Source organism: Vipera berus (genome assembly GCF_964194415.1).
Source record: "Vipera berus genome assembly, chromosome: 6".
Lineage (NCBI taxonomy): Eukaryota > Metazoa > Chordata > Lepidosauria > Squamata > Viperidae > Vipera > Vipera berus.
The window spans coordinates 8656842-8708319 of NC_138208.1; the positions used below are offsets into that span (position 1 = coordinate 8656842).

At 46.8% G+C, this 51478-nt stretch overlaps 3 protein-coding genes across 4 annotated transcripts in view; 2 read left to right on the top strand and 1 right to left on the bottom strand.

Annotated features, from left to right (window-relative positions):
* The window catches only part of ITPR2 (inositol 1,4,5-trisphosphate receptor type 2), a 182328-nt gene extending 178635 nt beyond the window's left edge, over positions 1-3693 (top strand). For both annotated transcript variants that reach the window (XM_081330820.1, XM_081330821.1), the window contains exon 57: positions 462-3693. In XM_081330820.1, coding sequence (XP_081186946.1) covers positions 462-548 — 87 coding nt within the window. In that variant the 3' untranslated portion in view covers positions 549-3693. The remainder of the gene's footprint in view (positions 1-461) is intronic.
* An 11833-nt stretch (positions 3694-15526) lies between these two features.
* On the bottom strand, positions 15527-33208 carry SSPN (sarcospan; the record flags this gene model as incomplete). The annotated part of the gene is given in 8 exon segments (XM_081331890.1): positions 15527-15765; positions 15767-15913; positions 19778-19864; positions 26445-26455; positions 26458-26562; positions 26565-26952; positions 32735-32862; positions 33115-33208. Coding segments are annotated over 8 exon segments (1176 nt in total). The 3' UTR covers positions 15527-15549.
* A 2210-nt stretch (positions 33209-35418) lies between these two features.
* On the top strand, positions 35419-43592 carry BHLHE41 (basic helix-loop-helix family member e41; the record flags this gene model as incomplete). Its single annotated transcript, XM_081331891.1, has 5 exons — positions 35419-35787; positions 36935-36998; positions 37697-37804; positions 41115-41226; positions 42481-43592. The coding sequence occupies exons 1-5, from the start codon at positions 35723-35725 to the stop codon at positions 43590-43592; spliced, it is 1461 nt and encodes a 486-aa protein (XP_081188017.1). The 5' UTR covers positions 35419-35722.
* Between the last annotated feature and the right edge of the window lie 7886 nt (positions 43593-51478).

Genomic DNA, 51478 nt, shown 5'->3' on the forward strand with positions numbered 1-51478 from the left:
GGTTGGCAGAAGCTGGGACGAGTAACAGGTGCTCGCTCTGTTACGCGGCACTCGGGATTCGACCCACCAAACTGCCGACCTTCTGATCGACAAGCTCAGCGTCCTAACCCACTGAGCCGCCGCATCCCCTTCTCTGCTTATATACATCTACATACCATTCAAAAGAGACAATCAGAAAGGAAACGAAAAGACCAAAACATCTCCTCACCAGAAATCAACAAGTTCAGAGAGCACCAGGGACCACCACTCCTCTTCCTCCTCCTCCTCCTCTTCCTCCTTTTGGTAGCCCCACTCACTTCTAGCACCAGTGACGTTACCTAGCTGGGTAATGAAATGTCTGCAAGAAAAGAGAACATCAGGGACCCCCCCAAATAAAGACACCTTTAAAAGACAATCTCTGTGCCTCTCGGAAAGAAAAGCCAGCCGCTAATCTTGTCTTTGTCTCCTCCTTCGCCTTTTAGATGACAGAACAAAGGAAAAACAAGCAACGACTGGGCTTTTTGGGATCCAACGCTGCTCACGTGAACCATCATACTTCAACACATTGATAAAAGCCCGGATTGTGACAGGCCTTTCGTCAATATTCTTCCCGGATCACAAGGCAGAAGAGCTGAGGCTGGAAGGACTGAACGGAGCTCCTTGTTACCCAGTTTTCGACAAAGTGCCAAAATGCTAAGTGGCTGAGCTGTGGGAACAATCTGTAACTGTGTTTTATGGTTGAAAAGGGCCCGGGGCTTAACCCCTACAGATCATGCAAAGCAAGCCCTAATCTTCATTTTTGGCTCAATAAACAAACAAATTAAAAGGGGAGGGGCTCCGTTGATGCTCTCTCTCGCCTTTCAGTTGGGATTATTATTATTATTATTATTGTTTTAAAAAATCTGTCTTTCTCCAGAGGTTGGCAGGGAAGAAGCCAAAATTCGGTTGCGTTGTGGGAATGCCATTCAAAGAAACTTTTCTAACTCCAGCATCTTAACCCGATGGAGCTGTTGATTAACACGAAATGCAGCAGCGTGATTCGAAAATCTCTAAAAGTTCTGTTTTAGTCACTTTTAGCCGGCTAATGTCATTTGTCACGTTTGCAGGGCGTTTTGCCCTCGGTAAAGTTAAACGAATGTAAATATGCCCCAGCAAATTAATTTGCATTAGGGAAGCAGCAAAGCCACCCCCTTCATCAGCCATCAATGTTTTTGCTTTTTAAAGAAGACCGAACACTAGAAGCAATTTTACTGTCTGCGGTACAATTCCCAAAATCCAGTGCAATGAATCCACAGCTTTAAATTCTTTACGTTTAGGAATGCAGCCCCCACCTCCCCAAGGACGTAAGAACAGAATACTCTATATATTCAGCAAGAGAATTTTATCGAATTTATATCATTGCTCGTGGATTGAGCTCTTGTACTCTAAATGTGGCTGCAACTGGAAATTCCAAACAATGACCTCTAATCTATACAATAGATTCTATAGTTGAAACCAAGAATGAGATTAAGGAGAGAAAGAACCACTTTGTAAAATCTTTAGTATCAAAGTCTAAATTCAGGAGGGCAAGTGGGTTTGAAATCTCTGCACGGGAAGAACTGCAAGTGGATCCTTGTGTTGGGAAGTCAGCTCCCCAGAGAAGGAAATGTTAAAAGGGTAGAAAAATATATCTCCGAAAAAGATATTGTGGAACCAGGAAAGCATGCTCAGTTTTCTTAATAGTCCCAGGTCTCCTTCCCCCAAGCAGAAAACCAGTTCTATAGACATGCAGATGTAAACCATCAGGAAAGTTGGAGCTAGAAGCTTAGGAAGACAAAGACCTAAAATCTACATACCCCAGCCCCAGGAAAGCAGGATATGACCTTTGGACCTAATAGGATTGACCCACAACCATCAAGAATACCAGAAAGGCACACCCAGACTCCGGTCAGAATATGTGACACAGGAAATACAAAGCCTGAAACAGGAAATAACTCCAAACAAATGACTCCAAGGGGTATAAAAACCCACTCCCTACATGTGCCCAGTCCTTTTTCTGCTAGAACCATCTTCCTGTCCGGCTCTCCCCTGCAATAAACTGTAACCTTCTTCCTAAAGCGGTCGCCATGTTTATTCCCAGCTTGGATGGAGCCAATGGTGAGGACTTTTCTTCCAACGCTCGTTTGTAAAGCGCACCCAAAATGGACTTTCCTGGTTCTCCTTTTCCAGTTTCTGAGCAAGATCTCGTCAAAAGTGATCCACAACTGTGTTGACCTACCGAGAGAGCAATATACAAGTTGTTCTTCATCTTTTGACTCCGTTTAGCCTGTTCTCCTTGTAGAAGACAGGACTTGCGTTACAGCACTCCGAATATCGACTCAGCATTGTAGTTTTTACTGCTGCAATGTCAGGAGATGAGTTATCTCAGAGGGAGGATTTTAATTCCCAAAACCCAGGTTGTAAAAATCTAAGTGAACAATGGATCATAGCAGTAATTTTATTACCGTAAAGTGTCTTCCAAATTGTTGAGCGTCCGTTTCCTCCTGGAAAACAATTATGCCCGAGAGACTTTAAGAGCTAAACTAACTTCCATCAACTGGAGTGAAATGCATTCTTTTAAGGTTAAATGTTAGTAAATATGGGTCTTCCTTGTGTGACTATAGTTTTTGTTTTTTTTAAAAAAAGCTTCTTAGTAAAAATGCTGATAAAGGATCGAAAGATTTATTTCTAGCTATTAGCAAAATCTAGACTTGATTCTACTTAACCGATCCTGACTTCTCTAAGTATATCTCTTCTAGATAAGACCAAAATCTAGATTTTTCGACTTACCTGAATAAAAAAAAAATTGTCCTGTTTACATATTTTAGGAGAACTGGAAACTTACGAGACAAATTCATACATGGCTTTTCAAGAATAACAATAATAAAAAAATCTCTTTTGGGGGGAGGCATGAATGCAATTCCAGATAGTGAGATTGCACCTTATCTTCCCATATTACAGTATCTCCAGGAACCGTGTTTTTCTTGCCTTTCCCCATTTCCTTGGCTTAAGTGGAGCATTTTGAGTTTCACGCCAATTGTTTTCATATGCTTTAATCTACTTTAATGAAACTGGTGGGGAAGCAGCATTTTGGAGTTTGTTTTCACCGTGTCTTGCACTTTATCATGAGTTCTGTCATTGTGTAGACTGGGTTGTGTTAATGCAGCGTTCCCCAACCTTTCCGGATCGGTGGCCTGGTGTGTGGGAGGAAGGGGGGAAGAAGGGATGGTTTTGTGTGAGGGGCAGACGCGCCTCACACAAAAGTAAGTAAAGACTTACATTAAAACAAGCTGACTGTGGTTTTGGGCTCTTTTTCTCCCCCCCCCCTTGTTTCTTAAGGTGTGTGAGAGTCACTCCTGCTTTTAAATTGCCCAGCCGACTTTTCTTTGTAAATTCAAGATGCAAAGACCTAGTGAAAATGACAGGACATTGCAATGCCTTTCTTCTGGGTGATGCTGACAGGGTGGGTGGGATTTAGATCAAGCCATTAGCAAATATTAACCACGACTGGTGTCAATGTCTGTAGTTAATCTGTAATTAACTGTGTCTGGATTCGAAAGAAAGAAAGAAAGAAAGAAAGAAAGAAAGAAAGAAAGAAAGAAAGAAAGAAAGAAAGAAAGAAAGAAAGAAAGAAAGAAAGAAAGAAAAGAAAGAAAGAAAGAAAGAAAGAAAGAAAGAAAGAAAGAAAGAAAGAAAGAGGAAGGAAGGAAGAAAGAAAGAAAGAAAGAAAGAAAGAAAGAAAGAAAGAAAGAAAGAAAGAGAAAGAAAAAGAAAGAAAGAAAGAAAGGAAGGAAGGAAGGAAGGAAAGAAAGAAAGAAAGAAAGAAAGAAAGAAAGGAAAGAAAGGAAAGAAAGAAAGAAAGAAAGAAAGAAAGAAAGAAAGAAAGAAAGAAAGAAAGAAAGAAAGAAAGAAAGAAAGAAAGCTGTAAACAATAACAAAAAAGAAAGGGCCACAATCCTGAGGAATAAACAGGACATATTAACCACGATTACTTACAAAAAAAAAAAAAGCTAAAGCTTTATGACTCATGCCCGCCTCCAAGTGTTTTGCAATTTGCACGGGTATTATTTGCTCTGTACAATGCCTCGTCCCGTCCCACTTCTCAAGAGAATGTAGACTTGTTCCAACTGGGATTTTAGTTTTTTTGGGTTTTTTTTGTTTGTTTTTGCTCAGACTGGGGAGTTTGATGAAAATCTCAACATGCAGAGTCTGTTGTTTTATATTTGCTTGTAAAAACTAAGATACAGTTCAGTGTTGTTCAATCTTACCGGTATTTTCTGCAAAAATTTTTTCCTTCCCTTGTAGATGTTGCAATTTAAAAAAACAAAAAAACACACCAATCTTTACAAAATTGCCCTGAAGATGTTTTCCCCTCTCAGAAGAGAGATAAGAGAACTCCTAAAATAACGGATGCTTTTATTCCTAAAGCTGAGTTGCAAATAAAAAGTATTTTGATGGGGGAACGAGAATTTGAAGACCAGACTGATCTGTTGGTGTGTGCGCCAATGTCCTGGGTACCGGCCTGATCAGTAGCTTCGTTCTGAGACGTTGCTTTCCCTTTATCCAATTCCACTCTTTGCTTCTGATTGATTAAAGAATATTCAACCCATTCACGGAAATCATATTCAGAGGCCTTTAAAAAAAAAAGGGGGGGGGAGGCAGTAATATGAGGAATTGAATGTTGTCCATGTTCTCTTTCTCAGTTAGGATTCTAGATTGGGGACACAGATGATGGACCGAGGCCAAGATTGTTTTGCAGGGAGATTTAAACTTTGAACGTGGGTGTCAGAATTCTCGTTGGCCGTAGAGGTGGCTTGCTGTGATGGCTTGGTTTTCTTGGCCTGACCATCGCTGTCCATTAAATCATTTACCCTTTTTAAGAAAGACTCACAGTTAAGGTGTTTTCAGAATGTGGAAATCAATTACAATCACAGAGAAGAAGGTGGGGGAGGTTTGTCAACCTATTCTCGAAAGCATCTGAAACCAGGACAAGAAACAATGAGTGGAAACTAATCGAGGAGAGAACCAACCTAGAATTAAAGAGAAATTTCCTGACAGTGGAAACAGTGAAAAAGTTTGCCTCTGGAAGTTGTGGGTGCTCCATCACTGGAGTTTTTCAAGAAGAAACCAGAAGCCATTCGTCCAGAATGGCATAGGATCTCATGCCAGGAGCCACGGGTTGGACTAGAAGACCTCCAAGGTCTCTTGCAATCCTGTTATTCTATGTTCTATTTATGGAGAAGATGGACCAGGTTGGTGGGAAGGAAAGATATTTCTAAAAAACATGATTCCATGCTCTTCAAAATAAGAATTATTATTTCATGCTCTTCAAGATAGGAATTCCAAGAGCCAGTTGGTCTAATGGTTAAGGCACTGGGCTAGCAAGTGGAAGATGGTGAGTTCTAGTCCCACGTTAGGCACAAAAGCCAGCTGGGTGACTATAGGCCAATCACCAAGAGATGGTTAGTTCTAGTCCTGCCTCAAGCATGAAACCTGGCTGGGTGACTTTGAGCCAGTCACTCACAATTAGTCCAACCCACCTCCCAGGGTTGTTGTTATGGAGTGTGGGAAGTCAGCCTCACAGAGAAGGAAATATTAAAAGGGCAGAGAAATATATTTCCTAAAAGGATCTTAAAGAGGCAAAAAAGCATGCCCACTTTTCTTAATAGCCCCAAGTCTCCCTCCTCCAAGCAGAAATGTTGTTGTTAGCTGTGAAGTTGTGTCCGACCCATCGCGACCCCATGGACAATGTTCCTCCAGGGCCCAGGCCTTCCTGTCCTCTACCATCTTCTGGAGTCCATTTAAGCTCACGCCTCCTGCTTCAGTGACTCCATCCAGCCACCTCATTCTCTGTTGTCCCCTTCTTCTCTTGCCCTCAACCTTTCCCAGCATTAGGCTCTTCTCCAGTGAGTCCTTCCTTCTCATTAGGTGGCCAAGGTCTTTGAGTTTCAGCTTCAGGATCTGGCCTTCTAAAGAGCAGTCAGGGTTGATCTCCTCTAGGACTGACCGGTTTGATCGCCTTGCAGTCCAAGGGACTCGCAGGAGTCTTCTCCAGCACCATAGTTCAAAGGCCTCAATTCTTTGACGCTCAGCCTTTCTTATGGTCCAACTTTCACAGCCATACATTGCAACTGGGAAGACCATGGCCTTGACTATACGCACTTTTGTTGACAGGGTGATGTCTCTGCTTTTTAGTGTGCTATCTAGATTTGCCCAAGCAGAAATGCAGATATACAAATGCAGATGTAAATCCAGGAAGATTGGAGCCCTCCACCTAGAAGATTAAGAAGACAAAGACACCTAAAATCTACATACCACACCCAAACTCTAAGACAGAATAGGATTAACCCACAGATGCCAAAGGGCACACCCAGACTCAGGTCAGAATATGTGACACAGGAAATACAAAGCCTCAAACAGGAACAGGAAACAACTCCAAACAAAAGGCTCCAGAGGGTATAAAAACCCACTCCCTACATGCACTCATCTTTCTGTCTGGCTCTCCTCTTCAAAAAAATGCAACCTTCTTTCTAAAGCAGTCGCCATGTTGTTTATTCCCAGCTTGGACTGAACCCTGATGAAGACTAGGAGGAAGGTGTGTTGTATACCTTTTATCACCTTGAGTTCTTTGTTAAAATAATACAGGTGGGCTACAAATAAATAAATGCTCAGAAGTTATTTCCAAAATCCAAAGAAACATTAAGACTCAAAGTATCCAGTATCTTACATACTGGAAATACATTTTTTTCATGCATGAGTGAAATCTCCAGAACAATTCATTAGGAAAGGGGTTGAATCTAGGGAACTGCCAAATTATAATGCTCCTTGACAAATCAAGGAGACATCTACAGCTAGAATAATAGGGAGTATTTTGCTTGTTGCATATAAACAGGAACGTAACATTCCTAGAAGAGAGGGAGAGATGGGAAAAGTGGAGGTGGAGACCAAACTGATCAAGGACTTGACACCCTTGTTTCTGAGAAAAAGTTAAGATGTTTGAGACATTTTGGCTTGGATGTGAGCAAGGAAGACACAATGTTGTTGTTAGCTGCGAAGTCGTGTCCGACCCATCGCAACCCCATGGACAATGTTCCTCCAGGCCTTCCTGTCCTCTACCATCTTCTGGAGTCCATTTAAGCTCACACCTACTGCTTTAGTGACTCCATCCAACCACCTCATTCTCTGTCGTCCCCTTCTTCTCTTGCCCTCCACCTTTCCCAGCATTAGGCTCTTCTCCAGTGAGTCCTTCCTTCTCATTAGGTGGCCAAAGGATTTGAGTTTCAACTTCAGGATCTGACCTTCTAAAGAGCAGTCAGGGTTGATCTCCTCTAGGACTGACCGGTTTGATCGCCTTGCAATCCAAGGGACTTGCAGGAGTCTTCTCCAGCACCAGAGTTCAAAGGCCTCAATTCTTTGGTGCTCAGCCTTTCTTAGGGTCCAACTTTCACAGCCATACATTGCAACTGGGAAGACCACGGCCTTGACTATACGCACTTTTGTTGGCAGGGTGAAGTCTCTGCTTTTTAGTGTGCTGTCTAGAAGACACAATGGAGTTGTATGAAAGACATCCATGGCATGGTGAACAAACATCAAACCTGTGTTTTCTAGGCATTTCACAGGCTTGAAATGGCTAGCAGCAGAAGCTGAAGTGGAGAAGCATAACCCAAACATCAAATAATTAGTACTGTAGTGGAACTTGCCTTTGAGGTCACCTTGAAGTTCTCGAGAACATTGCATCTCCTGTTAGAGTTGCTTGTCACCAGAAATGAGCTTGTAGACAAAGCAAATGGAAGACTCTTGAGAACCCCTTGGACTGCAAGGAGATCCAATGAGTCGATCCTAAAGGGAATCAACACTGCCTGTTCTTTGGAAGGACTGATTTTGAAGCTGACCCTCAAAAGACTTTGACCACCAAATGAGAAAAGAAGTGACATGTTGGGAAAGATGGAAGGCAAAAGGAGAAAGGGACGGCAGAGGAGGAGATGGTTAGATAGGGTCATTGATGCAACAAACATGAATTTGGGCAAACTCCGGGAGATGGTGGAGGACGGGGGAACTTGGTGTGCTGTGATCCATGGGGTGGTGAAGAGTCAGACACGACTTAGCAACTGTACAACAACAAAAACAGAAGAACGATGGTCCCCATCCGCATTTTCAAACCACTAAAACTGGGGGTTTAGACAATGGGTGCGGTGACAGCCTGAAGCTTATCAAGCTAGTCATAGAGAAGTGATACTAACTTTACTTCCTTAAATTGGACAGGATCCACGCACTTCTTGGATTATTGCTTCTTCCCAGCACTTGATCAATCCGGGTCGCTCCACACGAATCCGCTGCTGTGCCAGGCTTTTACAGAGGGATAAAGCATATTAGTGAATGGAGAAAAGCAGAGAGAGCAGAAGGCTAAATTAAACCTTTACGATTAACTTAATAAGCTTCGGGCTGTCACGGCATCCTTTGTTGAAGCGCGGGGCCCATTTTCAACCAGACTACTCAGGATTTCAATACGAGAAGGCAGAATTCCAAAACAATAGGAGACAATTAGTAGACGTGTGTCCATCTTCTCTGCCGGGGAGTCTTGTTGACAGCCATTCCAGATGGAATCTATGGCTTAATTACTGAAAACATTCTCGTTTTTAATTTTGAACGAGCTGGCTCAACTCCAGCAAAATAGGGTGTTTGTGGAGATGTACTGGCAGAGAGAGAGAGAGAGAGAGAGAGAGAGAGAGAGAGAGAGAGAGAGAGAAACACACACACACACAGAGAGAGAGAGAAACACACAGAGAGAGAGAGAGAGAGAGAGAGAGAGAGAGGGAGGGAGGGAGGGAGGGAGAGAGAGAGAGGGAGAGAGAGAGAGAGAGAGGGAGAGAGAGAGAGAGAGAGAGAGAGAGAGAGAGAGAGAGAGAGAGAGAGAGAGAGAGAGAGAGAGAGAGAGAGAGAGAGAGAGAGAGAGAGAGAGAGAGATATTTTTGGCTGGGATCTTACTTGGTTCCATGACGAGAATGCATGTGTGAATTCCTTAAACAGATAAAGGAAATAACAAAAAGAAAATATACACTTTTCTCCATCTTTAGCATCTCTGGGAATCTTCATGTCCTGGTCGAGATTTCATCCAGAATGAGGAGCCCAAGGCTGGCTGTTGCTTTTTAGTAGCCGTGAAGTCAACCCCCCCACACACACATTTCATGGACTTGAAAGACACCCCTTTAATTTCATACATCTTCTGTGTACGGATTTCTTCTGCTGGGGAGAGATGTTCTTTTCTCAGCAGAAGGTAGATCAAGAATTTGAAGCAGAAGAAGGGAATGTAAGAATCACTCTCTTGCAGCACCCAAAGCTGCTTTTTCCAAAAGGCAACTGGACTTCCTGGTTGTTGTTGTTTTTTTCCCCTTTCTTTGAAACCATTTCGCTGCTCATTCAAGAAGCTTCTTCAGTTCTGAACAGAAGAAGCTTCTTGGATGAGAAGTCAAAACTTTTCAAGAAAAAAAAAACCCAAAGAAAGTTCAGTTGCCTTATATTAAAAAAAGCACCTTTGGGACAACCATGAGCTGGATGATTGATAATTTCCATAGATCTTTCTTGCAGCAATTCCCTTGGAGAAAATGGGAGGCTAGCAAAGCCACAGGGGCTTCACCAACATAGCCTGTACACCTGAAACCAGGAATTCACCATCTAGCACCATGATGGCGAACCTATGGCACGCGTGCCACAGGTGGCACGCAGAGCCCTCTCTGTGGGCACACGCGCTGTCAATCCCAGCTGGGTTTTATAAAACCTTTTCGCTTTAGGCCTCCGCTGCCATGTGCAAAAAAAAAAGGTTCAATCAATCAGTCATTTTCAAATTCTCGCGGGGAAAAAAAGATCTCGCGAAGTTGGAATTGATTGACTGAACTTTTTAGTCCCACCCAGTCTGCCGTGACCACCGCAGCGACGCCCACCCAATGGGTCACGCCCACCCAATGGGCCACGCCCACCCGGCACCCGACGATACATAAGTGGGTTTTGGGTTGCAGTTTGGGCACTCGGTCTCTCAAAGGTTCGCCATCGCTGATCTAGCAGCTAGCTAGAAACAAATTTTATGCAATAGTTTTCTGCCAGACCTGGAATTGAGGAAGAGCTCTTTAACTGGAGCTCAGGATCCCCTAAGACCTTGACAGAGTTGAACAATGGGCCCCTCTCCAACAAAATGAAAATTAATGCGGAAAAAAGCAAGGTTGTACACGTAGGCAGGAAAAAAACCAAAGGTACGAGTACAGTTTAGGCGGAAACTTGGCTCAAAAACAGTAACTGCGAGAGGGAAAACCTGTACCATTTCAGGCAAATGGCTGTCCAGTCTCTTCTTAAAAACCTCCAGTGTTGGAGCATTCACGGCTTCTGGAGGCAGGTGGTTCCACTGGTTAATTGTTCCGACTGGCAGGAAGTTTCTCCTTAGTTCTAAGGTTGCTTCTCTCCTTGGTGAGTTTTTCCCCCAGATTATGTAATCTACCCGTGCACAGAGCCATCAGAGAAGAGAGGCATCCATTCCCTCAGAACTGAATGGAAAAATCAGTTGGCTCCAGTTTTTCCCCCCTTCCTTCCCTCCAAACCAGTCATGAGGCCCAGCGCTGGACTACTCAAGAAAAGGATTTTTATTTGAAATAAAAACAACGAAGTGTGGGTGACCTGAAAGAATAACTTAGCAACCACCGACTGCCGGAGGCTGAATCATCCGTAATCGGCTGGAGCAAAGCAGGAAGGCAGAGAGAAGACTGACACAGGCCACTCAAACTCAAGCACGCAGCCAACGCTGGACAGAAGTGAAAATTATTCTCCACGCAATTAAGGTTCCTCAACAGCTTCATTAAAAACCATTTGCCCAGGCCAGGCTTTCTAAGCCTGAGCTCACGTTAGCTGGCCTGGTCTCATGAAACCTCCTTTTCTTCAGATTCACACTTCCTGGGCAAGGAAGCAACCCGCCATGACCCTTGGAGGATCGAGACATTAACTGGCTTCATCCCTCCTGGATCTCACCCTTCGCCCACTCGGGAGAGGGCAGCGCCTGGGCCTGAAGGCGGCCACCGAGAATTAAGAAAGTCACAGGGCACCAAGGGGGAGAAGGCTGTTCCGTATGCATTTCAGAAGGGAGGAAGGGAAAGAAAGAAAGAAAGAAAGAAAGAAAGAAAGAAAGAAAGAAAGAAAGAAAGAAAGAAAGAAAGAAAGAAAGAAAGAAAGAAAAAAGAAAGAGAAAGAAAGAAAGAAAGAAAGAAAGAAAGAAAGAAAGAAAGAAAGAAAAAAGAAAGAAAGAAAGAAAGAAAGAAAGAAAGAAAGAAAGAAAGAAAGAAAAAGAAAGGAGGGAGGGAGGGAGGGAGGGAGGGAGAGGGTAGGAATGAAGGAAGGAAAGAGAAGGGGAAAGGAAGGAGGAAGGGGAGGAGGGGAGGGGGAGGAGGAGAGGAAGGAAGGGAGGGAGGGAGGAAGGGAGAGAAATGAAGGAAGGAAAGAGAAGGGGAAGGGAAGGAGAAAGAAAGAAAGAAAGAAAGAAAGAAAGAAAGAAAGAAAGAAAGAAAGAAAGAAAGAAAGAAAGAAAGAAAGAGGAAGGGAGAGAGGGAGAGAAAGGGGAGAAATGAAGGAAGGAAAGAGAAGGGGAAGGGAAGGAGGGAGAAAGAAAAGAGAAAGAAAGAAAGGAAAGAAAGGAAGGGAGGGAGGGAGAGGGTAGGAATGAAGGAAGGAAAGAAGGGGAAGGAGGAAGGGAAGGAGAGGAGGGGAGGGGAGGGGGAGGAGAGGAAGGAAGGGAGAGAGGGAGGGACCAGAAATGAAGGAAGGAAAGAGAAGGGGAAGGGAAGGAGGGAGAAAGGAAAGAAAGAAAGAAGAAAGACAGAAGAAAGAAAGAAAGAGGAAGGTGAGAGGGAGAGAGGGGAGAAATGAAGGAAGAAAAGAGAAGGGGAAGGAAGGAGGGAGAAAGAAAAGAGAAAGAAAGAAAGGAAAGAAAGAAAAAGGGAGGGAGGGAGGGAGAGAGGGAGAAATGGAAGAAAGAAGGGGAAGGGATGGAGGAAGGGAAGGAGGGAGAAAGAAAGGAAGGAAGGAAGGAAGGAAGGAAAGAGCGCCCGCCCTGCATATCTATACTTACACAGAAACAGAAAGCAGCCAGAATCAAACGGAGGTTTTGCAAAGGCAAATGTTTACAGCCGAGGTTGTTCCTCGCTGACCCCCCTTCCATTCCCCCCCCTTCTATTCCCCCCCCCTTGCTAGTATTTAAAAACACATTCTGAACAGAAGCCTGTAGCCAGGACTGAAGAAGGGCTGGGAGGGGAAGGGTTGACGCTGACAGCTCGGTTGTAAATAGAGAACATAAAGCATGAAGCCAGCGGTCAGACCTCGTACCCAGATCAGCAGTGTTCACATGTCGGAGGGAAGGAAGGCTGGCACGCTGGCATTGATGGCCGCTCAGCTATTCGGGCAGCGCTCCAAAGAGCTTCCCACGCAGAGCCCCAAGTTGACAGCGGCAGGCTGTCAACTGCCATCATGCCAAGGCAGAGTCCAAAGGGGTGGGGGTGGGGGTCCCTGGCAAGGGTCCCTAGGGCGGGGCTGTTGAACATTCATTTTGGTTTTATGGCTTAGCCTTAGACTTCTTCTTGGGTAGATTGGCGGCCTTTTATCCAATCCATCACAATAGAGCTGGAAGGGACCTTGGAGGTCTTCTAGTCCAACCCCTTGCTCAAGCAGGAGGTCCTATCCCGTTTCAGACAGGTCGTTGTCTAGCCTCTTCTTAAACTCTTCCAGCGCTGAAGCACCCACAACTTCTGCTGGCAAGCCGTTCCACTGGCTAATTGTCCTCGCTGTTAGGAAATTTCTCCTTAATTCCAGGTTGCCTCTCTGCTTGATTAGTTTCCACCCATCCTTTCTTGTCGGGTGCTTAGGAAAATAAGTTGACACACACACCCCTCTTCTCTGTCGCAGCCCTTCAAATACTGGAATACTGCTGTCATGTCACCCCTAGTCCTTCCTTTCTCTAGAGTGGTCATGCCCAATCCCTGCAACCGTTCTTCATATGTTTTATCCAACAAATAAATTCTTCTTGGGCCACATTGTTGACCAAAGTGATAGGGCGTGGTAGGACACAGATCCCCAAACAGGTTGTGGACTCCTGATGCATTTTTGAGAGCCTTGTTGCCTGACTCCAGGTCTTCTCATGTTCTCCTGAGGTAAATTTGTTGGATTCCATAGCCAGCTGCAAAAACTGATTATTTATCTATACTGTTCCAAGTTTCAGTTCTACCCTTCTTGGCTCGAAGGCCGCACCTCATGATGGAATTGTCAACCGTGAGGCCTCCGAATCTGATCTCTAACACAGCTAAGGGAAGGTCTTTGGAAATGCAGCCTGTAACCTTAATTATCGTTCTTCGGGATGATCATCCAGAGCAGGACTTCAATCAAACAGGTCTAAGAACAAACCATGCAGTTTCACGGAGTGCAACTTTGAATGAAGCCAGTTTAGATGCCGAGGTTTATGTGTGGCTTCTGTGCAGTGCAGGAGGTCAAAAGCATGGGTCTTGGGCGCCCTGGTTACTACATAGATATCCCAGAGCGATGCAAACATTTCAGGTGACAGGGCTGAATCGAAAGATGGCGAAGTTAAGTGTGAATTTTCTTCCAAGACGCAACCGTGAAGCTTAGAAGGGCATCAGGATGGACCACACACGTTCCACCATCTGATCCCCATGAGGGATGTCTCTCCTTATTTTTGGGTAGCCTTGGGATGATTTTGCCTTGAGTCACGCGAAGAAGATGTTTTCTCCCTCACCGTCTAAGCTCAGGAACCCTCAACCATTTTGCTGATTAGCAGGTCTGGTCAGAGAACATTGCTGATCAAGTGTGTCAAGCTGGAAATGCTTACGAAGAGAAATTAGAAGGTCTTGGCAACCTAGGAGAAGGACACGCAAACGAGACAACCTGCTAATTGGTACATTTATCCCTGGTATGAACCAAAGGACACAGAGACCATTCTTGATTGCCTGGACTTCAGTCATCAGAGAAGAAAAGTGCGTGATGATATTAGGCATCCAAAGGCTTTCGGGGAGATCCTGACTTTAAGGAAGATGGTCAATGGTTGCTAGATATGATGGCTATGTGCCGGCTTTGGAATGGGGAGCCTCTAAAAGCTGGCTCTCCATGAACATCAGTCAGAGGAGATGGCTGTTGTCCTCACGTCCTCTTCTCAACCTCTTTAAGGAATCTGGTTGTCCCCTTTGGGGATGAGGATGTTGGGCTAGAAAAGGCGATCCTACGCCTTGCATGTCCTCCTCTGAGGTCAGTGTAATTATTAATCATAACAAATGACAGAGCTGGATTATATGACCAGTGACAGCAGAATATAATCTTCCCCTGGGTGAAGGCTTCAGGAGCAGATGGCGTGGCTATATACAATAGGAGTCAAGCGCATGAGGACGGCATGTCTATTATTGGAAAGACCGACACGAACTCTTCAGAAATGATTCAGAAGAAACACCTCAGAACTTAGGGGAAGCTCTCTGAGGCGTTCCAGACGTCTGTCTGAAAAATGGAGGCAGCTGCTTTGAAAAGTCCACTTTTAATGCCACTCTTTAAAGCAGCGTCTCCTTTTTTCCCCCCACCCCAGAAGCCTGAAAAAAACTGGGCTGCTTTAATGAACAGGAAAGAGGTGGCCTTCCTCACGAAATTTGCTCTCAGCAACACACGTGTGTTATTCAAAACAACCCATGCGAGGGAAACCCAAGCAGTCAAGTTGTCAAGAAAACGGGGGTGTTTTCTTTGCGGTCTTATGAATCTTACGAATCTAAAATCATACAGGGTTCTGTATGCACGTGTGTAGTCACACAACATATATTAGAGGGGAAAGCATTTATAGATTCACGAGGCCTCCATTATTTTTTTCTGTGTCTACTTGCCCTTGGTCCCCATATTCTACTATCTTACATTTAGTGCCACGCCAGCCATGTTGGTGATCTACTGCTTTTCCCGTAAAAGGAAATGGATTGGACTAAAACAGAGCTCTCCCAAATTTGGCAACTTTTAGACTGGCGGATTTCAACTTTCCAAATTCCCCAGCCAGCCAGCCAGAATGGGGAATTCTTGGGAGTTGAAGTCCATAAGTCTTAAAGCTACCAAGTTTGGACACTCCTGGAGTAAAACACGTTCAGTTGTTGTTTTTTTTTTTAAAAAAAATCAGTTCTAGCCACATGTAAAATTGGAAGGGATGCACGCTAACGGCCGCAAAAATCCACGGAAGTGGGAATGTGCAAGAGGCTACCGAGAGCTGGTGTTCTCCATTTCTGCGCCTTCTCCTCCAGGAAATGCTCACGGTTCCTGCTCTAGCACCAAAGGCAGGATGCATAATTCAGAGGCACGTTGGGAAGTGGGGGAGGGGGGGGTTTCCTCTGGCAAGACGTTTTGGCAACAATTTTTGTAAAAAACGCACCGTCGTATAGTTCTTTTGGTGTACCTGAATGGATGCATCTGGACGTTTCTTGTTTTTTGGGAAGAGGAAGGACTATTTTGTGGGGTTGGGTTTGTTTTTTTTTGACACCGTCCTCTTTTTCCCTATACTTTGGGTTGTTGGCCTCCTGGGGCAGCTTGGGACGCCATCCGGGTTCCTACGTAAAAGACTTGATATCGGTCCTTCCACATGACAAAACAGGCCGCAAAGCCCACCACGGCGGCCAGGAAGTTAAGGAGGAACTGGATCAGCAAGAAGAGGTAGAAGGTACTGGTCAGGAAGCTGCAGTCACTCTGGTAGGTGAGGGTTCGGCTGAGGGGGGTCCGCCGCGTCCAGTTTGCAGTGGCAGACCAAATCGGACATGGGCTCGCAGGTGAAGCGGACGATCTGGAAGTAGCAGTAGGCGGCGAAAGCCATGGCCAAGATGCAGACGTTCAGACTCAGCGCACTCAGGAGGAAATAGGCAACCTGGGACGGAAGTGGAAGAGCCATCTGAATATGTTGCAAGGAATATCCTGCAGTTTGCCATTCCCAGCTGCCTCCAAGCATATGCAAAGTTTTGATATATTTTGGGGCCAGCACAATGAGAGAAGAGAAGGGAAGGGAAGGGAAGGGAAGGGAAGGGAAGGGAAGGGAAGACAAGACTGAAAGAGACAGGGAGGGAGGGGAGAGGGGGGGAGGGAGGGGAGAAGAGAGAGGAGAGAAGAGGAGAGAAGAGAAGAGAAGGGGAGGGGAGGGGAGGAAAGGAGAAGACAAGACTGGATCAGGGAGACGGAGAGGGGAGGAGGAGAGAGAGGAAACTGGATCAGGGAGAGGAGAGCGGAGCAGAGCGGAGCAGAATGGGAGGAGAGGGGAGGACAAGAGGGAGAGGAGAAGAGAAGACTGGATCAGGGAGAGGGAGAGGGGAGGAGAGGACAGGAGGGGAGCGGAGGAGAGGGGAGGACAGGAGGGGAGAGGAGAAGACTGGATCAGGGAGAGGGAGAGGGGAGGAGAAGGGAGGAGGAGGAGAGAGAGGAGACTGGATCAGGGAGAGGAGAGGAAAGGAGGGGAGGAGAGAAGAGGAGAGGAGAGGAGAGGAGAGGAGAGGAGAGGAGAAGACAAGACTGGATCAGGGAGAGGGGAGGAGGAGGAGAGAGGAGACTGGATCAGGGAGAGGAGAGGAGCGGAAGAGAGGGGAGGACAGGAGAGGAGAGGAGAAGAGAAGACTGATCAGGGAGAGGGAGAGGAGAGGAGAAGGGAGGAGGAGAGAGAGGAAACTGGATCAGAGAGAGGGAAAGGAGAGGAGAGGAGAGGAGAGGGGAGGACAAGAGGGGAGAGGAGAGGAGAAGAGAAGACTGGATCAGGGAGAGGGGAGGAGACTGGATCAGGGGAGAGGAGAGGAGAGGAGTGGAGCGGAAGAGAGAGGAGGACAGGAGAGGAGAGGAGAGGAGAGGAGGAGAAGACTGGATCAGGGAGAGGGAGAGGAGAGGGGAGGAGAGGAGAGGGGAGGGGAGGACAAGAGGGGAGAGGAGAGAAGACGATCAGGGAGAGGGGAGGAGGAGGAGAGAGGAGACTGGATCAGGGAGAGGAGAGGATGGTAGAAGGGAGGAGGAGAGAAACTGGATCAGAGAGAGGGAGAGGAGAGAAGAGAGAAGAGAAGAGAAGAGAAGAGAAGAGAAGAGAAGAGAAGAGAAGAGAAGAGAAGAGAAGAGAAGAGAAGAGAAGAGAAGAGAAGAGAAGAGAAGAGAAGAGAAGAGAAGAGAAGAGAATTTGTGATATGTGTTCTTCCCGTGACATGATCTTCTTTTGGGGATTTTTGGGGATGGTGGTTTCTAGGAATTGCACCCATTTTAATTACATATTTAAGCTGCCCTGAATTATCATGGGTGGCCAATACATCTGATAGATAAATAAATAAATACCACCCAGTGTTTCCTTTTTTAAATTAAGGTGTTCGTATAAATCAAAATTATACACATAGATACATGCATTTAGGCACATAGTTGAATGCAGGGTTCATCAGTCCACTGATTTCAAAATAGCAGTTTTTGTTGTACATTGGGATACTTGAGGGTATCGGTAACAAGTATTAATTTTCTACGATATTCTTGTATTCCTGAATGTCAACTCCAGTCTGTCTTCTACACTCTGCATGTATCCAAATATGGATCTTTAAATTTGGCCGAATCTAGCTTGCCCTGTCCACTCCTCAACACAAAAACACCCCTTGCTCCCTTCTCCATTTAGACGTGGGTCAGTCAACAGATCTTCTATTTTTTTCTTGCTCTCAAAGGTCCAATAGCATCAGATCTGCTTTCAGGTAGAGCAAATTATATGAATAGGGAGATATATTTTTTTTGGTCTATTAAAAGACTTCTAGCCATTAAATTAAGGTGTTGGGTATTCTTATTTGAGTTCCTTTACATATTAAAAACAGAGTCTGACATAAGATATAAGCTGAAGCCCCATCTAATTATTTAATACTGCCTTTTTCACTGATGGAATGGAATGGAACGATGATGGAGGAGGAGGAGGAGGAGGAGAAGGAGGAGGAGGAGGAGGAGGAGGAGGAGGAGGAGGAGGAGGAGAAGAGGAGGAGGAGAGGAGGAGAAGGAGGAGAAGAAGAAGAGAGGAGGAGGAGGAGGAGGAGGAGGAGGAGGAGGAGGAGGAGGAGGAAAAAGAAGAGTTGGAAGGGACCGTTTGTTGTATATGTTCTCTCAGAATATAGATTACAAAGCTCTATAAACACGATCTGTTCTCATTCTTTGCCTTCCCACAACGACTATATAAAAGATTACCTCATAGGGCTTTCCTAATTTCTGGTTAAATTGTCTGTATTTAGCCACTTAAGCTAGTAGTGTCCATTCACTATGCATTATGAATTTTATAATTATGAATTATAAAAATCCCTTCTTCTGTTTATCGCCAGAATCTATTGTTACATCATTTTACCTGATGGCCCAAACTTTTGGTATTATACAATACCGTATGTGTGTGTGTTTGGGAGGGGGGGGGCGTTGGTGGAATTCTTTATTCAATATTGTATATTCAGCATTTTATTTCTCCCTCAGCAAGCTGACCTTTGTTTCCTTACATAAAGGGTTCTCCTTTTCATGTGTTCACAGCCTGAGCTATCAATATAACAGTTGTCTGATGACCTTGAGGTTCTTAGCACGTACATCTTGATAAAAATCCATAGTCAGGTCTATTTGTCTTCTGTCTACCATGCGTAAACTGTGAGTAGCTCACTTGCTGGTTTTATGAATGGAAAATGAAGCTAAAACAGATTGGGGAGGACACCGAAGAAACTCAAACAGAAATCTCTCTGCAGGATTTTCCTAGTTGAGATCTTGTTCTTCAAAGCTTTTAGAACTTCATTCCTTAATAGAGACTTTCAGTGACTAAAAGCTTAAGACCACGTGAAGCACCTGATAGTTTGCAGCTGGGTGAGTGGATGGATGGATGGGTGGATAAGTGGGTGGGTGGATAGGTGGGTGGGTGGATAAGTGGATGGGTGGATAGGTGGGTGGGTGGATGGATGGGTGGGTGGATGGATGGATGGGTGGGTGGATGGATAAATGGATGGATAGATGAACAACTAGATGGATAGATGGAAGGATGGATGAATGGAGGGAGGGAGGATGGATGGATGGATGGACAGATAGATATATGGGTGAATGGAATAATGGATGGATGGATTGATGGATGGATAGGTGGATGGATTAATGGACGGATGATGGACAGATGAATGGATGATAGATGGATGGATGGGTGGATACTCTTTTCCTTAAGTTTGCCCAATATAAAAAAGGAAGATAGGAATTCAACTTCAAAGCAGGGCAAAACAAAATCTGGGATGTTTGAATTTTAATAAAAGGCGAAGCCGCTATTTCGGTAGCAATATTCAGTTTCCTCCATTGGGCAACCAAATCCGAAGATTTAATTCAAAGCATTCAAAAATGCGGATTTTTGAAATGTCGGCTCTGGTTGGTGGATGTGCTGAATCTCCACTTCTAGGATGGATGGGTGGATGGATGGGTGAACAATAGGAACAGGAATGTCCATTGGATCTGCTCAAATGTTCCAAGATGGCAGCTGTAACATGTGGCTGAAGCTGCTTGTTTTTTATGGGCATTGTTTTTAATGCAGACACAACACACACACACACACACACAACTTTAATCATACCACTGCAGCTGCTACCTTGACTTTTTTGACCAGATCCCGCAGACACTTTGAATAGGGAAAGATCCCTGGATCATCACTCCCAGATCTCTGGAGCTTGCTCCTTTAACTTTATTTTCAGATGGAATAATTAGTTCTTCTCCAAACAAAGAAAACAAGAGCGCATACCTTGATGAAGAACTGAATGCAAGTTTTCTCATCCGGCTGGTAAGAAATACAAAGCATCACAAATCCAATGATGGCCACCAGACAAACCTGGAGAGAAGAAAGATGAATAAATTGAAACTTAAAATTGGAGCAGAGATAGAGGAGGACCTGGCCAGACCCAAACAACCCTCCACTATCAATTTTAGGAGATCAGATAGTTAACAGAATAAGAGAATAACCAAGTTAAAAGTTAAAAGTTATATAACAATGTAGTTTACATCCTCGTTATACTATCAATTGGAATCCGTCTACTTATTGCCTTTGGGATCCCCTCTGTCCTTACATTATTGTAGAAAATTAGGATATATAATTTGCACAGGTTCTATAAAATACCATTTTACATCATTCTCAAACTTATCACAATATGTTGAATTAAATATGTCTTCAACAGAGGCAATTTCAGTTTTAACCTGATGGTGAAAATTCCCATTAAAGCTTCTGCATGTAATGCTGTGAAGATGAGTATTACATGGAGATTAATATATATTTTAAGAAAGATGGCAGTGCTAATTCCTATTAGATATTTCAGACAAACTGTTAAAAGGTATGGCATTTAAAAGCCCCTAGAATAGAAAATCTCTGGCTAAATTACAGCAACTTTATGGAGATAATAGGTTCAACCTGCTGGATTTAATTTTATCACTTAGATTCCTTTGGGATGAAATTTATTACGATTATTTTCCTCTTTGGACCCATTTGGAGTGGAAGTCGGTAATTCCTTCCAAATCTTGGCAAGTTTTTGGGATCAGGTATACTAAATGAGGATTCTTCATTTCCTGCTGTGTTCAAGATGCCAGATATTTGCTTACAGGTAGTCTTCAACTTATAACAGTTCATTTAGGGACCATTCAAATCTGTAACCGCACTGAAAAAAGTGTCTCACGACCATTTTTTCACACTTACAATTACTGAAGCATCCTCATGGTCATGTGATCACAATTCGGACGCCTGGCAATTGACTCACATTACAATGGTTATAATGTCCCTGGGGTCACATAATCCCTTTTTGCGACCTTCTGACAAGCAAAGTCAATGGGGGACGCCAGATTCACTGAACAACCAGGTTTACTAATTTAACAACTGCAGTGATTCACTTAACAACCGTGGCAAAAAGTGTCGTAAAATGGGGCAAAACTCACTTAGCAAATGTTTCACTGAGCGACATAAATTTTGGGGTCAGTTATGGTCGTAATTCAAGGACTAGCCGTATGTTGTTTCCGAATCAGTTGAGAAATTGATGCTGTGATATAATTCAAACTTGAAAATAACAGGAAAGATGATGTTAGAACACCTGGATTAAACAAGAAACTAATATTTATTTATTTATTTATTTATTTATTTATTTATTTATTTATTTATTTATTAAATTTATATACCGCCCTATTCCCGTAGGACTCAGGGCAGTTTACAGGGAAAATTAAAATGCATAACATACAAATTAAAATCAGTTAAAACTATGATTAAAGTACAGTCCCTGAAGTTAAACTAAAACCCAATTAAATTAAATTAGTTTAAACCCCTCAGTCTAATACTTTAAAGCACTTGGCTTTTAATGGTTGTTTTAACAACTGAGAGATTTTTGTCTCAGATTTGACTTATCTTCAGCACATAATAATAATAATTAATAATAAAGAAGTTGGAAGGGACCTTGGAGATCATCTAGTCCAACCTCCTGCTCAGGCAGGAAACCCTATACCATTTCGGACAAATGGCTGTCCAGTCTCTTCTTAAAGACTTCCAATGTTGGAGCATTCACTGCTTCTGGAGGCAAGCAGTTCCACTGGTTAATTGTTCTAACTGTCAGGAAGTTTCTCCTTAGTTCTAGGTAGCTTGGCAGAATTTTTGCAGTTTCAAAGATACCTGCAATTCTACCTTTTTGAAAAGACGATTGTGCTGGAACAGAAACCAGCAATCCCATTTCGTAAGGTATGAACCTGTGAAATTAAATTTGTATCACACGTTTGACCTGTGGGAAGCCAAACTGAAATACCTAATTTTAGAAAATGAGTGGGTTCTGATGTTAAAAATATGTGAAATACACTTCCTATGACTTATACTATCCAACTGATTTGGAATTTTCGGCTTTATAGATCCTGGAATAAAGAGGAGATAATACTATATAACTGGAAAGAAAGTTACTCTCCGAATTTTAAGAAATAGATCCATCGTATGAGTTTGTTATCTATTTTAGACAAATGTATGTATCTGTTGCTGCATTGTTTAGATTCCATGATGGGCTCAACAACTGAATTAATTCTGTATTACTATTCATATTTATTGACACTGATCATATTGATCTCAACTGGAACTACTTGTTCATTTTAATCCCTGTGACAAAACTGGGTCTTCTCTTTAGTGCGTAACCAACACTAGCACATTCACTTTCACTCCTCCGGCATTGTGTCTTAACAACCGCTACAGGGACAAAGTCGCTCCTTAGCAACGACTAACAAAATTTCCGGATGATGTGTTTATAGTTTGTCATCACTAGTCAACTTCTCTTGCCTTAAGAAGAGGAAAAAGTTTGCCAAAACCTTTTATGGCAGCCGAAGTGGATTGTACATTACACAGGGTGCTGAAAAAGGAAATCTAAGGGTACTTGAAAGAGAGAGGGAGAGGGAGAGAGAGAAGGAGAGAGAGAGAGAGAGAGAGAGAGAGAGAGAGAGAGAGAGAGAGAAGGAGAGAAGAGACCAACAGATGGACAGACAGACAGACACTACAGTAGATATAGATCGATGATGGATGATAAATAGATGATAGATATAGATAACAGATATAGAGAGTAGACTAGATAGATATAGATAGATGAGAGAGAGGGGAGGGGAAGATATGAACAGATGGACAGACAGAGATACGAGATATAGATAGATGATGGATGATAGATGATAGATATAGATAATAGATAGATATTGAGAGTAGACTAGATATAGATGACAGAGAGAGAGACACACACACACAGAGAGAGAAAGAGACGGACGAACAGATGGACAGACAGACAGATACTAGATATAGATAGATAATGGATGATAAATAATGATAGATATAGATAATAGATATCGAGAGTAGACTAGATAGATATAGATGACAGAGACACAACCAAGAGAGAGAGAGAGAGAGAGAGAGAGAGAGAGAGAGACAGGCGAACAGATGGACAGACAGATACTAGATATAGATAGATAATGGATGATAAATAGATGATATAGATAATAGATAGATAGATATAGAGAGTAGATAGATATAAATAGATCACAGAGAGAGAGAGATGGACGGACAGACAGAGATACTAGATATAGATAGATGATGGATGATAAATAGATGATAGATATAGATAACAGATAGATAGATATAGGGAGTAGACTAGATAAAGGTAAAGGTTAAAGGTTCCCCCGCACATGCGTGCTAGTCGTTTCCGACTCTAGGGGCCGGTGCTCATCTCCGTTTCAAAGCCGAAGAGCCAGCGCTTGTCCGAGGACGTCTCCGTGGTCATGTGGCCGGCATGACTAGACGCCAAAGGCGCACGGAACGCTGTTACCTTCCCACCGGAGTGGTCCCTATTTTTTCTACTTGCATTTTTACGTGCTTTCGAACTGCTAGGTTTGGCAGAAGCTGGGACGAGTAACAGGCGCTCACTCTGTTACGCGGCACTCGGGATTCGACCCGCCAAACTGCCGACCTTCTGATCGACAAGCTCAGTGTCCTAACCCACTGAGCCACCGCGTCCCTTGTAGACATAGATAGATATAGATAGATGAGAGAGAGAGAGAGAGAGAGAGAGAGAGAGAGAGAGAGAGAAACGGACGAACAGATGGACAGACAGAGATACTAGATATAGATACATGATGGGTGATAAATAGATGATAGATATAGATAATAGATAGATATAGAGTAGACTAGATATAGATAGATAACGAGAGAGAGAGAGAGAGAGAGAGAGAGAGAGAGAGAGAGAGAAGAGAGAGAGAGAGAGAGAGAAGCTGTCAATGCCTCAAACTACAGAGATGTGCCCTACAAAACTGGAGCATATCCCCATTTATCAACAGGTAAAATAACTGACAATGATGTCACATTAAACCAACTAGGGAACAACATCAGTGCTAGAAGAGAGAACGGTTTACTTTCTCTTTATATAGAACTGGCTTGCCCTGTCACTATTGACGGCTCCTTGTTTGGACTGTTTATAGTTAGTTTGTTAGGCAGTTTCACCAAGGCCACCTCCACCAATACCGACAGGGCGAGCCACTGGAATATAAAATGAGAACAAACCCCACCTCCTTCTAGCACTGATGACATTCCCTTGTTTGGTAGTGAAACGTCTCCAGGAAAGCCACCAAGCTCAAAGGGCACCAAGGACCCCTCAGAAAAACGGGATTGCCCTCGTCCTCAATATTGCAACGGGCAAGAGTTGGTAGAAGGAAAGAAAATAAAGATGGAACATGGGCTGACAGTCCCCCCCCTTCCATCCTCACTGTTTACTTGTCCCATTGGATGTCTCTCTAGCTCACGGGTGTCAAACTCGCCGTTTTCGCACTGCCGGAGCTGGGGGTGGGCACGGCTTTTCGACACCCCCTGCTCTAGCTAATAATAATAATAATAATAATAATAATAATAATAATAATAATACAGCCAACCATTACTTGTGGGGCCACAAACATCATATTACTGTAAAAAAATAATATGAGTGGCACAGAGACTCGAGTTTAAAACCAGATGGAGCCACATGTGTCAGCAAATAAGTGTAGCGCCGAGAACACGGGCTGGGGTACATAATATATATATATATATATAAACCCTACTCAAGTTACACTCCACATACATGCCGTCCTCCCCCATATTTATTTATGCAACATCAATCAGTTCTGAGACGTGACCAAGCTGGAGGCAAGCAGGCTGCAATCTATGGGGGAAACACGTTCCTACACCAGGAGTAATGGCCCTTATTGGCTTCCTACTTAGGCCCCCAGGCCCCCCAAGATAGCGTGGTGTTTTTGCCAATTGGGGAGGGGGTCCCATCTAACCCGCGGCCTGCTTTTTGGCATAAAGGCCCTTTGGGGTTTTCCAGAACTTGGCCAACACCAAAGTCTTGAGCACCGAAGCGAAGAACGTAGGGGCCAAGGGAAGACCAAGTACCCGCTTGTTCAATCCAGGTCTTAATTCCACAGCCTCGGTCTAAAAAAACAACAACACAACATCATGGAATCCCCTTTATCTGATTGGCCCGTGGGCTGGTAGGAAGGCTGGCCCCCAAAATGAGCACCTTTCCTTTCCAACTAAGCTAAAGCTGTGGAGAGTGGAGGTTAAGGTGGAAAGACACAAAGGAAACATCTCCGTGTGGCCACATCTCCTCCCTTCTAACAAAGGAGTGTGTTTGCAGCTCAGGGTTGAACTGTGGGGTCCGTGGCGGTCTCTGAGCTTGGTGGTTTTCTCGAGGACATTTCGTGACCCAAGTAGGAAACATCTTCAGCGCTAGAAGGGGGAAGGGGCCTTGTAAAAAGGAGGAGGAAGGACTGTGGGGTCCTTGGTGCTCTCTGCACGTGGTAGTTGTCTTGCAGATGTTTCCTTACCCAAACTAGGGAACACCATCAGTGCACTGCACGAAAACAGCCAAGCTCAGAAGTCACCGACCCCACAGTCCTCCTCCTCCTCTTCCACCTCCACCTCCTCTTATTCCTCTTCCTCTCCTTCTCTTCTTCCTCCTTCTTTCTTCCCCTCCTCCTCCTCCTTCCCCTCCTTCTTCCTCTTCCTCCTCCTCCTCCTCTGTCTCATTCTTCTTCCCTTTCTCCCTCCTCCTCCCAGCACTGATGATGTTACCTAGTTGGGTTATGAAACATCTGCAAGAAAACAAAGCTTAGGGAGCACCAAGAATCCCACAGTGTTGTTGGTTGTTTTCCAGTGTTAGCTTCTTCTTCTTCTTCTTCTTCTTCTTCTTCTTCTTCTTCTTCTCTTCTTCTTCCTTCTTCTTCTTCTTCTTCTTTCTTCTTCTTCTTCTTCTTCTTCTCTTCTTCTTCTTCTTCTTCTCCTCCTCCTCCTCCTCCCCTCCTCCTCCTCCTCCTCCTTTTCTTCTCCTTCTCCTTTTCTTCTTCTTCTCCTCCTCCTCCTCCTCCTCCTCCTCCTTTCCCTCCTCCTCCTCCTCCTTCTTCTTTTTCTTCTTCTCCTCCTCCTTCTCCTTCTTCTTCTTCCCTCCTCCTCCTCCTTCCTCCTCCTCCTCCTCTTTTTCCTCTTCCTCCTCCTCTTCTTCTCCTTCTTCTTTCTCCCTCCTCCTTCCCTCCTCTCCCTCCTCCTCCTCCTCTTCTCATTCTTCTTCCCTTTCTCCCTCCTCCTCCTCACCACTGATGATGTTACCTAGTTGGGTCACGAAACGTCTGCAAGAACAATCCCCGAGCTCAGAGAGCACCAAGGACCCCCCCCCCCCACACACACACACAACACTCCTCTCATTTCAGAAGCGGCTTCCTTAGTGCCTGTATTGTATCTCAGCCCCCCCCCCCCACTCGCCCACCTCCCACCAACCCGGGCGGGGTAGCGCGTGCAGACGGTCGGGACGCGGGTCAGCGGCTGGCGGCCGGGACGGCGCCTGGGATTCGGACAAGAAGAGCCCGGAATGCTTACAAGCGCGCCGGCGAATGCTTACAAGCGCGCCGGCCAATATGGAGTCTCCCGGAGCAGCAGGGAAGGGCTGAACTCGGCCATCAGGAAAGCCAGGACGGTGATCGAGACTCCCAGGACCAGCTGCAGCAACGCCGCCAACAGGGGAACCGGCAACCACAGCACGTGTGAACGTCCTCTTCCTTGCCCGCTTTGGCATAGCCCGGACGGCTCTTCTGCTCCGGGGGGGCTGCGGTCTCCTTGCCGGGGGCGCCGCCTTGCTCTTTTCCAGGGGGCTGGGAGCTGGCTTCGCTTTGGACTTCATTCTGACGACCTCCGGGGACACGACACACCCTGAGCCCGAGTCCGAGGGTCCGCGATCTCACCCGGCCGGCTGCTCCGCTTTGAACAAATATGGGAAATCTTTGGAGGGGCCGTCGCAGTTTCCGAACACCGCTTATAGACCGTGCGGAAGGGGGAGTCGAGGGGGTAGCGGACGGACGGCTAGCCGGGTTGGGGCGTTGCTCAGGCGAGATGTTTTGGAGCCAGGAAGGCTTGGCACGTGAGAACGCGCGTTACGGTGGTCGCTCCCATCGCCGCCGCCCCTCCTTCCCTGCCCACTGGGCATTTGCCCTCCCGGGAAACGCCAACCCTGTCGTCCCCACCCCCGTTAGCCAGTTCCTCGACGATTCCAGGGAAGGATCCACACGTTGGAAAGTGTTTCACGTGGTTCGCTTTTGTGCGCTCGGAAGGCCGAGGAGGAAGGAGGTGGAAATAATTTCGGAGGAGGAGGCGGCGGGGTGGGGTGGGGGGGTCCATGGGGTGGGAGAGAGAAAAATATCCTTTGGGATATTAAGATGCAGAGAAAACCTGGGAACGTTTATAAAAGGGTGTTTATTTATGGTGGCTTTTGTATTGTTACGAATCATCCGGTGGATCAAGGTAAACACATAATAATAATCAGGGCTTTTTTTCTCATAGAATGCTCAGAACGGAGTTCCGGCACCTTTTTTGGATGGAACCTTGTAGGGTAGGCAAGCCGGGTTGTATGACATGTGTGAGTTCCAGCACCTTTTTCTTTTACAAAAAAAGCACTGAATAATAATAATAATAATAATAATAATAATTATAATAATAATAATAATAATAATAATAATAATAATAATAATAATAATAATAATAATAATAATAAATAATAATAATAATAATTTATTATTATTTATGATGATGTTGTTGTTGTTGGAAGGACCTTGGAGGTCATCTAGTCCAACCCCCTGCTCAGGCAGAAACCCTATACCATTTCAGACAAATGGCTGTCCAGTCTCCTCTTAAAAACTTCAGTGTTGGAGCATTCACAGCTTCTGGAGGCAGGTTGTTCCACTGGTTAATTGTTCTAACTGTCAGGAAGTTTCTGCTTAGTTCTAGGTTGCTTCTCTCCTTGTTGAGTTTCCAAATTGTATGGTTCCTTCCCAACCGCCCCCCACCCCACCTCCATCTTCAACATAACATTAATGTATTGGGAGTCCTCCATTTACAACAGTTCACTTAGTGACAGTTCAAAGTTACCACTGAAAAAAGTGACTGATGACCGTTTTCCCCCCACACTATGGAAAAGGGCAGTATATAAATTCAATAAACTTAAACTTAAGATGGTTACACCAAAAATAAACAAGGGGGTGCTAGGTAGATGCGGGATTTTCAAAGTGGTTTAGCTGCTTGCAAATCCACTAGGAATCACCCCAATGCGTCTCCTCTGAAGAATCAAACCGGCCAAGCCACAAAACCGGGTTTTGCACAATTGCAAAAATATTGTTGCTGATCAGCAATGGGGTGTGTGTGTGTGTGTGTCTTCTTTTGCTGTGTCTTGAGGGCAGTTTGCAGCTAGAATGTAGTTTGTTTTTGTTTTCCTAAAAGGAAGAAGCAGGATGAATGTAAAAGAATCGTACTTGTACCTTCTATGCTTGGAATTAAAATAAGAGATTTTACTTGTGACTGTTCGGAGTTATGACAGCACTGAAAACATGAGTTAGGACCGTTTTCCACTCTTAACAACCGTTGCAGCAAGCCTATGTCACGTGGTCAAAATTGGGATGCTTGGCAACTCACTTACAGTTACGACGGTGTAGTATCCTGGGGTCATGTGATCCCCTTTTGCGACCTTCTGACAAGCAAAGTCAAGGGGGAAGCCAGAGTCACTTCACAACCGTGTCCCCAACTAACAAATGCATTCCAGTTTGGTCACCACGATGTAGAAAAGATGCGGAGACTCTAGAAAGAGGCAGAGAAGAGCAACAAAGATGATCGGGGGACTGGAGGCTAAAACATGTAAGGAACAGCTGCTGGAATTGGGTATGTCTAGTTTAATGAAGAGAAGGACGAGGGGGACATGATAGCAGTATTCCAGTATCTCAGGGGCTGCCACAAAGAAGAGGGAGTCAAGCTATTCTCCAAAGCACCTGAAGGCAGGACAAGAAGCAACGGATGGAAATTAACCAAGAGAGAAGCAACCTGGAACTAAGGAGAAACTTCCGGACAGTGAGAACAATTAACCAGTGGAACAACCTGCCTCCAGAAGTTGTGGGTGCTCCAACACTGGAAGTTTTTAAGAAGAGACTGGAGAGTCACTTGTCTGAAATGGATGCTCTCCTGCCAGAGCAGGGGGTTGGACTAGATCACCTCCAAGGTCCCTTCCTCCTCCTCCTCCTCCTCCTCCTCCTCCTCCTCCTTCTTTCCTCTTCCTCTTCCTCTTCTCTTCCTCTTCCTCTTCTACATCATCATCATTATTATATTATTATTATTATTATTATTATTATTATTATTATTATTATTATTATTATTATTATTATTGTGATTCACTTAACAACCATGGCAAGAAATGTCGTGAAATGGGTCAAAGCTCCCTTAACAACTGTCTCACTTAGCAACAGAAATTTTGGGCTTAGTCAGGGACTCCCTGTACATTATATTAATATCTTAATAGGCCTGAGCATCTATTAATCGATATATTAATACTTGTGACTGCGATTTCAACCTCTGTTGGCTAAATTAACGGAATACTTTTTTTTAAACGCCAATAAAAAGTCAAGGGGTAAAACCGATTCCTTCTTAATGGCTGGTTGTGACAAATTTAGCTGGTGTTAATCGAAGCTCTGTTTAGGAAACCTTTTTGCTTAATAACAAAAAAGCTTGTTAAAGCATGGCATCTATCTGGACCGAGATGCTCTACGTACAGTCACTCATGCGCTCGTGACCTCCCGGTTAGACTACTGCAATGCCCTCTACATGGGGCTGCCCTTGAGGACCACCCGAAGGCTTCAACTGGTGCAGAATTCAGCCGCGCGAGTTTTGATGGGAGCTTCCCGATACTCCCGTGTAACATCTCTTCTCCGTGAGCTGCATTGGCTTCCGGTTGCCCTCCAGGTGAGATTCAAGGTGCTGGTAATGACCTATAAAGCCCTAAATGGCTTGGGTCCGGACTATCTAAGGCAGGGGTCTTCAAACTTGGCCCTTTTATGACTGGTGGACTTCAACTCCCAGAATTCCTCAGCCAGCGTGCCTAGCTGAGGAATTCTGGGAGTTGAAGTCCACCAGTCATAAAAGGGCCAAGTTTGAAGACCCCTGATCTAAGGGAACACCTGCTGCCGGCATCATCTTCCCATCGTCCTGTGCGCCCCCACAGGGAGGGCCTTCTCAGGGTACCACTGGTTAATGAATGCCGGCGGGTTATTCCCAGGGGAAGGGCGTTCTCTGTGGGTGCGCCTGCCCTATGGAACCAACTACCCACAGAACTTAGGACTGCCCCCGACCTTCGCTCATTTCGCCGGGACCTGAAAACTTGGCTCTTTGAGCTGTTTGGTCCAGACTGTGGGGTTGTTAATTTAACTGGGTTTTAGATTTACTCTTGGGGCTTGAATTTAATTTGTTTTAATTGTTTTTAATTTTTTGTATTCATGGTTTTAACTGCCCTGTAAACCGCCCTGAGTCCTACAGGAATAGGGCGGTATACAAATCCAATAAAATAAAATAAAAATAAAATAAAAATAATGCTTTCCTGGGATAAGGACCCTTCCTTGTGGGCCTTATCCTCAAGCTGAGCCATAAGGTTTTACAAGGCTGCCTAAAGTAAAGGTAAAGGTCCCCCCGCACATGCGTGCTAGTCGTTTCCGATGCTAGGGGCCGGTGCTCATCTCCGTTTCAAAGCCGAAGAGCCAGTGCTTGTCCGAGGACGTCTCCGTGGTCATGTGGCCGGCATGACTAGACGCCAAAGGCGCACGGAATGCTGTTACCTTCCCACCGTAGTGGTCCCTGTTTTTCTACTTGCATTTTTACGTGCTTTCGAACTGCTAGGTTGGCAGAAGCTGGGATGAGTAACAGGCGCTCACTCTGCTACGCAGCACTCGGGATTCGACCCGCCAAACTGCCGACCTTCTGATCGACAAGCTCAGCGTCCTAACCCACTGAGCCACCGCGTCCCTCTTAAGGCTGCCTAATGCTACTTGAAAAATATTTTTTTAATAAACCTAAGTGCCGTTATGCAAGGATGTGTCATAATGCAGCAGTATCCTCAGAATTGTTGCTAAATCATGGGATTGAATTATAAATGTGAGCATTGTCAAGTGATCAGAGGAATAAATTCTAGATTTCTGGAGAAAGGGGGAAACTTGGCAGAGATCGGAAATGTGCAGGTGGTTCTCAACTTACAACGGTTCAGTTAGTGGCCATTCAAAGTTACAACGGAACTGAAAGAAAGTGACCATTTCTCCCCGATGACCGTTGAAGCATCCTCAGGGTCACGTGATCAAAATTCAGATCCATGGCAACTGACTCATGACGGTCGCCTTGTCCCGGAGTCATGTGATCCCCTTTTGTGACCTTTTGGGGAAGCCAGATTCACTTAACAACCATATTGCCAACTTAACAATTGCAGGGATTCACTTAACAACATTGGCAAGAAAGATCGTACAATGGGGCAAAATTCACTGTTTTGCTTAGCGACAGAAATTTTGGGTTCGGTTGTGGTTGTAAGTCGAGGATTACCTGTACAAACTGCTTGATTTAATACTTCTGCCAATGCTGACATCTGATGTTTTCGCATTGACAACAGATGGAGAGGCAGCCATTTTCTTTTTGCTTTTAGAGTCAGATGATGCTGGGGCGGGGGAGGGAATGTGCATGAGAGTCTAGCTAGACATAATAACACTGAACCTAGTGTGAGAACCAAGGTAGTTGAAATAAGAGATGACAAGGAATTGGCAGGCTGGAGAACTGGAATGGAAGCCCACGCTCTAAACTAAATGGGGAATGTGATTTATGACTGTTAACTGGAGGAGGGAATTGTGCTTTGATACTATGTGCTCAGGGAAGGGGAATTCAGTTTTTGGCTTCAACTATGTTAGCGCCAATGCTGTGCTACTCAAATAAAGATTCTTTAAGGTAAACAGAGTGAGCGCGTTACTCGTCCCAGCTTCTGCCAACCTAGCAGTTCAAAAGCACATAAAAATGCAAGTAGAAAAATAGGGACCACTACAGTGGGAAGGTAACAGTGTTCCGTGCGCCTTTGGCGTCTAGTCATGCCGGCCACATGACCACGGAGACGTCCTCGGACAAGCGCTGGCTCTTCGGCTTTGAAACGGAGATGAGCACCGGCCCCTAGAGTCAGAAATGACTAGCACGCATGTGCTGGGGGACCTCTACCTTTACCTTTTAAGGTAAACAATGCCTCGAAGTTCTTTGAAGAGTTCCATCTGTCGGAACCATGACAACTTCATGATGTTGAATATTTGTGATGCTAGTTTGGTGGAAAAGAAGAAAAGTGGTCCCTTGCATATTCTCACCTGTCCTACACAAGGGGCATCCAACAGACAAATGAAACATCAAGAAACAATGGGTGGTGATTCAATCATTCCATCCCAGGTGCCATCTTGACTTTTTTGACCACCCCTGGGCTGGGTGCTCAGGTTCAACTTCCTGGAACCTCTGAGTTGACTAAATCACTTTGGAGAATCCCTGCCCCTCAACCCAGAGTTATGAGCTAGAGCATGCAGAGTCTCATTGTGCGAGATAACCCAGGAGTAAACCCAGTAAACAGTGGTCCATGTTAAATGGTGGTTTATCTTACACTATCTACAATGTCATACATCAGGAATAATATACATACATGTGCTAATACAGCAGGATCCAACACACCACAGTTACGGCAGGAAACGAAGAGAGAGAACACATCAGCAGAACCTTCCCTTTATACAAAGGCTCTTAAAGAGACACAGACCCTGCTGAGTCATTCCCATCATTCTTACATCTCACATTACATAAGCTGGTTAGCTGTTAAATCATTACCTCCTTGACAGATCCATAGGTCAACAGGAGCACCCGCAGAATGGGGGAGGACATTTGGGTGGCCATGAATTGCAAGTGGGGACAAGCCAAATTTGGCAAGTGCAAGAGACACAAAAGGGGTTGGAAACCTGGAGTGGGGAGGGACAATCCCCAGAAAGCCCTGCGGGCTGCCCACCATGGTGCAGTTTAGCTTGGCCTAAGCACCGTTGGGTCTTCCTAACGGCAACCCGGGTGGCCATCAGATTGGGGTTGGAAAGAGCGGGGAGATTTCCAGATGGCGTAATCACAGCTGCTCTTTTATGACCACCCTCTGCAGCACCCAGATCCGCCTCGTTATTTCCCCCCCACCCCCCCACCCCCAAAGAGAGCATGGATCTTACCACCTCGGTTCCCAAACCTATCTTCCCCCAACGCGGTTAGCAACACACGTAGGGGGTCATGGTAGGTCATACATCCCTGCAGGTGTGCCTGCATGCACGGCTATCAATTGCAGATGTCGAAAGGAGGAAACCGTTCCGATGCCTCCTCTCTTTTTTCCAGAGAGTTCTAGTTCTGTGCAGGCTCTGGAGGGGGGGGATCCTCCAAGCCGACCCCTTCCCATTGCCCCAGCCTAGGTTAGGATTCGAGTCATCCAGAAAAAATACAACAACAACCCAGCGTCCTTAAATAACAAATCCTCGCCTGCCCTCTGAGCATGTGCAGAGCTCCCGGCCATTCTGTGCGAAAGAGTTCTGGGATAGTAGAAAAGCTCAGAGGAAAGGAAGAAGACCCCCCTCCCTCCCTCCCTCCCCTGGGGTGCCCCTCCCTCTCTCTCTCCCCCCTCCTTCCTTCTGTTCTAGCTCCGGCTTTTCCCTGTAGCCTACTCTCTAGCCCAGGGGTGTCAAACTCAATTTCATTGAGCATTGCGGTTGCCCTCAGGGGGCCGGGTGGGTATGGCCAGGGTGGGTGTGGCCTACTGGGTGGGTGTGGCTAAAGTGCGTATGGCCTACTGGGTGGGCATGGCCAGCTCTACATGGTTCGCATCAAGGGTGCCTATGGGGGCCTGGGCAGGAGTGGGACAGATCTGAGGGTCTCTGGCAGAAGGAGGGTCTCTGGGCCAGGGCCAAGGCAGTGGGGGCCGGTCCCTCACTGTTTCCAGGATGGCTTCACGGGCCACATGAAACCACTTTGCGGGCCGGATCCGGCCCCCGGGTCTTGTGTTTGACATGTCTGCTCTAGCTCATCCTCCCCCGCCGCCCCCTTTCTCCTCTCCTGCTCATCGACCGCTTGGTTTGGCTGGGGGAGAGGCGGGTGGCGCTTGGCTGGCTTGGCCTGGCCTGGCCTGGCCTGGTTTGGCTTGGCCCGGTTCCCGGCTCTGTCACCAAGAACGTCCTTGCAGCCAGCAGTCGCCCCCGCTCGCAGTCGCTAAGCTCCCGGCGGCGGTGGCACGGGACACCTCACGTTGCTGGCCTGGTGCTTGTACCAGCTTGAGACGGATTAAGGAGGAGGGGCTCCCCTGCCCGCTTTGCCGGGGCTTTATTTATTTATTGATTGATTTATTAATTTAATTTATTAAAGGGGCCAGCTGGAGGAAGCGAGGACTCCGCCCGCCCCTTGCCAGAACGCCTTGCCTGAACCCCTTGCCCAACTTGGGTCGGGCGCAGCCGCCGGTCTAAGGCTGGCAATTGCAGACACACACACACACACACAAACACACACCTGCCACCAATTCAGGCAAGCGCCGGCGAGTTTGGCCGGCCGAGGCTACAGACCAAGTTGATCGGTGTGTCCTTCCCCCTCCCGCAAGGGAAGCCAGTCTTGACACAAGCGGCGTGGGTGGGGGGGGGGCCGAGGGAACGGCGGTCTGGGCTGCCTAGAATGAGAAGGAGCGCCGTGGGGGGGGGGTGCAGGGAGGCTGGGTAGGGTAATAAGCCCTTTTGCAATAAACGCGCCTCGACGCAATCCCCAAACAGCCAAGCAGCCGCGTTGGCTCTCTTGGTCCTGGTGTGTGTGTGTGTGGGGGGGGTGTGTTTCCTCGCGGCAGTGGGGTTGCCCCTGCATTGCAGGCTTAACCGCAGAAGGGATTCCCCACTCACTCCACGGGGATTTCCTTCCGAGCAAAGCGCCCCTTTCGTGGGGTTTGCCCGGACCCCCCCCCCCGCTCCTCTTTCCCTCCCGTGCCTTGGCAGGTCTCCAGCAAATGGCAAAAGAGCCAGCCAGCCAGACGCCCACCCACCCGGGCGCGATCTCTCCTCCCGATTTGATCCAGACCAGATCTGACCCGGCTGAGACTGCCCGAGTCTGCAGCCCTGAGGGCGGGCAGAAGAAGTCCCACGGCCACCGGGCAGAGGTCCGAAAAAGTCCACGGGCTTTCTCCTTGGGTAGCAGCTGGAAGGAGCAGCGCTTGGCGAGGGCGCCCGGGACCCCCTTCCTTCCCTTCCCCTGCGCCGTCTCGGGTGGTGGTGGTGGTGGAGGAGGAGGAGGAGGAGGAGGAGGAGGAGGAGGAGACAGCCTGGCCAACTTGTCACCGTTTCCCCTACTCCCCCACCCCTCCACCCGTTCCGGTCGCTTGGCCAGCTATCCCCGCCTCCCGGCGTCCCTGCCCCCCCCTCCCTCCAAGCCTCGAGTTTGCAGGGTACGTTCCGCACGTGAGCCGGCTGCTGGGCTGGCTGGCAACGCGTGTGCCCTGCGGGCGAGCGCCTGAGCAGAGAGGCGCCCGTCCCGTCCGGGGGCGTCGCGGCTGCAAGAGGGGGGGAAAGAGACAGGCAGAGAAAAAAGAGAGAAAAAGAGAGGGAGAGACACACACAGAGAGAGACACACAGAGAGAGAGAGGCGCGAGAGGAAAGGCGACTTCCAGCTTTCACAAACGGTACACCCCCCCCCCTCTTCTCCCCAAACGGTCGGAGAAGGCTCCAGCCAGGCGCCCCGGATCGCCTGACCAGCGTCCCCGGCTTCCTCAAGCTATTTCGGCTGGCCAGGGAGGGGAGCCTGGAGACCACCAGGGCCGGCATGGATGAAGCGCCCTCTCCTTTGCAAGAAAGGCCGGTTTTAGAGCAGTTTCGGGACATCAGAGGGTAGGGCTCCGGGCGGACCGAGGAGGAGGAGGAGGAGGAAGAGGAAGAGGAAGATGGGAAGGGGGGTGGTCCTTGGTACTCTCTGAGCTGGGTTGTTTTCTTGCAGACGTTTCATTACCCAAACTAGGTAACATCATCAGTGCCAGAAGCGAGAGGGGTTTGCAAAGAGGAGGAGGAGGAGGATTTTGGGGGGATTCTTGGTACCCTCTGAGCTGGGTTGCTTTTTTTGCAGATGTTTCATTACCCAAACTAGGTAACATCATCAGTGCCAGAAGCGAGAGGGGTTTGCGAGGAGGAGGAGGAGGAGGAGGAGGAGGAGGAGGAGGAGGAGGAGGATTTGAGGGGGATTCTTGGTACCCTCTAAGCTGGGTTGTTTTCTTGCAGACGTTTCATTACCCAAACTAGCTAACATCATCACTGCCAGAAGCGAGAGGGGTTTGCGAGGAGGAGGAGGAGGAGGAGGAGGAGGAGGAGGAGGAGGAGGAGGAGGAGGAGGAAAAAAAACTGTGGGGTCCTTGGTGGTCTCTGAGCTTGATGGCTTTCTTGGAGAGTTTTCATGTCCCAACTAGCTAACATCATCAGTGCCAGAAGGGAGAGGGGTCTGCGAGGAGGAGGAGGAGGAGGAGGAGGAGGAGGAGGAGGAGGAGGAGGAAGATTTGGGGGGGATTCTTGGTACCCTCTGAGCTCGGTTGTTTTCTTGCAGACGTTTCATCACCCCAACTAGGTAACCACATCCGTGCTAGGAGGGAGCAGAGTTTGCAGGGAGGAGGCGGGGGAGGGGAATACGGTAACAATTTAGAGGGACCCCTCCCCCCTCCCACAGCATTGCATCTTAAAAAAAAGAAAGCTGATCTCTCCGTGCGTGGGTGAGCGTGTGCGGGCGCACGTGCCCGCGCGTGCCTCCCTGCTCCTCCTGCGCGAGACGGATTTTAGCTGCGCACCTTCTTCGCCTTCTCGGGAAGCGCACGTGTCCCGCTGCCGCGGGGGAGGCCTGCGTCGCCCGAGCCCTCTTTTCCTATTTTTTTTTCTCCCTTCCCCTTCCTTCCTTCCTCATTTCCTTCCTTCCTTCCTTCCTTCCTTCCTTCCTTCCTTCCTTCCTTCCTTCCTTCCTTCCTTCCTTCCTTCCTTCCTTCCTTCCTTCCTCTAGGCTGGATTATTCTCCCTTGCACATGTGCCGGTCCAGGAGGAGCATGAAGCGGGACGAGAGCAAGGTAAGACACCCCCCTCCCCAGGTTTCTCAGCTTTTTGGCAACCAGCCCGTCTCTTTCCCTCCAGCAACTTCTTGTTACAAAACAAAACCAAAAAAAAAAATCCGGGGGTCATTCATTCATTTTGGGGGCAGTGGATGGGTTAGGGTTTTTATTTATCTCCCCCCTGCCCAATTATTAACGTAGGAATCTGCAAAAAGGTGGTCCACCAAGAAAGAAAGAAAGAAAGAAAGAAAGAAAGAAAGAAAGAAAGAAAGAAAGGAAGGAAGGAAGGAAAGGAAGGAAGGAAGGAAGGAAGGAAGGAAGGAAGGAAGGAAGGAAGGAAGGAAGGAAGGAAGGAAGGAAGAAAGAAAAAGAAAGAAAGAAGAAGGAAAGAAAAAGAAAGAAAGAAAGAAAGAAAGAAAGAAAGAAAGAAAGAAAGAAAGAAAGAAAGAGAAAGAGAGAGAGAGACAGAAAGAAAGGAAGGAAGGAAGGAAGGAAGGAAGGAAGGAAGGAAGGAAGGAAGGAAAGAAAGAAAAGAAAGAGAAAGAAAGAGAGAGAGAGAGAAAGAAAGGAAGGAAGGAAGGAAAGAAAAAGAAAGAAAGAGAGAGAGAGAGAGAGAGAAAGAAAGAAAGAAAGAAAGAAAGACAGACAGAAAGAAAGAAAGAAAGAAAGAAAAAGAAACTCTTCTCCCTTTCTCCCCCCCCCCCCTTTCTGCTTAGGAAACCTACAAACTGCCCCACCGACTGATAGAGAAGAAGAGACGGGACCGGATCAACGAGTGCATCGCTCAGTTGAAGGATTTGCTCCCCGAACATCTCAAACTGACAGTGAGTTTCTCCTCTCTGCCCCTAACCGAGTCCCCGGATTAATACCAGGTCGTCTTGCCTGGTTTCTGAGAGAATCTTTCGCGCTCCAAAACAATGGCGCCGGAGAACCCCCTTTCCTTGAATGGAGTCATCTAGTTGTGATAATAATGAGGGGGGGCAAATACGGGGAGGTCCTTGACTTACGGCCACAATGCGGCCCGACATTTCTGTGGCTAAGGGAGACATTGGTTAGGTGAGCTTTGGCCCCTTTTACCACGTGGCTTGCCGCTGTTGTTAAGTGGATCACGACGGGGTGGTGGTGGTTAACAAATGCATCCAGTTTTGGTCACCATGATGTAGAAAAGATGTGGAGACTCTAGAAAGAGTGCAGAGAAGAGCAACAAAGATGATTACAGGTCTGGAGGCTAAAACATATCAGGAACCGTTGCTGGAATTGGGTATGTCTAGTTTAATGAAGAGAAGGACGAGGGGGGACATGATACCAGTCTTCCAATATCTCAGGGGCTGCCCCAAAGAAGAGGGAGTCAAGCTATTCTCCAAAGCACCTGAAGGCAGGACAAGAAGCAACGGATGGAAACTAGTCAAGGAGAGAAGCAACCTAGAACTAAGGAGGAATTTCCTGACAGTTAGAACAATTAGCCAGTGGAACAACCTGCCTCCAGAAGCTATGGATGCTCCAACACTGGAAGTTTTTAAAAAGAGACTGGACAGCCATTTATCTGAAATGGTACAGGGTTTCCTGCCTGAGCAGGGGGTTGGATTAGATGACCTCCAAGGTCCCTTTTCACCTCTTCTTCAGTGCTACAAGGAAGTGGGGGTTGAGGAATGAAGGAGGAGGAGGAGGAGGAGGAAGAAGAAGAAAGAAAAGGAGAAGGAGAAGAACCACGGGGTCCTTAGTACTCTCTGGGCTTGTTGGTTTTCCTGCAGACATTTCATGACCCGACCAGGTCACATCATCAGTGCTAGAGAGAAGGGGAATTGCTCTCTGCTTATATAATTATACTTCCTTCTAGCCCTGATGATGTGACCTAGTTGGGTCAGGCAACGTCTGCAGGAAAACCACCAAGCTCAGAGCACCAGGGACCTCCCACAGTTGTTGTTGTTGTTGTTGTGGGACCTCCCACAGTTGTTGTTGTTGTTGTTGTTGTTGTTGTTGTTGTTGTTGTTGTTGTTGTTCTTCTTCTTCTTCTTCTTCTTCTTCTTCTTCTTCTTCTTCTTCTTCTTCTTCTTCTTCTCCTTCTCCTTCTCCTTCTCCTTCTCCTTCTCCTTCTCCTTCTCCTTCTCCTTCTCCTTCTCCTTCTTCTTCCTCCTCCTCCTCCTCCTCCTCCCCTTCTTCCTTTTCCTCCTCTTCTTCTTTTTCCTCCTCTTCCTCCTCCTCTTCTTCTTCTTCTTCTCCTTCTTCTCCTTCTTCTCCTTTCCTTCCTTCCTTCCTTCCTTCCTTCCTTCCTTCCTTCCTTCCTTCCTTCCTTCCTTTCTTTCTTTCTTTCTTTCTTTCTTTCTTTCTTTCTATCTTTCTTTCTTTCTTTCTTTCTTTCTTTCTATCTTTCTATCTTTCTTCTTTTCTCCTCCTCCTCCTCCTCCCTCCTAATCCCATTCTCTTCTAGCCCTGATGATGTGACCTAGTTGGGTCAGGCAAAGTCTGCAGGAAAACCACCAAGCTCAGAGCACCAAGGACCTCCCACAGTTGTTGTTGTTTGTTGTTGTTGTTCTTCTTCTTCTTATATCTTTTAACTTTTTATTGTTTTGAGCCACCCTGAGACCTCAGGGAGAAGGGCGGCATATAAATTTAATAAACCTTAAACCTTCTTCTTCTTCTTCTTCTTCTTCTTCTTCTTCTTCTTCTTCTTCTTCTTCTTCTTCTTCTTCTTCTTCTTCTTCTTCTTCTTCTTCTTCTTCTTCTTCCTCCTCCTCCTCCTCCTCTTCTTTTTCCTCCTCTTCTTCTTCTCCTTCTCTTTCTCCTCCTTCTCCTATTATTATTATTATTATTATTATTATTATTATTATTATTATTATTATTATTATTATTATTATTATTATTATTATTATTATTATTATTATTATTATTTATTATTATTATTATTGCAGTTCTTAAGTTATAGTAACCCAGTTGTTAAGGGAATCTGGCTTCCCCACTGATTTGGCTGGTAGTAGGACTACCTGTAAATTTCATAAACAAAATAAAACAATAAAATATGATTAAACTTACTTTGGAGCAGACCTTCCTGCCATTTCAGCTATTCTGTACACTCTGAGAGTTTTTAAAAGCCTACATATATTGGGGTGGTTTATAACTGAAGTGACATCCCATGCCTGTCTCTGTTTATGGGGGGGGGACCCACAAATTACTGGGAGAACGTTTGTGTGTACGTGTGTAGCTTTGAGTAAGTGTCGACTCCTATCTGGACAAGTCCCTCTGTTTTTTCTTGGCAAGACTTCAGAAGTGGTTTGTCGTTGCCTGCTTCTGCGGGCCGGGAGAGAATGACTGGCCCAAGGTCACCCAGCTGGCTTTGAGGCTAAAGCAGGACTAGAATTCCCCTTCTCCCAGTTTCCAGCTTGATGCCTTCCTAACCACTACACCAAACTGGCTCCTTGGGGGTTACTCCCTGAGTAAATGTGCTGAACTGGAGTCGTTTAAAGTTAGGTTGGGTTGGAAGTGAATTTTTTTTTACAGGGGGGTTCATTTTAAGGCCCCCTATATTTTTATCCATTTTCCCCCCCTAAGCCATTCCAAGAATGTAGTAGACGCTTTTTAACCCACAGTCCTTTTGTTGGGCACACACAGAGGTCCTTGTAAAGGTAAAGTAAAGGTAAAGGTTCCCCCGCACATGCGTGCTAGTCGTTTCTGACTCTAGGGGCCAGTGCTCATCTCCGTTTCAAAGCCGAAGAGCCAGCGCTTGTCCGAGGACGTCTCCGTGGTCATGTGGCCGGCATGACTAGACGCCAAAGGCGCACGGAACGCTGTTACCTTCCCACCGTAGTGGTCCCTATTTTTCTACTTGCATTTTTATGTGCTTTCGAACTGCTAGGTTGGCAGAAGCTGGGACAAGTAACAGGCGCTCACTCTGTTACGAGGCACTCGGGATTCGACCTGCCAAACTGCCGATCTTCTGATTGACAAGCTCAGCATCCTAACCCACTGAGCCACCGTGTCCCTTAGAGGTCCTTGTATAGGTCCCTTTAAAATTGGGTGCGTTGTCACACACCCCAAATGGGAGAGGATCCCTTTCAAACCGATTCTAGTGAACTTTGGAAAAGTGGCTAGGAAATTACATGCTGGTGTGAGCACACAGACCTCTCTTTTCCTTTCCAGACATTGGGGCATCTGGAGAAAGCCGTAGTTCTGGAATTAACCTTGAAACACGTCAAAACATTGACTGCCTTAACGGAACAGCTGCATCAGAAAATCATTGCTCTGCAGAATGGTAAGGAAGGCGTTCAGCTCAGAAAGAACATAAAAGGAAGCTCTAAATGAAAGAGAGAGAGAGAGAGAGAGAGAGAGAGAGAGAGAGAGAGAGAGAAAGAAAGAAAGAAAGAAAGAAAGAAAGAAAGAAAGAAAGAAAGAAAGAAAGAAAGAAAGAGGAAGGAAGGAAGGAAGGAAGGAAGGAAGGAAGAGAGAGGGGGGAAGGATTGCTCCATAATTGCTCCCATCTAAACTTACTTGAAAGTAAATCCTATTTAGTGGAGGGTTTTAAACTTTTTTTTCCCCTTTCAAGTCCATCTTGACTCCTGCGGAATGCCTGAACAAGATCTTGCAGAGGTTTTTTTGGGGGGTGGAGGCATTTTTCAGAAGTGGTTTGCCCTTGCCTTCTTCTTCCTAAGATGGAGAGGGAGGGGGCTGCCCAAGGTCATCTAGTTGGTTTCGTGCCAAAGGGAGGACTAGAACTCAGGGTCTCCCAGATTCTAGTCCCTTGTCTTTAGACATCAACCCCAAAGTTTTTGCTCCAGTTAAAAGGATTAAAAATTGGAGCTTTGATGAGTTACCTGTTGGAATACTTGTTGCCCCATAAGGGCCTGTTTTTCTCCCCTAACGGCTGAAAAGGTTGAGTCAGAAGGTTTGTTATTTTCATATATTTTTTTCTTTTTAAATAGAAAAGGTGGAGATTTGATTAACTCAGCAGTCAGGTTCTGCCTCGTTCAGGGTTGAAATGAGGAGATGCTTGGTGCTCTCTGAGCTGGGTGGTTTCCTTGCAGACGTTTCATTACCCAACTAGGGAACATCATCAGTGCCAGAAGGGAGAGGGGTTTGCAGAGAGGAGGAGGAGGAGGAGGAGGAGGAGGAGGAGGAGGAGGAGGAGGAGGTGGTGGTCCTTGGTGTTCTCTGAGCTTGGTGCTTTTCTTGCAGATGTTTCATTATCCCTAATGGCTAGTTTGGGCAATGAAACATCTGCAAGAAACCATCAAGCTCAGAGAACACCAAGGACCATCTCCTCGTCCTCCTCGTCCTCCTCGTCCTCCTCGTCCTCCTCGTCCTCCTCCTCCCAGCTAACCCAACTCCCTTCTAGCACTGATGATGTTCCCTAGTTGGGTCATGAAACATCTGCGAGAAAACCACGTAGCTCAGAGAGCACCAAGGATCCCTCTGCTTCATTCCTGGGCCCCTGGCTCCGGACCCAGAGATCTGACCGGTGATGTGAGCTTCTTCCTAGCTGTTGGCCATCTTCTCGTGCTTCTTGCAGGAGACAGATCCCTGAAGTCTCCTCCACAGTCCGACCTGGATGCTTTCCATTCGGGATTCCAAACTTGCACCAAAGAAGTCTTGCACTACCTCTCCCGATCAGAAAGCTGGACCAGCCAGGAGCAACGCTGCGTCCAGCTGCTCAGTCACTTGCACACCGTTTGCACTCGCTTCCTGCCCGGCTCTGCCCACTTGATCCCAAAGCTTTGTGGGGCCAAAGGACGGTGGTCTCCCCATGAGGGACAGCAGCAGCAGCAGCAGCAGAAGCGTCCTGGAGGGACCCCAAAGCAGGAGGCCCAGCCCCACTGCGTGCCGGTCATCCAGAGGACTCAAAACTGGAGTAGGGGCACTGCCACCCCTCACCTGCCCCCCAGCAGCAGGGAGCAGGCCGGGGAGCACGACACCGACACGGACAGTGGCTACGGAGGCGAGTACGAGGGGAAGGCCTCACGGGGTGGCTTCACGGTCAAGCAGGAGCCTGCCGGCTACGACGTGGAAGAAGCCCCCGAGGGAGTCAAAAGACGCAGGCTGGAGAATGGCAGCCCCTCCACAGCCACGACGGAGGGGGATGGCGTTGGGGGGCAGCCAGACCCTGTGCTTCTCAACTCCCTGATGGCTTTGGGCGTGGGGGCCAGTTGTGGGCTAGGAGGGCCTCTCTTGGGCCAGCCCCCCACCGCTCCCTTCTGCTTGCCTTTCTACTTCCTCGCCCCCTCGGTGGCCGCCGCCTACATGCAGCCCTTCCTGGAGAAGATCAGCCTGGAGAAATCGCTCTACCCCGCTGGGGGGGCTGCCGGCCCCTTCCCCTTCCTTTATCCTGGGATGTGTCTCCAAGGAGCTGCTGCTGCTGCTGCTTTTCCTTCCCTTACCGTGGCCGCAGCAGCAGCGCCGGCAGCAACGTTGGCCCCCTCAGCCGAGAAAGGCCACTCGCTTTTGGGGACAGCCCCCCGCTTTCCCATGGAGGCAGCCTCTCATCCTCAGCCCCCTGCCCCCCTCTTCCCCTGCAAGCCGGCTGAGCTAAACACAGACCTGGATCATTGCCCTTCCCCAAAGCCTGATCTTCAGCCCGGACGGGACCGGCCCTTGCAAGCAGATGCTAAGCTGTCCAGCATTTAATCTCCAGGGAAGTCTCCATGTTTTTTTTTTTTTTAGTGTGTGTCCCACTGCAGAGACAGAAGTCTAGATTGACCGTTGATTGTCTCTGTTGTTGTTGTTTTTAAAAAAACAACAACAAGAACAACAAATGGCTCTCCTCTGTGTCTCCTGCTTTGCAGAGGTTGCTGGGGGGGCGGGGAAACACCTTTGGAAAGCTTTTCTTTTCCTTTCCCTCTGCAGCTAGTCCTCGTTTAGCGACTGTTCAAAGTTCCAACGGCATTGAAAAAAAGCAACTGAGGACCGTTTCCCTCCCCCCCCAAATCTTACGACCGTTGCAGCATCCCCGTGGTCGTGATCAAAATTTGGACGCTTGGCAACTGACTCCTACTGATGACGGTGGCAGCGTCCGGGGTTCACATGATTCCCCCCCGTCTCCCTTTTGCGACCTTCTGACAAGCAGTGGGCAAGCCAGATTCACCTAACAACCGTGTGACTTAACTGCAGGGGTTGACTAAACAACTGTGGCGAGAGAGGCGACAAAATGGGGCAAGGCTCACCTGACAAGCAGGCTCACTTCGCACTTGTTAAGGGAGAAGTCTAAGCCTCGTTCCGCTTAGCGAGAGAAATCTGGGGCCCAGTTGTGGTCCTAAGCTGAGGACTGCCTGCTTTTAGGAGAAGTCATTAATTTCAGTGAAACTGACTTCAGAGTAGACCCTGGTGCGGAAGAAAGAGTCTTTGTGGACTCTTTTGAGATTTGAGAAGCTGAGCTTGCCTCCTGGGAATTTATGATCCCTGATTAGGAATACTCTCGCTGCGTCTCATTCTCCTGTCCTGGATTCAGTGGTGTGTGTTGTTGTACCTGTTTGAAAGATGACAGGCCTAGAATTAGGTTGGTTAACTCGATACAGTACCTAGATGGTTGAGTGCCGGTCCACCAAACGTAACCGCGTCTGAACCGTTGTGTTGTGATTCAGGGTCAGCCTGTGGGTTCGGCAGTTGGGTCGGACGACTCAGAGGAGGAGGAGGGGGGTGTTGAAGACCTTGCTGAGGGGGTTGAAGATCTTGCTGATGAGCGCCCTCAGCCAGGCCCCTCCCACTTGGTCACCACGGAGACCCAGCTGTGTGAGCCTGACATCGTGGATGAAGATGACCCACAGCTGGCCCTGTTCAAGGACGCCCGACGCAGGAGGCAGTCAATTAGGAGTAAACAGAGGAAGGCAATGGGGCTCCTCGGAAGGAGGCAGAGAGAAGCCACGCCCTGAACTCTATATAAGGGGAATGTGTGGGAGGGCTGGTTTGCTGAAGGCAACCGCTTGGATGGTTCCTGTTTCTTAAAGCTCCTGTTTCTTGGTTTGTCTTGTTCCGTTTGTTTTTGTAGCAATAAATTTGGCAGGCATAATTCCAGCCTCTTGCCTTCTTGTAAAAGGGGTTGTCCCTGCCTTTTTCTGCAGGGCCGGTAGCAGGCTGGTACAGAACACGGAGATCAGGGCAACTGTAATAGGATTTCCCAAAAGTGTTTTTCTTCTTCTTCTCAAAAGGCAACTGGACTTTGTTTTTCCTTGAAAGCCTATCGCTTCACATCCGAGGAGCTTCTTCAGTTCTGACTGAATGATGAAGGATTTACATTCTCTGCAGTCCTCTGGTCATTAGTACTCTTTCTGAGAGGCGTTGAGGCCACTTGGGGGTTTAGCTGTGCCCTCAGGGTCACCTGAATAGCCCAAATGTGTGTGGAACCTCCTTGGCACTGTGCTGTAAACAGGAGATGAGAAAGGGCTGTTCAGTCTAAATGTAGATAGTCTCTTTGATCCCTCTTTCAAGCCGGCGGTTCTCTCTGTCCAAACTGTGGACTTTTCTGTCTTCAAAAGAGTGGCCTTTGTCTTTCAAATGCAAATGGACCGCTGAATCTTGTCCTGATGGGGTTTGTTCCCCTCTGTTGTGCCACACACACACACACACACTTGTGAAGTGGTTGTTTTGTTTCTCCAGTGTACAGATCTGTACACATTTCATTCAGAAAGCGGACTAACAACTAGATGGCTGCACGGAATATAAATCCTTCCAATTCCACCCTTTGGTCGGAACTGAAGAAGCTTCATGGATGAGAAGCAAAACATCTTCAAGGAAAAACAAAGTCATGTTGCCCTTTGAGGAAAAGGAAGGAAGGAAGGAAGGAAGGAAGGAAGGAAAGAAGGAAAGAAAGAAAGAAAGAAAGAAAGAAAGAAAGAAAGAAAGAAAGAAAGAAAGAAAGAAAGAAAGAAAGAAAAGAAAGAAAGAAAGAAAGAAAGAAAGAAGAAAACCTTTGGGACAACATGACCTGGATGACTGAGAATCTCCATAGACATGAAATGGTAGATGCGAATGACCTTGGGATACGAAGCAAAGAGGGACTGATCAGATAAGCGACAACTGAGCCCACACCTATATAATAGTCAGAGAAAGAGAGTCAGCAACGAGCCTTCCTAGTTTCTCAGGCTGTAAAGGAGATTGTGGAAGGTTTGTGCTTTCGGACTTGCTGGATTGCGAGTTAGGGTAGTCTCACGATAAAGCAGAATTAGCTCATCTGGTTGCGTTTCCGGTTTGCACTTCCTGGTGAGGCTGACAGGAACCAACATTCTGTCCTGATGCAAATTGTTGACTTGAAGCCTCAGCATAATTTCTTACACAGGATCATAAGGCACTTTGAGGCTAGTAAGTGTGAGCAGATTTGCACGTTGGCAGAGAACAGGAAGAGAGCGGAGGATCCAAGAAGGCCAAGCCACGAACTCGTACACTAGCACTTTATTTATTTTATTTATTTATTTTATTTTATTTTAATTCCATTTATATCCCGCCCTTCTCTGAAGACTCAGGGCGGCTTACAAGCTTAGCAGTATTGAAGGGTAGGCCATAAATTGTCCAAACTTGCTTTCGCTTTTGGCAGACCTAGAGTGTGAGGTCAAAAAAGTCAAAATGGCTCCTGTGACCATTGAAACCAAGCCCCCTTCCACCCAGCCTGTCCCCGCCTTGTTATTATAGATTCAAGCAAGGTAAGAGTTGTGTGTGTTTGTGTGCGAGTGCATGCATTTACACACACACACACACACACACACACACACACACACACACTTAAACAGTGGCTTGGATTCCCTTTCTGTCACCTAGGCACATTCTTGATTTCAAATTCCCTTGATTTATGAGACAGGATTATATGTTTTCTTAAAAAAAAACCTCAGGCACCTGCCATTAAAAGTTCCATCTTAACGAATGTTTACTGAGAAATACATCTTAGCATATTCAGTGAGAAGTTTGACTCCAGATAAGCATACGGATAATGGAGGCTGAATCTAACTTTCCATAAGGGTGCAAACAGTGGTTTGCCAGATGTTCCCTGTCATTGATGAAGTTAGTTAGTTTAGTAATGAAACGTCTGCAAGAACACCACCAAGCTCAGAGACCTCACAGCTCAACCCTGAGCTACAAATGTTCTCTTCCACTTGTTTCCTATCCTGTTTTGGGGTCTTCAGTAGAAACCTAGAGATGACCCAGAATAGACTAGAGATGGAAGGGACCTTGGAGGTCTTCTAGTCCACCTATACCATCTCAGACAAGTGAATGTCCAGTCTCTTCTTAAAAATCTCCAGTGATGGAGCACCCACAACTTCTGGAGGCAGGTTGTTCCACTGGTTAATTTTACTCACTGTTAGGAACTTTCTTCTTAATTTCAGGTTGCTTTTCTCTTTGATCAATTTCCAACCATTCTTTCCTGTCCTGCCCTCTGGTGCTTTGGAGAATAGTTTGACCCCCCTCTTCTTTGTGGCAGCCCCTCAAATACTGGAAGACTGCTATCACGTTGCCCGTTTCTCCTTTTCTTTAGACTAGCCAAACCCAAGTCCCGTAGCCGTTCTTCATATGTTTTAGTCTTCGGGCCTTTGATCATCTTAGTTGCTCTTCTCTGAACTTTTTCCAAGGTCTCTTAATAGTCCCAGAATACCCTGGGACAAAGAAGTCAAGCCAAACCTGACTGTGACGACTTCTGCCCAAGAGCGAAGGGTTGGCGATACAGCCCACCAATGTAGCCATCTAGAATTCCTCCCTATTGTTAGCAAGTGGTCATCTCCATCAGCTTTGTAGGGTGGTTCTCCTCTGCTGGATAAGATCGAAAGCAAAACCAGTAGTTCCCAATGTGGAAAGGAGCATTTAGTCACCTAGGCAGTGACCACCAGACCACAGTTCATGACACGTGCACAAGACCATAAGGGTAGAGAAGGAAATTAATTAAAAACAGGTGTGGAAAAGGTGGTTTAAGTTCCACGGTGACGTCGTGTGGTCTCCAAACATCCCTTGTTCCTTTTTGGTTGAGAACTGTTGGCAGATACCCGATCATCACGCCACGAATGCTTTCTTCGTAAGGCGTAATCCAAAAATCTTGTCTAAATATTTTTAGGCTGTTGCCAAGGTAGCAGGGGAAGAGAAATCTCGCTTGAATGTTATGTAAGAGGTGAGCCACAGCTGTTTTGAGGATTGAGTAAACTTAGAGGATTTAATCATTTGGAGAGTTTTTGTCACTGCTGCTGCTGTTGTTCGCCTCGCACACTCTGTTAAACCAAGATTATTATGTAGTGGGTTCTGGACCGCATGGACGACTCCAGACAACAGGGCTCAGCATAATAGACCTTTATTGAAGTTAACACATGACTGAAGACAAAGGGCTATTAGCCCCTCTTATATACCTAGCCAGGTATATCTGGGACCAATCCCCTTATCTGGATTTCCCACCAAGAACTACCCTGCCAATCCGGACAGGGTACCATGCCACCTGGTGGTGTCAGTGGCTCACTACTGTGGAAACATCCCCTATATACATAACACCACTTCCCCCATATTGAGACAGTAATGATAACCAATAAAAAAAAACATGATGAGAACCTCCAATGTGTGAATCCGGTTATTTGAAAAGCGTCATAACCTCTCCCTCAAAACCTCACAAAATCTTTGAGGTATGCCGGTGGCCTATGGGTTCTGGCTGACAATTGCAGGGTTTGCTCTGTGTCCATGTTGCCCAGGTCTGCATCTGAGTCCTGATTCCAAGCCCAATCCACCCCAATGTCATAGGGTTCCCCGGCCTGGTGTTCCTCAGCCCAGCCAACATTACTGGGTAACTGTCCGGTGTCAGATTGGTTATCCCCTTCCCCCAACTCCGAAGAGGCAGGTTGATCTGACTCCAAAACTTGTGGGTTTTTGGGGCTCTGCTTCCTCCACTGGTCTATGTGTCTTCTGACCTGGCGGCCTTCCTCCACCTCTACAATGTATGATACAGGCCCCGTTTTGTCAACCACCACCCCCTGAATCCAGGCATGGCCTGACCCATAGTTCTGGGCCCAAACCTTTTCTGCAATGTGAAGTTCTCTAGTGGTATCAGGTTGGGGTTGATCCGATTGGGCTGCCATTCTGTTGGGGTGTAATCTGTCCAACTTGGTAATTAGGCGACGACCCCAACGTAGCTCTGCAGGACTCTTGCCAGTTGCTGTGCATGGTGTGGTGTGTTGTGCCAGAAGGAATTGAGCCAACCTTTGGTACCAGTCTCCACTGATGATGCGCCTCAATGCGTCCTTAGCCGTTCTCACCATTCATTCTGCAAGACCGTTAGATGATGGGTGGAAAGGCGCGGATGTGACGTGCCTAATCAAATTGGCCCTGGTGAATGCCTGGAAATCAGCAGATGTGAATTGTGGGCCATTGTCAGGGACCAACACATCAGGCAACCCATGAGTGGCAAATATTCCCCGGAGCACCTGAACAGTCTTTGCAGTGGTCATGCTAGAAACTGGAACTACTTCCAACCATTTAGAGTGACTGTCAACCACCACCAAAAACAGTTGTCCCTGGAAAGGCCCCGCATAATCAATATGCACCCTGGACCACGGGGTGTGTGTCGCTTCCCATTTGTGTGGGGGGGCCTGCGGCTGTTCTGGCCTTGACCTTTGACATATGTGGCACACTGCTACTTGCTCCTCTATGGCCTTATCAAGACCAGGCCACCATAAGTAACTCCTAGCTCGTGCCTTCATCCTAACTATGCCGGGGTGATCCTTGTGAAGCGACTGCAAAAACCTCTCACAAAGCTTCTCCGGGATAATGACTCTGCTACCCCACAAAAGGCATTCTTTGTGAGAAGACAACTCATGCCTCCTCACGAAATATGCCTGAAACTCTGGACCCGGGCTCTTTTCCTGCCACCCAGATGCTACCCACATTTGGACCCTGCACAGTACCTTGTCTGCTGTGGTGCCAGCAGCAATGTCCTTCGCCTGGAGGGGGCAATCCGGTAGATCTTGGATGGATAGGATCTGCTCCGCAGGTGCTGGGTCAGGTTCAGTGATTCTTAGCGGTAATCTGCTTAATGCATCAGCGTGGCCCATGTCCCTGCCTGGTTTGTAGACCAGTTTGCAAGTGTATGCAGATAGGAATATGGACCATCTTAGCATCCTTGGGGATAGAATTTGTGGTGTCTGTTTGTCAGTTGTGAACAACCCCAATAATGGTTTGTGGTCAGTAAAAATGGTGAACTCCCTGCCATACAGGTAGTCGTGAAATTTCTTGACTCCCGTCACAATTGCCAAGGCTTCCTTGTCAATTTGTGCATAATTCCTTTCTGCCTTTGACAGTGTTCAGGAGTAATATGCAATAGGCCTTTGCTCCCCGTTTCCCTCAATACAGCGCCCACTCCATAAGGAGATGCATCACACGCGATGCAGATGGGCTTGCTTTCTATGTTTTTCATTCTAAGTAGTTTCCTGTTTCCTGTTACAGTTTAAAGTAGGTAAGCAGTAAAGCACATGGTGACTGTACTTTTGGTTTGATCTGTGCTGCTATATATAAACAGAATTTCTAACAGGTAAGTGGTAAACAGCCCAACCAAATAACCTCTAAGACACACTTCCACCAACACTGTCATGGGATATCCACTAGAACAGACATGCCAAATTCACGATAGCACATGACGTCGCACAACGTATTGGGAGAGTTTTGCCATGGGGTGCGTGCAGCTTCCATGTGATGTGTCCAGCCCATGGACCTGCAGTTTGACACCCCTCCACTAGAAGATAAACAGAGCAAACCCACTCCTTATGGGCACTGATGATGTTACATAGTTAGGTAATGAAATAGCTGCAAGAAAACAACCAAGCTCAGAGAGCATCAAGATTCTTCAACCCTGGGACTTCCGCTGGCGGCGCGGCGCTGAAGACAGCCTCCCCTGGCTGCCCGCGGCTCAGCTGTTTGTTTTTTCGCCCGAAACAGCGCCGATCAGCTGTTCGGGCGAAATTGAAGCCCCCTCCTCGGGAGAAGAGGAGGGGGTGAGGCCCCAGGTAGGGGTAGAGTTCTCCGAGGCCGCCTGAGCTTGGAGCTTGGGCGGCTGAAGGATCGAACTCCCCCGAAGCCTGGGTTGCTCCCAGCTGGCCGTCGTCTCTGCTCCGAACTTCCTGGAGCAGAGCCAGGCGTCTGCGAACCATCCCTGCCTGAAGAAAGGACTATGATTTAAAGGAGCAGGCAGAGCGGTACAAGAGGAAAAGGTGAAGAGGACTATTTTACTGTACTCTCTAACTTGTTGGACTTTTTAAACTTTAATTGAAAGTGCGTCATAATTGAGGATTAAAAGATGGCGGCTAAACCTCCCTCTAAAACTCTTCGGAGTGGAGGATCCTCGCCGGTGCAACAATCATCACTACAGGCATTGCACCCTCCTGAAGTGCTGACATCGAAGGATTTGCGAGATGCCTTGGATAAACATGCCCAGGTACTTTTGGAATCAATTAATCAATCAATTGCTGATAAATTTGCACAGATGGAGGAGAAATTGGAGAAATTTGAGGAAAGAATGGAAGAGAGGATGGAACAGAAGTACAGCGTGATGAAGGTAGACATTTTGA